This window comes from Lissotriton helveticus, chromosome 1_1, assembly GCF_964261635.1.
Source record: "Lissotriton helveticus chromosome 1_1, aLisHel1.1, whole genome shotgun sequence".
Taxonomy (NCBI): domain Eukaryota; kingdom Metazoa; phylum Chordata; class Amphibia; order Caudata; family Salamandridae; genus Lissotriton; species Lissotriton helveticus.
This window is the reverse complement of record NC_136057.1, coordinates 88,931,911-89,003,999: the sequence shown is the minus strand read 5'-3', so window position 1 is coordinate 89,003,999 and position 72,089 is coordinate 88,931,911. Positions and strand designations below refer to the sequence as shown.

Below are 72,089 nucleotides of genomic sequence, written 5' to 3'. Positions count from 1 at the left end.
TGAATGTTGTGCTTATAATTCCATAGCGGGTTGTGGGTTTATAGCGGAATAGGGTGGGAAGAAATGTAATTATATTAAATGTATTAATTTGTTTAAAATTAATTTTGCGCTTTTAGTTCTGTAGCTGGGTTGTGGGTTTATGGGGAAATAGGGTGGGAAGTAATTTCATTATTTAAAATGTATTGATTCATTTGTATTAATTAATACTTGTATTTATTGATAGTTTTTAGTGTTAAATGTATATATCCGTTTATTATTAATTAACTAATATTTTATTGTCAACCTCCCACCCCTAACTCCTCGTTATCCTCTTATTAGCTTTATATCACTCCACCCTCCCTCCTTTCCCCATCTCCTCCAACCTTTAGACCATCATGCTTCACCTTAGTCCCAAACCCACGTCTCACTCCAACCCCGCTCTCTCCTCCCTACACCCCTCCCTCACCAAACATGGCCCCTACTCTTGGTCCATTCTCTACCCTCCCAATCTTTCTAAAAATGCTAAGAAAAATTTCAAACATAAATAACTAATCCGGCATCTCGAAACCCTAATTGTAAATTACTACCACAGCCTCACGTTCCCTATAATAACCAACTATATTTTCTATTCTAAGCGCCTCTCCAAATGAAAGAGCACCTTCCTACGCTACCTCCCAGTTACTAAATCTATCAATATTCCTTATGGTTTCAAACTATCTACTACTCCTTCCCCTATTTTCCCCGGTGAAATGGACATCCCCATCTTCAAAACTGGAAATATCCTCATACAAGCCTCTGAACACCCCCTCAACATCTTTGAGCATAATTTCAGCACTCTGTCCCACCAATTGCCCTTACCTACTCCTCCCATCTCTACTCCCCATTCCCCGGACATAACCCTGTGCTCCCCTGCCTCCACGACAAATACCCTTCTTCCCCTAGACATCTCTAACCCCAAGGATATATCCTTTTCTATGACTTCCTATCCACCACCCAACCCCGAACCCCCCAAAACATCTCAAACTCACTCACCATCCCCCAAACTCCCATGCTCTCCAACAACCGTTACCTTCTGACCCCAAGCACCACTGCTAACCCCTCTCCTTCCCCCAAGCTCCCCTTTTAGCTAGCACCACCATACGCCCTCCTGCCCCTACACCCCCTCTCTGAATTTCCTCCACCCCCAACTATCCCACCCCTCTCCATGCCTGTCCCTCCCACACACTGTCAGATCACCCTTCTCTTCCCCCCAGACCTCCCCTATTCCTACAGCTTCAGCACCCCGCTTACCACCCCCCAGGCCTCTCACCCTCTCCCAACACCAGGCCTCCACCCCGACCAACTCAGAAAATACCTCCTGCCTCAACTATGTCCCATCTCACTCTTTTAACTCAGACACTTTGCAACATTGACTGCAATATTGCTTACTTGGTATCTGAAGTCGCCGACTTACAGAGGATTTCAAAGACTTCAAATCCCTTAACCCCCAAAGCCCGCCTCTTCTGGTCCACTTCACCATAAACTGGTCCTCAAAATCCCACTAATCCCAAACCTTGGAAAACCACACCACTACACAACAGTGCACATAGACCTCTTCGCACCTTAAGTGACCACTCTACCACTGACCTATTCGACATCTGCAACTCCTACCTGCCAATAACCTCACTTAAGGAAACGGCCGTTCCTCACTCCAGCATCCCTGTTATTATAGGGACCAACAGAATCCCCTCCTCTCCCGGCTCCCCAGACCCATTCCTCAACTTTCCGTCATCCACTCGTGCCCCCCCTCCCCCACACAAAAACAACCCTAAGCCTTGGCCTGCATGCTCGTGAACTGCAGTTCGGCGGTTCAATATGCGACCAAAATTTCCGTAATTATCCTAAGTGAAGATATAGACGTCGCCTTCCTCGCGGAAACCTGGCTCAATGATCATTCAACACCCATTCTTTACTTACTCCCCCCCGCCCCCAGTTACTCTATCATCAGAAAAGACAGACCAAAGAGAATAGGAGGTGGATTAGCAATAATCTTTAAAAGCGAACTCCAGCTCTCCCTAGTCAAAAACACAGACTTTGCAACCTTTGAATACCTAGGAGCGGAACTTAAGATCCAAAACGCTCCCCCAATACATCTACACAACATCGATCACCCTCCGGGTGAACCTCTTCCCTTCGCTGAGGAATTTTCTGACCTTTCTTACACAATTGTCACTTTCTAGCTCTAAAAATCTCTTCCTTGGAGACTCAAACCTTCACTGGAACATGCACGAGGACCCTACCATTAAACTTCTCAATAACCTTCTTGTGATTAATGACCTCAAACAACTCTGCCATTCCCCAACCCACTCTAAAGAGGCGACTCTTGACGCCATCATTGCAAACAATGATTTGGCATCCCTATCTAACATTATCCCTGTCGATTGGTCTGACCACCACCTCATACTGTTCATGATCTCCCCCTTAGCCTAAAAACAACAAAACCAACATTTCTACCAAAAACCTTAATCTTATCACCCCTGGTGTACTGGAGGCCAAACTCCAAGCTCAATTTAGTTGCACCCCTCTCTCTCTCTTAATGCAAATGAACTCACTGAGCACTGTAATAAAACTGTCTCCGAGGTTTTAGATCAACTGGCACCATCCAAATGAAAAACTCAAAAAAATATCCCTTCCAAATCATGGTTTAACTCAGCCCTCACCAATGAAAGAAGTGCTCTCAGACTGGATGAAAGAACTTGGAGACAACACCCTTCCCCCTCCAATCTCTTCCTCCTTAGAACCACTAGATCTACTTTCAAGAAACACATTTTCTTTGAAAAGGCATCATTCTTTCGTTCACAACTCGCCCATGCCAAAAATAGACCTAGAGAACTGTTCAATATTGTTAGAAACCAAACCTTCCCCGCCCCCCTCCACTTGACCGCCTCCGCCAACAAATGTCAAGAAATTGCTAACTTTTTCTCACTAAAATTGACCAATCTTTCATTTTAACTCGGATCCCTCCCAACCCCCAATATACCCATGTTACTACTCCAACACCCTCCCCTCTGATCTTGCCCCCTGCCTCCCCCGCACCAACTTTCAATAACCCCTCCTGAAACCTACCCTAACAAAATACAGCTAAAAAATAATGCCTCCAGCAGAATTTTCACTCCGTTTCCGAACTAGAAGTCTTTAACATCCTGTCCAAATTAAAACCGTCCTCTCACACAAAAGACCCCCTCCCGTCTACCCTCGTCCAAGACCTTAAACACAACATTGTACCTTATTGGACCAAAATCATCAACTCCTCCCTTTCCTCGGGATGCGTCCCAGTCTGCCTTCAACTCGGACAGGTAAACCCCATTCCTAAAAACCCTAAGGCTGACCCTAACAACCCTAATAATCTCCACCCCATCCCAAACCTCCCCATTCTTTCAAAAGCCCTTGAAAAATATGCCCTTCTTCAATTGAATAAACACATTGACACTTTCAACCTACTCGACCCCCTATAATCCGGCTTCCGTAAAGGCTGCAGCACTGAAACTGCATTGCTAAATATAGTTGATGACATCCACCATGCCCTGGATAATGGTGAGACCTGCCTACTCATTCTCCAAGACCTCTCTGCGGCATTCGATACAGTTAACCATTTAACTTTACTCAAAACATTTAAACTTTGTATCGGTCTTAATGGCACTGTCCTGAACTGGCTCAACTCCAACACAGATCCCAGCAAATCAAAATCATCCAAAACTGTCTCTCCAGCCCCACTTTTGTCTCCCTTGGTGTCCCCCAAGGATCTATCCTCTCTCCTGCTCTGTTCAACTCATTTATGGCTCCCCTTACCCTCATACTTAAAAAATCTGGTATTAACTATCACATGTATGCCGACGATACGCAACTGTATTATAAAATAAAATCCCACTTAGATGTCCTACACTTTAACACTGCCCTGGCTAATATACAAACCTTGTTCTACTCAAATCATCTCAAACTCAAACCAAACCAAACAAACTGAAATCATTCTTTTCTCTCCTAAAAACAACCCACTCCCCATCCAAACATGGATCTCTGACCTTAATGCCCTAAACTGTTCGCTCTCCTTATCCGAATCAGTAAAATCCCTTAGCATCACCATTGACAGTAAGTTAACGCTCAATTCCCATATAAAAAATTCTGGAAACTGAGCACTTTTCACGCTCCACATCTCAAAAAAATCAAACCTTTCATTCCACCGGAAGATTTCTAATCTGTTGTCCAATCTCTAGTCCTCTTGAAAATTGACTATGGCAACGCCCTACTCTCTGCATCTCCCAAAGTCCACCTTGGCCCCCTCAAATCTGTTCTCAACCTAGCTGCCAGGATTACAACTGACTGCAAACGCTCTGGCCACATCTCGCCTGCGCTTAAGACCCTTAAATGGCTTCCTATCGAAGGCAGATCCTCCAATAAAATAGCCTGCATTACGTACAAAGCCCTTCATCAAAAGACCCCACTTTACCTCTCAAACAAACTCAATAAAGTGGGCAGCGCCCGGCCGTTGAGAAGCACCAACTGTCTCCTCCTCGTCCCCCCTCTGTTAAAAAAGAAAGCTGTGCAATCTGGCTCCTTCTCTGGTAAGGCTCCCAGCATCTGGACTGCCCTCCCTAAAGAGCTACGACCCAACGCTTCATACGCCAGTTTCAAAAAAGACCTTAAAGTGCACCGCTCAACAAATATTGGGGTCCTTAATCCTTCCATTACCATACCTGTTATACTCTTACCCCCCTTCTTGAAACCCCGTCTTCCCCCTCTCTTCACTCCTCCTGTGTCGACCCCACCTATTCACTCCCTTCCCTACCCATCTTCACCTTTTCTCCCACCCTACCACCCCTTTCCGAAAACTTCCCCTCCCCCCTTTTTTCTCATTTGCACAACCCTTCCTTATTCACAAAAAATTAGTCCACCTCCTTTATTCTGTGTAATAATTTGTAATTACTCTCTTCAACTGTTGTTTTGTAAATTGCTACTTGTTTTCATTTGTTTTAAGTCAAGTCCGTCATGTCTGAATGCTTCTTTTGGACACCATTGTTTTGTTTTCCATGAACTATTGTCATTCCAATGTAAAGCGCTGTGATTCCCCCGGGTGAAGCCAGCACTATATAAAACCTTTTAAATAAATACATAAAAGAAATATTAATTTTCAATGAATTAATTATTAAATAATTATGGTAATTATGTCTTTTATTTTAGGTGTGTGTTGTGGTGTTTGTAGATATAAATGGCGGGAAGTAATTTAATTTAAATTTATGAATTAATAATTGGTTAATAATTAAATTTAATTCATTTGTAAATTAATTATGGTAATTGTCTAATTAATTTTAAGTGTGTGTTGTGATGTTTGTAGGCGTGAATGGTGGGAAGTAATTTGTGTTTAATTAATATATAGTTGTTAATTAATGTTAATAGATTCATATTTTGGGTAATTTGTGATTTTTTTTGTTATATTTATTTTGTAAAAGGGGTAAAGTGTGGGTATTAAATACATTTTAATAATTTAATTATTAGGTGTTCATAGTAATTGATTATAATTTTAACATAATTTCTAAATGTGTTTTATTACATGATAGTTTAGTTTAGTTTGTGGTGGAAATTATAGTGTTAAAGTGTGTGTAGTATATTCATATTTATAATTCTTTTATTAGTAAGAATTTTTTAATTGTTTATTAACTATGTAAAATATGAAAATAAATTAAATTAAGAAATGTGAAGTGTTTTGTTATTAGTATGGTGTTGTAGGTTAGGAAATTATATAAATATATTTATTTTGTCATTCGTTGATTTTTTTGTGAGTATTTTAAAATAAATATATGTTGGTAAAAGTATTTGTTATTTTTTTTTAATATAGTATTTGTAAGCTTTTGTTACATATATATATATCCACATTTGTAAAGCGCACAATCACCCGTAAGGGTCTCTAGGCACTGGGGGCCGTCGGGAAGATTAAGCAAGCTATTGCCCAGAGTCACATGGTGCTGGGCTAATCTACCGCCGGTGCCGGGGATCGAACCATGATCCCCAGATTCCGGAGTCAGTCGCCCTGGCCGCGGCGCCACACCTCTTCCTACTATAATTACTATAGTTATATGTGTTTTTAATATATTTTAAGCATTAATTTAGAATATTGATTATTCATTTTTATTATGTTTTTGATTTTTTAATATATATATATATATTTTTTAAGTGTTTCATTGTGAATAGTATTTTTTTTTACGGTATCCAGCACTTTCCCTACTCTTGCACTCTCTGGAGTTGGAATAGGAAATTGTACCTCTCTGCTATCAAACACTTTCCCTACTGTTGCACTCACTGGAGTGGCAATAATAATTTTTACCCCTACACTATCTAGTACTTTCCCTACTGTTGCACTCACTGGAGTGGGAATAGTAATTTGTACCCCTCCGCTATCCAGCACTTTCCCTACTGTTGCACTCTCTGGAGTTGGAATAGGAAATTGTACCTCTCCGCTATCAAACACTTTCCCTACTATTGCACTCACTGGAGTGGAAATAGTAATTGTTTCCCCTCTGCTATCCAGCAGTTTCCCTACTGTTGCACTCACTGGAGTGGTAATAGTAATTTTTAACCCTACACTATCTACCGCAATCCCTACTGTTGCACTCACTGGAGTGGGAATAGTAATTTTTACCCCTACGCTATCCAGTACTTTCTCTACTGTTGCACTCTCTGGAGTTGGAATAGTATTTGTTACCCCTCCGCTATCAAACACTTTCCCTACTGTTGCACTCACTGGAGTGGGAATAGTAATTTTTACCCCTCCGCTATCCATCACTTTCCCTACTGTTGCACACACTGGGGTGGGAATAGTAATTTTTACCCCTACGCTATCCAGCACTTTTTCTACTGTTGCATTCACTGAAGTTGAAAATTTTATTTTAAAGACTTTAAAATAGTTTAATGTTTTAATTTATAATATAATGTAATTTATTAGATTTTATGTTGTTGGTGTTTTTGTATGTATATATATATATATATATATATATATATATATATATATATATATATATATATATATATATATATTATTTATACATATATATATATATATATTTATACACTTTTATAATGATACAATTAATAGTTTACAAATTGTTTTAAAATACATATATATATAATTACATTTTATATACGAATGTTTAAATGAAATGTATTTGTTATATTTATTCACATGTATATTACATCCAATTAATGTTTTAAGTTAATTTTATTTTTTATATATTTAATATTATTTTTATATATATTAAAATCGATATTTCGTACAACTATATTTTCTCATCTATATATTTAATTTAAATGTGTACTTACAATAATAAATATAGGATGTCAATATTTTTTACATTGATATTAAAAACTCGATATTTGTGTATGGGGATATTTTGGGGGTTGATATTCTGTCATTGAACCCTATTTAACTCCCTCTTAGGACTCCGAAGCCAGGTCCACATGGATTTAAGGACTTTGTATGCTCTGAGATTGCTGTTCATCTTATGTAAACTTTCAATGCTTCCGAGATTGTCTGATAAGAGCCAACTGACCCTACATTCTGTTTAAAATATTCATCTATGGATGTCCTCTTTGCTCTGAATACTGCGTCCCTTAAGGCTGATGATGCAAACACCCAAGGTTCATGTCTTTATAGTAAGTCGGGTAACATAATGGTAAGTACAACGGATGAGTGGTCCGGGAATTTGCAGGGTTAGTACTCAAGGGAGTGGACCCTGGGGAACTCCTTGGGGGATTAAAGCAAGAAATCAGTCCTCAAATATGTGTTGTGGGCAGCGGAGCACTATGAGTAGGCCTTTGCTTCCCCATCAGCTTACACCATCCATCCACTAAACCATCATGCTCAAGGATTTATTGCAAGGCGTACGCTGCACTGGGGCGCTAGTCATGTCTCTGTGTCTGCTATCGAGTTCTGAATTAAGAACTAGGTTAAAGTTTAAACCCCCAATTAACACTTATGTCTCCATGTCTATGATAATGCTGCATAACGTCCTCGAAAAACTTTAGAAGACAAAGTTGGGTCTGTAGGAGTTTTTGACTGTGATGGCAAAGTCACAAAGTAAGCCAGCTAGATAAATGAATCTGCCCAAGGAGTCTCAATGAATATAAGTAAATGAGAAAGGCAATGTTTGATGGATTAAGATTACAACTCTAGCCATGAATGAGCTATAGGAAGCAAAGTAAATTGTGGTTCCCCAGTAATGCACAAAGTTAGCCCCGTCCCAAGGTATCTGGGGCATTGCTTGAAGAAAAGTCACTCTGCCCGTGTCTTTCTAAATATGCGAGTATCAATCTGCATTTTTAGGGATACCAATTTCTTGTACATTACATGTCATACACCTAATTATATCTTCCACCCTTGAAAAGAAAAAACTTAGCATACATTAAACAACCTGTTGCAAATATCCATCAACAGTGGTGTAATGAAGGTCAAGTAGTTCCAGACAGCTCGCTCCTCAGTGAATGCCGCCGAACCAAAATTGCAAATGAAACCAAACTCCTTTCCTCGCACCTCCCGTGCCGACAACCCAACCATCAGTGACAACTGAAAAGCTCAGCAACTCAGTTCAGAATAGCAAACTTGTGCTTAGCACAGGAGACTAGAAAGTTAGAGCCAGCTACCGACACACACCTCAGTGCTGCAGAACTGTGATTTGAGATTAAATACTTGGGGCATATGTACAAGCCCCTTGCGCCACTGAAACATCACTTTTTTAATTGAGGCCAATATCTACAAGGCCCTGTAAAACCGCTCTGCGTGGCTTTTCTTGGCTTTGTAGATAAGGTGAAAGAGCCCGCAGCACAAGTTGCTGCGTTGCCATATAACCCGGAAGGGAGGCGTTCCCATGCAACACCCTTGGATTTTGACACAGCCCCAGATTTACAACATAGCGTGAATCTGGGGCAGTGCCAAAAAAACAGCCTACCCAGGGCGGACATAACGAGAAGAAATGTATACATTTCTCCCAGTTTTTTCCTCTTTCCATGTGCGCTGCATTGTGCAGCACACATGGAAAGAGGATAACACCTCTTGTGATTGTGTTTATGCAGGAAGGTGTCCTTTGCTGCACAAATACAATCATGCCAACAACACAGACACCTTGCACCATGGTGCAACGGTGCCTGCGTTGGCACACATCTGCAGTTTATGATTTGGCACTGGCTGAAAGAATTGGACTGCCCTGTATCTTGTAAATGCAGTGCATTTCTGTCCTTTCAAATTGGCATAGGGCAGCGCATCAATTCTTTGTAAATATGGCTGTTGAATTTTGCAACAAATGACTAAGGCAGGGTGGAACATCAGGTTGTTGTAACTGTTATTGTGCGGCCCACCCATAAGTGTATAGCTAAGACACGCTGCCCTCTATCACTGTCAGCACCTCAGAGCTAAGTGTCCACTCCAAGGGACGTTGTTTGTGAAGGAATAGTTAAGGTTAGGCGTGACTCAGGGCCATTCCAGATAGGAATGCAATCGCTGATCCGACACCAACAAAAAAACAACCAAAACAAATAACTTCACCCTGCAGTGGATTCTGGTGAAAGCAATCAATCTCAGCAAAGGTGGTCAAACCCGAGCGACAGCATTCCACACATGCAATGCACATATGTAACTGCAATAACTATGAAAAGACCCCAGTCTCACGAACTTACATCTCATATCCTATATACAGTGGAATCTGCCAACATAGAAATGTGCCAGACACTGCATCATCTCTCTAAAATCAGAAATCAAATACAGTGGACTTTCACAAGTAAGAAATTACTTTCCAGCAATGATTAGAATTAAAAAGCACAGCGTGTTTTCACAAACATAAACTTTCTAGGTATTTAAAAAAGTTCAGGCATGTAGTGTCACATTAGAAAGTCATTTTATATCAGCCCTGATTAAAATCTTCTAAATCATGCAATTTTCATTTAGGTAAACATAACAGCCCACTGAACTTCTATCTCATCTTGTGCTGGGACATATTCCTGATCAATAAAATTGATGTAAAACTTAATAATTACATTTGTCAAGTGAATTCGCAGAAAGCAGCCATCTGCAACCTCGCTCCATGAAAATCAGCGAGACACTGGGGTCTTGAGTCACATCGACAGGTCTTCTTCTGCTTATGCTGAACAGGTCACAATGCAGATCGCATCATTCACACTATGACATCGTCAAACGTCACAGAGCTTCAGGCTAGCAGTGCAGGGTCCCTAACGCCATGGCAACGAGGGAGCACTGGTACAGGAAAGTTCACCTATTTCTAATGAATTATTAGGGAGATTTAGTTTTCCTATTTGTTGTCAATTTATGAATCACTGTCCACTACTACGTTCAATTTAGAATGTACCTCAAATAAATGCTTCTGGCACTGGTTAATATCATATTAAAAAATATTTAATAAAAGGAAGACCAGTTGATAAAAACAAAGAGATTCTAAGGGCCTCATTTACAAACTTTTGATGCACGGCAGCGCTGCAGGACTTTCTGCTGCCCTGCCGTGTGTCACAAGACAATGGCAGGAATGTGCTGGATCTATGAGATACAGCGCATTCCTGTCCTTCTTTCCTGCGGCAGCCCACAAACAGCAGCCGTGCGCCAACACAGCCACCCTTGTGTCATGTTGCCAGGGTGCCTGCATTGCGGGTATGATTGTTTCTGTGCATGAACGGACACCTTCCTGAAAAAAAACAATAATTCATGAAATGTTGCTCCTCTTCTTTGTGTGCTGCAGAATGCATCAAGCATAGAAAGAGGAAACAACTAGGAGGAGTAAAAGTATTTCTCCTTGTGGCGCCACTCCCACGCCTCCCATGGGGAAGCGTAGGGTTATGACGCAATCCCAGGTTTGCGATTCCTTGTAAATATGGAAATGCTTCAGATTCCATGGATGTTGCGTGGGAACACCCACAGCAACACACATGGATCTCACCTTTAACGCAGTGTCCTGCATGAAAGGGGCACACATTTACACGGCCATGAAAAGCCACGATCGGTGACTTTGCGTGGCCTGGTTATTATGCTGTGGCACTTTGTGCCACCGGAGCGTCAAAAAAGTGCCACTGGGCCCTCGTAAATGAGGCCCAAGTGTCCACCCAACCAATAAAGAAGATGTAATAATCCGTTTTCATAAATAACACTGTACACCGCGGCTGTCATAGAGACATACCCAAGAAGAAGAAATCCTTATATTTTGAAGTGCTTCTTTTCATGAACAATTAAGCACGTGCGGATGCGGATTTTTGCTTCATTCTATGAAGTTCCTGATATATTTTTTGTTAACTATCGTGCAGCTGTCCGGTAGTACCTCAACAGCCTGACTTCTTAATCTGGTGCTCATGTAAAGCACACTAATCCCCTCGGGCCAAGTTTGCACTAAATAAATATTCGAAAAAATAATAATAAAAAAAAGCATATTTGGATTTTATCCTAAACAGTAAAAGCCAACTTCAATGACTCAGTAGAAGCCAATGGTGAGCAGCTGCACTCATTCCCACTCTGAACAAGCGGAACGGGCATTAGTACCCTAGACATTGGCACATAAGTCTCCCAGGAAAGGCACCTGTGTGTGTCTCACGTGCCACCTAGTTTCAATCTGTAATCTTGCCAAAGTCCCTGACAGATCGTGGGGGCTTTGTCAGGTTACATACTACTAATGGAGCAAGGATTCAAGAAAACAAAACTTGCTCGAAGAAATCCCTCATTAACAGTACTACTTATTTGAAATAATAAAGAATACAAAATATATTTATATGCACAACTTTAACGTATGGGAAAAATAGCTTTACGCATGCTTGAATATTGAAAATAGAATGCAACGCGACTAAACCCCGCTTTAAACTGGAAAACGCTTTTGCGCATGTGCGAATTAGGACCACGTAGATAGTAACGTGACTAACACATTTTGAGAGGGAAAACTCTCACACATGCACAGAAATTACTAACATTTGCTCTTGAGGCACTGTGTGCCTGGCATGCTTGCCTGAATCTAAAAAGAGCTGTCGCTGCTAATGATTTTGCATAACGAAGGAGAAAATAACATGGGATAGATTAGAAGTGGGTGGTGAACAGTAAAAATCCCTTATTTGAAAAATGTAACATCTGTTTATGATTCCTTTAATAATAGTGTATGTTTGGGCCTCATGTGGCATACAAGAGAAAAGATGACAACATAAAATGGAGAGATTCATCCTTTGTTTTGAAGACCCCTCACTCACCAACCTGGTTGGTGACATGCTTCATCATCGGGGTCCCACCCGGAGGGCCGAGTGCCATCCAGGTGTGCTGCGACACCTGACTCCACGGAACGCGAGGGTTTGCAAAATAGCCGCAGCAGATTTAGCGACAGGCTCCCACAAATCGTGGCGGTTTCGAGTCAATGCAAAACCCTCATAAGTTCATGAGGCTTACTAATACAGAGCTTCAAGTACCTTTTTTCCAAACATTTTGAGAAAGAAGTTGCAGCCACCTACTGAATTTTTTTAGGTGGTTATTTTTCACGTAGTCAAGGGCAGGGTGCACCCGGACTACCTTTTTGGTCCTGACGAAAACCCTATATTAGCAACAGCGGTTGAAACATGTAGACCACATTTTAGATTTCATCACTCATTTCCTGTACACCTGAGTCCTTCCTAAATAGGCATTTGGTGTCCAGCTAAATTAAAACGATTTTATCATTGCCCATATCCCTCCAGAATAAAATTTAAGTTAGTGAGTAGTTTATTGGACAATTTTTAATTATCACCACATCACTTGTTTTTAATGCACATATAAAACGAAGAAAACGAAACCCACTCCACTGTAGTCAGGTGTCGCAGCACACCTGGATGGCACTCGGCTATCCGGGTGGGACCCCGATGATGAAGCATGTCACCAACCAGGTTGGTGAGTGAGGGGTCTTCAAAACAAAGGATGAATCTGTCCCTTTAGACACTTTAGTGCACTGCTTTTCTCCACCTGACGAGAAAATAGCGCAACCAGGGGGTACTCCTCCATTTGTTTATTTATGATTAGCCAAGGGGTCTAGGAGTATTCCCATTATATTCAGATATATAAAAAATACCCTTCCTCTCTGTTTGTTTTTTAACAAAAAATGGAGGCCAGCTAGACATGCGCAGTGTAATAGTGATGTGACACGCTGCCCGAGTCACTGACAGGCTGCCAAGAGCGAAGGTCATCCACCGTGTGAAACGTTTTCTCGACTGCGGAACAGTATTGAAATGTATTTTAAATTGTAACATTAAATACATGTAAAAGGAAGTGATACACAATATTAAATGTGCTAAAGGGGATGAGTTTGTTAGACAAAAGAGTTTATTAAGAAATTAAACATGTCAGTGTGAGGTGGATGACAACTCCCCTGTCCCTGCCCAAACAGAGTTCGTATTTCATCAAGACTTGTAACTTTTGAGGGTGGGACATGCAGAAATGAAGACTATAACTAGAGTGACTTAAATGTTAAGAGTTGTCATGCATGTAAGCGAGGCGAGGTAAACATGAGTGCAAGAGAGAGAGATGCAAGAAGTACTGCTGCTGAGGAAAGAGAGAACAGACTGGGAAGATTCACCTCTGAAAGACACGTGATTAGATCGAAGATTCTGGAAGAATATCAAGGAGGGAGAGAGTGTAAGTGAGGGATGCACCCCGGTGCATCTGATCTGTAGAGAAGTTTAGTAAGTATTTACCCTGTCCTGAGTCTGTCCTATAGCCTTTGTGTCCTGAGTCTTAATCAGGAGGCCTCCACCAGCCCTTTTTGGCCAGAGAGTTGGTTTTCCATAATCATATTTGGGTAATTATCATTCTGTCATAAATTTACATTCCTTCTGCAAATGTATGATTAATTATGACTTCTGTCTCTTCATCTATCCTCTCTTAATGCATCGATTTTGTTGAATGAGTGTATGAATCAAACTTATATTGCTAAATATTTTTTTTCTCTTTCATTGAAATTTGATGGTGTTTGCACTGTGAATTTGTATTAATGAATTTTCATTTATGACAGAGATTTAGATCAACTTTATTGAATCTTATCCAGATACTGTGATTATTTCACTAAGGTCTATAAGTTTCGTCAGTTTGTTCATATCACCATCAACTACTCAACTAATGGTCCATTGACCAAAAGAAGATTAGTTAGACATAGAATAAAAATGTATCAGGTGCAATACTGTATCTCCTGTGAGTTAACTGATCAAGATCAAAGTCAATTACAAAACTTGACCACCAGCGAAACAGCCAGGAAACTTGAATTTGTATATAAGCCCTTTGAATTTTACATTTGTTTGTGATGTGTTTGTCCCTGGCCTTTTGCTGGATCACTACTGTCCACATAGGATCACTTGCAATTCTGCCCCTCCACAGCCCATCTCACAGCCGTCGCCAATAGGTTTCAGGCCGGCTAGTTACCAACCTCACGTAATTTGCCTGGTGGGTCTGTGAAACACGACAGCCACACCCTGGGAGAGCGGGGACATCGGGGGCTTTGGTTCTTTGCTTCCTCAAGCAAAGAACCAAATGTGTGCTTGAAAAAGGTGTGAGAAACTAATTCTTATTTAGAAAAATAATGCTTAACATAGGTTTGGTTCAGTTAGCAACAAGCCACATTACTGAATATTGGTTATTTGTTGTGTACGAGGCGTCGTATGCATGCTTTACATTGCCTTTCAGAAAAACATTTCAATTCAACTGCAACCACAGTGTCTAGCTTTGTGTTTTGAAATGTGAAACTGTAACTTATTTCTATCTTCTACGGCTGAAGCTTTGTGATTTGCCACATTACAAGGCTTTGAGCTAAACGTCCATTGTTTTGTTGGTGTCATAACAGTGCAGAAGCAGTTCACTGTATTCTACAGTTTTGCATTCATAAAATTTACAATTTATTCAGTGCGACAAGTTCGTGCTCGCAAGGTTTGCGAGTGACAAGGTTTTGGCACTAACGGGTCAGCTCGTAGTCTGGAAGAGCCCAAGAACATCAATTCAAGTCCACGGAGGCAACACCAAGGGTCCAGGGCGTGTAGGGCACCACTGGCGGGCAGGGGCTGGCTCCAGCTGGATTTGGGTGCTGGTTCAGGTGGTTGGGAGTCTTATGTCCTTGTGGCTCTGAACAGGATGCCAGCGGACTAGGTCTTAGAGTCACTCTGGGAGTCCTGGGTTCAGATTCAGGTCCAATCAATCTGACTCACACAGGAGGGCAGCTGGGCAATAGGGCAGCAGTCCAACAAGTCAACAGTCCCGCAAGGCAGTAGTCCAGCAGGGAAGCAGGGGTATGTAGCTCTTTGTGTGGAGCCAGGACACCGCATATTCAATTGGATGTAGGGCTGTGCCCAGCTCGATCCTCCCATCCTGCCAGTAATGGCCCGTCCAGGCACACCTAAGCTTTTTATTACATGTGGAGTAATACACAAAGGCCAACTATCAGCTACTCCCAGTCATGTGACCCAGAGACAGGCTGCAAAAACTAAATGGTTAAGGCAGGAAAATGCCAACTTTCTAAAAGTTGAAAGAAAAAAGGTGCGAAAGTAGTGACACCAACTGCTGCACCGGTGAGATTAGGACAACAGTCTGCACTGGGTCAAAGGATAGTTGGCATCACGTGTCTATGTTTAAATTTGGATAAACAGCATACGGCATCTAAAATGAGGAATAAAGTATTCCAATTCAACTTATCTGTCTCTGCTGTGATTTCATAAGACTGGAAAATATGGATTATTTTACACGTCAAAAAGATGGAAATACAATGGATCCTTTTGGTTAAATGTTTGAAAACGGTTTAAATACGAAGGACTGTTGTCCTAATCTCAGCAGTGCAGCAGTTGGTGTCGCTACTTTCGCACCTTTTTTCTTTCAGCTTTTGATATGCTGTGTTGGGACGATCACAGCACTGTTATGCACGCACCCATTTGGCAGTCAAAGCAAAAATTCACTATTTAAAAGGGAAGGAGTGCATTCGCAATTATTACTTTAACTTTCTAAAAGTGGCATTTTCAAAATTGTAATTTAAAATCTGACCTTAACGTAAGAGAGGGTTTTTCATTACAATTCCAAAGACACATAATTAAAATTGGATACCTGTTTCCATTTGGAAGTTACAGCTAATTAAATGTACTAAGGTAACACCAATGTTTTCCTATGGGAGAGGTAGGCCTTGCAGCGCCGAAAAACAAATGTAAGAGTTTTTTACTACAAGGACAAGCAAAATTTAAAAGTACACGTCCAAATTTGAAATATACTTCACCTTGCCCTCTGAGCTCTCCAGGGCCTACCCTTGTGGTGACTTATATGTATTAAAAAGGAAGGGTTGGGACTGGCAAGCAGTTTATTTTACCAGGTCGCAATGGCAGTTTAAAACTGTTCACACAGGCTGTAATTGCAGGCCTGAGACAGGTTTGAAGGACCACTCAAGTGTACCTGGATACATGTAATATTATTTTACTAGGAAATTAGAAGTAAATTAAGTGTGCCATTGGGTATAAGCCAATCTTACCATGTTCTGGGAGAGAGCACAAGCACTTTAGCACTGGTTAGCAGTGTAAATTGTACAGAATCCTGAGGCCAGCAAAACATGATCAATGGAGGAGTCCTCCCACCGGGTCCCTGAGAGAGATTGGGGAGCGCGTTGTGGGGACGGTTCCTTAGCGAGGGGCGGGACACACTGCTAGATTTGCCCTCTGAAGTTTACAATTCCTATCCCCACATGAAGGAAGCTTTGATGACCAGGTATGGGTTAACTCCTGAATTATATAGGCAGAGGTTCAGGTGGTGTACAAAGATTCCTGGGGGTACCTATGTTGAGTGTGTAACCTTTTTTCTGCAGAGCACTGGATGGTTGTGTGAAGGATAGCAAAGTGAATGATTTTCATGGGCTTCTTGATTTAATGGCATGAGAGCACTTGTCTAGTAATTGTTTTCCTGAGCTACGCCAGCACCTGATTGATAGCAAGCTGACTAACCCTAGGAAGCTTGCTGAGGAGGCAGGCTGCTGGCTCAGCACCAGGGTCTACAAGGGTCAAGTGGGGGATTCCGCCAAGGGTGGGCAGGGTCCCCAGCAGAAGAGTGGGGGGGACAAGGGTAAACAGGGAGTTTCAGAAGAAGCCCCAAAGTAGTCCCCAAGGGAACCAAGGCAAAGGTTCGCAGCCTCCCCCACCCCAGAAACAGACTGGGGCCCGACAGGTACCCCTGTTCAAAGAGGGCCCATAAAATGTTACATATGTGGTGAATTGAGTCATTTTGCCAATGATCTTAAGTGTCGCCTGTTTGGTAAACCAGCACCCACTGGTGCTCCGCCCCGGCAGATGGCTAGTGTGGCCTTTGGGGAGGAGGTAGAAGTCCAAGGTGGGTGGGACCCCGTTCAGATGACCTTGGTCTCTTTAGGAAACAGTACGATGGTCCCTGAGAACTACCTGCCCTCAAACACTAAGAAATATGGGCAGGTGGTGACCATCAATGGAAAGGTGGAGGCTCTTAGAGACACAGGAGCCAGTGTGGCTGCAGTCCGGCAGCACCTGGTGTCTCAAGAGCAGGTTGTACCCCATGCATACTGCTGGGTTGTCAATGCTGACAACTCTGAGAGTCAGTGTCCAATGGCTCAGGTTCCCTTTAAGTGGGGGGTCTCTGGTACTCTGCAGGTTGCTGTGAGAACTTCCATGCCTGTAGACTGTTTGCTAGGGAATGACTTGGAGAGCTCCCTTGGAAAAAGGTAGAGAAGACAACTCACCTGAAGATGGTGGGTTTACCTGACTGGGCGTGCGTGACCACCCGGTCAATGGCAGCCAGTAGGGGTTCTCAAGAGGTCCTGGAGCCCGAGGGAGAGGCCAAGGAACTGGCCTTAGGGAGAAGGCACGGGAGGCGCGGGAAACCAGCCCCTGAAGTTCCCACGGCCCAGGAGGAAGCAGACCTTGAGGGGGATGCCCTGGAGCCTACCGGGGAACAGATAGCTGAACTGGGAGACCTGCCTGAGCTGACCCATTGGCAGCAGGAAGGAGGCCCCTCCAGGGAGGAATTCTGCAGGGAACTGAAAGAATGCCCTGCGCTCGTGGGTGTGCAGCAGCAGGCTGCAGACCAGGCCAATGGTGATCAGTCCGGTACACATTTCATTTACTGGGAGAATTACCTCCTGTATTCAGAGCCTAAGGTTGCTGGACCTGGGTCAGCCCGTGCACTGGTGGTACCCCAGAAGTTCAGAGCCTTCCTACTGGGGCTGGCTGACGATGTGTCATTGGCAGGGCATTTGGGGCAGGACAAGACCTATGAAAGGCTTGTCACCCACTTCTATTGGCCACAAATGCACAGGAACTCAGATGCTCACTGTAGGACCTGCCAGACTTGCCAGACTTGCCAGGCAAGTGGTAAGAGTGGGAGAAAGCAAAAGGCTCCTCTCCAGCCTTTCCCTGTAGTCAGTACCCCATTCCAGCGAGTGGGAATTGACATTGTGGGGCCACTGGACCCCAGGACAGCCATGGGCAATAGGTTTATCCTAGTCCTGGTGGATCATGCCACCCGGTACCCTGAAGCCATCCCTCTGAGGACAGTAATGGCCCCCGTGGTGAGACGGACACTGATGGGAATTTTCTCCAGAGTGGGATTCCCTCTAGAGGTGGTGTCTGACAGGGGCACCAATTTCATATCCAAATACATGAAATCCCTTTCGCAAGAGTGTGGTGTAACCTACAAATTCACCACACCTTACCACCCCCAAGGAAATGGGGTGGTTGAGAGATTCAACCGAGCCCTAAAAGACATGATTATGGGTCTTGAGGAACCCATGAGGCGTAAGTGGGACGTCCTCTTGATAGAGCAAGATTTCGCATCGCGACTTGCTCGAGTCAAGAACCTCGAAATCTGTTATAATCCTGTAATCCCAATTGTTCGTTTTACTAATTTTATGTATTTTTGAATGTGCGTGTGTATCTTAGTGATGCTTGCCTATGTGTTTTATTAATACAAATAACCCTTGTAAATAAAATGGCCGCTGCTTGAATTTTGCTTCTGCGCATGCGTTAGATACAATCACGTGACGTGACGTAGTTGCAGTTTGGAGGGAAAGGGTGCGCATGCGTAATAGCCAAAATATGGCCGCTTAATGTGATAACGTGGTGAAGCTTGCACCACTGCTCTTGTGATATTGTCTGTTGCACTTACCCTTAATCGCATAGCATATTTTTATGATGATAAACCTGAAGTGCGAAATCATGATATGTAATACATTCATTTATTTCTATGTTTTAATTTGTTTTCGCTTACTTTTCATGTATCGCGATGACTGGGGGTCTAAATGAGACAAGAACCATCTTGAAGGTCCCTTCCACGCATGCTCACGCAGCCCGGGAGAGATGTAGCCTTGAGCAGTGGAACTCAGCCAGCTGGCAGCCACAGTCAAGAGGCTCCTGAGAAATGACCTGCGACCCAGCAGGACGGAGTTGACTGTACCCAAGTTGAAACAAATGTTAATATTTCATTGTATTCCAAAGATTTGTCTCCTGAGAACCCCAATCTTGCTAGGCGGTACCCTAAAATGTAAATTAGGCCTTAGAAAAGTCTGTTCTGATTGGTGTGTTAACTCATCCTACCTTAGGACCAATCGAAATTGGGGATTCTGATACTTTGCAACATTGGGGGGTGGTACACTGACCCGAAAACAGTATAACTAGCCTAGGTTCACCTAGGGAATTTGTCCGACTTGTCCAAATAGCTGACCTGTCACTGACCCAACGCACTCAATAGGTGACTGAATTTACAGAGCGCTGCGGAGCACTCTGTCCGAATTTGACCATAGACTAAGGTTTTACAAAACCTTAAGTGCTGGCGGAGCACTTTGCTGGGGAGTTCGCTAACCCAATCGGGGTTCTGACTGATAGCTGCAGAGAGGGTGGAGCGCATGCGTTGCTTCCGAACTGCGGGTGCTGGTCGTGTCCTGGTGGTCCTGTCCTGATCCTAATCTGGGTTTCCTGTCCTGTCCTGGGGTGTCCATTCTGCACCTGCTGTCCCGTTGATGTCTGTCCTTCCTGGGGGTATTTCCTGCCCTTAACTGACCCGTGGCCAGGGTTGGTTTTCACACCAATCAGAACAGACTATTTCAAGACCTATTTTGCATTTTAAGGTGCCGCCTAGCAAGATTGGGGTTCCCATGAGAAGCCGCATAGAATACACGATTCTGAAGGACACGTACACCTTTCCTGACTTCTCTGTGACCTGGGCAAGCTGACTCCACTGCCCAAGGCCAAACCTGTTCGGTCAGTTCCTCTCCCAGTTGCCGAACGAGATAGCATCAAGGCACATCATGCCATAAACCCTTTTCATCGCACACACACCCTGCCTAATCTTGCTCACACCTGTCCCTGTTTCTTTACATATGTCTTGCTTTACGAGGAGGAGGTGCCCGTTTTTATTGGGGGTCCACCGATATCTGATGAAAATGTTGGGCCTTGCCGGGTAATTTGTTGTGGGCTGGACGAACTGAAATGTGGGTTTGTCATCATGACTCTGCTATTTCTTTGTAGTGAAAATATGTGAATAGTCTACTGTAAATCTAAGAATGTTTGCCTGAAGCATAATATTTTGTATAAAAAGAGAAGACTGGCTTTGTAAGATTGAGCAGTCTCCTGAGAATATACATACGTTGTACTTCTAGGACGCCTGTTACTTGGTTGCAGCCAATAAATTCGATCTTTGACTTCACCTAGAAGACTCTGAGTTTCTGTGTCTGAATCAGGAAAGTACCCGAGGACTTAGGGTGTACCCTGACACCACTGGGTTCCGAAAAACTCAGTACCTCACTACAGACCCTGTTTGAAAACGTGGTACATACATTATATACGATATTATCCCTCATTAAAGATGACAAAAAAGTCCATGAAATGTGAACGGTCCACAAGGGGCGTAACCTTCTTGGTGTTAAACCTATCAAATGCCCGTAGTTTATATTGCTTCCATTTAAAACTCGACTACTGTAACCTATTCTCATGACACTCTAATGCGTTCAAACAAACCTCGCAATCTGTACTCTATTAGACTCTCAGTCCCCCATTTACGTTCATGAACATAAAGTCGTCTCCCCCACAAGTCAACTAGCACATATAAGTAATACCCGAATTGATACTGAACGGAATCCTTACTCATGATTGGTTATTGCTACCTTAGTCCACCCTCTTCTTGGGTCTAGATTCCAATTCATAAAGTAATCATCCAACTGCAAAAGCACTTGAATACAGACCCGTCTCATTTGTAACGACCAGCTAACACCAAAAACAAAATTATAGTCTCTTGCACTCATCAGAGATGCAACATAATACACTCATTTATGTCATCCTGCTAAAATAGCACCTGAAGACAACCTGATCCATAAGTCTGACGACCACCTAACACCCAACAATATCTCATTGCCATTTTCAATCATCAGAAAAGAGCCATGCAATTGTCCATATCATGGCAAAAATATACATCCACACAATCAAATAAACTGAAAGGGAAGTAGTCTACTAACATCCCTGTGTGTCCATCCAAACAGAGTTGATTATCCAAACAGAATTACTTACTCCAAACAGATTAAATTAAACTAAAAAATAATGCAATTCTGAATCAGTGTTTAAACCCTTCGTCACCGTCCTACATTTACAAATCCACTGTGCTTCCACTTGTCTAATCCTGAGGTCCCAATCTCCACCCCTGATATTTTGGCTCACCTTCTGAATCCCGTGAAATTTGAACTCTTTCTGTGAACTATGATGTGTCTCCATATGCACATATAATGGTGCCCTGATATCTTGATTGGCTACAGGTCTTCTGTGCTCGTTTCAATTAATAATGTATAAAAGTATGATCTATTGTTTATCTTGAGCTGTCGTTTCAATTGTCCTTTCAATTGGTCTAATTTCTCCACGCTGTAACATGATTATTTGATTTATGATGTATGTGGCATCCTGATATTTTCTGTTAGATTGTTCAATAGACAGAGTATATATATTTCTTGTTTAAATATCATCAAAAGGAATGCATGCTACTGGTATTAGTTGTAAAAAGGTTGAGTTTTTGATTTTGCTGAAATACACTATTATACTGTGATTGTATGTTCTTTTCCTTGTTCACAGTCCTAATGATGTCCCAGAAGGGGACGAAATGCGTCGGCTGTTAACTTTGTACTTAAAACCAATATAGAGCTGACTGATAACAGCATATGATTTGAATAAAGAAAACGAATCACACAACGTCCGCCTGGAAGACTGTTTATGGAATTGATTCTATTAATGCTAATGTGATATTTGAATTACATGAATCTGTTTTGTATTTTCACGTTCCTTCTTGTTTACTTAGTGTAAGAGTTAGCGTTAGATAGTTAGTGTAAGTTAGTGTTAATCAATCAATCAATCAGGGTTTTGTAAAGTGTGCTACTCACCCGCGAGGGTCTCAAGGCGCAGGGAGGGGGTGCAGCTCCGGATAAGTCAAAAAGCCAGGTCTTGAGGCTCTTCCTGAAGGTGTGCAGAGTAGGGGATCATCTGATGTTGACTGGGAGCTCGTTCAAGGTAGTTGTGTAGGAGAAGCCTCTTCTACCTGCTTGGGTTCTGTCGATGCGTGGGGTCACTGTCAGGGCAAGGTTGGAGGAGCGGAGGTTCCTTTTGGGTATGTGGAAGGTGACTCTCTCGTTAAAGTATTTGGTCTAATGTTGTGGAGGGTAAGTAAGTAATTTATTTATTTGTACATGATTAATTAAAATCTTTACAAAACAGTAAAAGCATTGCTAAAAATTGTTAAAAGTTCATTGTGCGCGGTTTCCTCAATATTACAAATTTGATTAATATCAGTTCATTGTTGTCCATAAAATATTTCAACGGTCTTCAAGTGCTGTTGTGTCTTTTTTCTACTGAATAAAAAAACTTTACGACCCAACAGTTGAATTTTGTTTTAGTGGGGTTAAAGCAGAATTTAACAGTCTGCCTGCATGTCCGGACGCCATGTAATTTGAAGGAGAGTCGTAAAAAATTGAACCTCAAATCTTTTAATTTAGGATAAATACACATCACGTGGAAAATGTCTTCCTTATCAGCTTTATACAGGCAGCACTGCTGTGAGAAGTTGTGTCTTACCCACGGTGTTAAATGCGTGATTACCGGAATTACGCCAAGGCATAATTTTAAAAACGTTTCTTTCATTTTTAGATTCATTTCAATGTTGAGATATGCTTGCGGCTGCATTCTTCCATGGTCTCTGAGCGTGATCCAACCGTGCCCTCTTTTTGTTAATGCCTCCTTATCCTCAATAGAAGAGATGATTCGTGCTGATTTTTTTGCAACTTTTTTGAAAGACAAGAGGTCAGTTGGGGTGCCCCAAAGGTCGTGGAAACCCAGGACTTGGAGTGAATCAAATAGATAATCTCTAGCTGAGGATTTACTATGTCGAAGCAGCTCTTCCCATACGTTGGAGTTTAGAGAACTAACCTCAGCTCTGAGAATCTTGTGCCAGCTGGTAACATACGCACTCCGCCTTTCTAGTGTTTGTTTAAGAATACCAAATTCTAACCGGATTTGTGCAGGCGAGACGTATCTTGGCAGGTTAAAGATATCCCTGTATGAGTTAGCTATTACTATGTCCAATACTGCAGCGTCCTTCCCTTGAAGGGATTCACTCCCATATGTGAGAGTCGGCTGAAGCTTTGCGCGCAGAACCTGAAGAAGAGGGTTGAGCATTAGGTTTCGGAGTTTGGCCTTTAGAGATTTTATGGTCTGGTAAGTCATGGTTCCCTTTCCTCGTAAGGAGTCCAATTGAGGTTTAAACGAGTTCTTGGAGTCCAGAATTACTCCCAAATATTTGTAGGTGGTTACTTGGTCCAACCCTTCTCCATTTATGTGCCAATTGATTTTCCTTTTTTTTGTAATTCACTGCCATGACCTTAGATTTGTTGAAATCTATTTGCAGGGCATTCCTTTCTGAAAAGGAGTGAGCTACATTTAGAAGGTGCTGGAGGCCTATTGGTGTCCGGCTTATCAGCACCAAATTGTCTGCGTACAGCAGATTGGACAGTGGAATTTTCCCTAGTTTCGGTGCGTGGCAGAGGCATTTATTGAGTTCCCCTGCAGGTCAGCAAGAAAAAGGTTGAATAAAATTGGTGCTAGCACCAACCCTGTTTTAACCCTTTTGTTGTTGGAATGGGTTCAGAGAGGTGTGTGCCTGCTCCTAGTTTAACTTTAATCCAGGTGTTTGAGGGGAGTGATATCAGCACGTCTAGGAGATGTTTAGGTATTCCCCAGTTGTCCAATTTCTGCCAGAGTTTGTTGCGATCCACATGTTCGAATGCAGCAGTGTAATCAATAAAGGAGAGGAATAGGGAATTGTTGATCTCTTTTGCTGCTTCCATCAGCAGGGTCAGTGCCATGATGTTGGTTGTGGTCCCTCGACCCCTGCAGAACCCTGTTTGGTTAATCGGAATTACTGAGATTTCAGATGCCCATAACGTCAGCTCCTCCAGTATGGTTCCTGCAAAATGCTTAGCCTCCACATCTATGAGGGCAATAAGCCAATAATTATGTGGATGTTTCTTATTGCAATGTTTGAAGATTGGGCTGATTATTGACCCGTGCCAGGATTCAGGAAGAGTCTGGGTGTTCTTTATGTTGTTGAATATTGGTGTTAGCGTTATGCTCTAGAATTCCGCGTCTGATTTATACAGCATCAGTGGAATGCCGTTTGGCCCAGGGGCTCCTGACGGTCTGCCCCAGGCTATTTGCCTTTTGAAGTCGGCTGGCGTGGTGGCCGAATGTCCAGACTCAATGTGGCAAGAAGAACTAGGATCAGGCATTGATTTTTCAGTTCGAGGTGGTAGCATGACTCCATTTGTGTGTATTCCTTGGGTTGTGGCCGTTATATAGGGATTGTCTGTTTTTTCCCTCTGAGTTTCTTTGCAGAGCTTTTTTGGCACCGCTTCTTCAAGGCTGTCCTCATTGTTGAAGTGCTTTGCTTAAGTAGGTATTTTGTCCATACTTCCTCTGTTATGTTTGAGTTTAGGCAGAGATGGCCTGGATTCTTTATTCTTTTAATCATTTGCCAGAACCTTGAGCTGTTTTTCCGTTTTACTTCATAGAGAAGTTTTGCCCATAGCTCGTCATTTCTTTGTTTCTGTTTTTCCCATTTCTTCTGTTGTAAATTTTTTTTGCGTTCCGTAAGATTGTTTGCAAGTCCTGGTTCTTTGAATCCTTTCGCATCTGTCTCAATGTTCAGTTTATTAACCGTTTTTGCGTTTTCATTTCTGGGGTGAATTCTAATTTGGTTGATGCTCCCTGTCCTTGGCGTAACTTGTTTGGCGGCCCTTTTAACAATTTCACCCTGATGTCTAGAATACATTTTTGCCATACTTCTGTCAATTTTGTGGAGCTTGCCGTTTGAGTGAAAAGAGTTTTCGCTGCAAGGCTTATGGAGTCAATGCTAGAGGGATTACACCGAAGCCGCCTTAGATTTGAAGTCACTTCAATATCAATGCCTGTGTGTAGTTCAGTATCCAGAAGTGAATTGACTTTTATTGTGGCTTCTTGGGGCAGGTGGTCACTAAGGTTACTCGTCCCTATTTTGAACGCCGTTACCCTGCCAAGCATATTTAGAGGTGTAAATGTGTAGTCCAGGTGTGAGGATTGCTTGTCGGAATGAAAAGTTGCGACCAGTGGATCGTCTTCCACGCAGCGCCCATTCAAGGCTCTTAAATTAAGATGTTCTAGTTGTCGAAGTAGATTTTTTGAGCAATTAGTAGATTTGTTAATTTTTGCAGAGCCCCGTCTTGGGACTCCCCATGCAGCGTTAAGTTTTTGGTTAAGCTCGTCGTCTGAATCCGAACTGATGAGAAACATGTTAACGTCCCCTGCCAGGATGATTAATTCGGAGTCCTCTTCATCCATTATTTTTTCCAAAGCTTTTATCAATTCGTTGGCAGCTTGTCGTTTTTGTTTAGGGTGGATGTAAGTATTGATTATTATAACATCTTGAGGCTGGTTATGTAACCGGAGTGAGATCTTTGCCACCTGTATTGCGCTTGGAGGGGTATTTGAGATTCTATTGTCATGGTCTCACCTTTTGTTGCTATGAGGCAAAAATCATCAGACCCCCTGATCTGCGACTGAAGGTGGAGCTTTTGTTTGCTGGAAGACAACAAGATGTGAACCCTTGCATCTCAAATGCCTTTTCCTCCCAAGTTTCTTGGAGCAGTAGCAGGTCGAATGAGCTTAAATATTCTAGAAGCTCAGGGTCGTTGCTTTTGCTAGATAGGCCATTGATATTCCAAGGACATACGCTAATTTGCCTGGTCTTTTCTAAGGGATGAACAGAGTTGTTACCCCTTTGTCAATCTGTGTGGTTGACTGTGTTGATGGTGCGTTAGATCAACTTCCAGTTCGGAAGTGTGACCGGCGAAGCGTAACCACCGTGCCTTGGTTCTTGTCCAGAGAAGAATGTTTTTGTGTCTTGGGGGTGCGCTCTTGGAGAGGTGCTCCTTGCTCCTTTTAATACTGAGTTGGGATTTTTCCGTGCTGGTGACCTGATAGGGGGTAAGAAAGGTGTCGGATAGGGAGGTTGCTTTTCGAATCTCAGATTAATCCCCCATTGTTTGAACGTTGCTTCTTCCTCTGTCTCGGTGGAGTTCCAGGTTGCTTTAGATGTTTCTGAGCGTTGTTGATCACTGCTTGACAGAAACTCTATTTGAAGGAGATCGGAGGAGCTTATGTTTCCTAGGCTTGTAATCGAGTGTAAAAGTCTTAGTATGTTTCCCCTGTTCAGTATGTCGTCCCTACCTCGGGACGTGTATTCTGGAGTGAAGAGGATGATGGTACCTCTGACCCTGCCCTCAGTCTAGGTCCCCCCATGCCGCTGCTGCCTGCTGCTGCCCACTGCCTGCCTCAGAGCTGATCCAGCGCTCGCTCTCTCCCCCTGCCGCTCCTCCTGCCCTCCCGCACTTTCCCGCCGCTGCCTCCCTGCGGCCCCGCCCCCTCCAAGCCATTCGCCGCCCTGCTCCCGCCACCCAGCTGCTCCTCCCTCCCGGTTTCCCTCTTGCTGTGGAAGAACAAGGCGAGTGAGTCGCAGAGGTCTTGCGAGGGTTCGATATCATTGTTGCAGGCGCTGGGGTTGGAGACAAACGGATCCCTCGACCCCTCGCAGTCCGATTTCCGAGCAAACCACAGCACCGAGACCGCCCTCATCGCAGCCACCGACGGCATCAGGTCCCTGCTCGACAGTGGGGAAACAGCTGCCCTCATCCTCCTGGACCTCTCAGCAGCCTTCGACACCGTATGCCACCACACACTAATACAGCGCCTCAGCAACACCGGAATCCACGGGAAGGCCCTGGAGTGGATCATCTCGTTTCCCTCCGGAAGAACCCAGAGAGTCCGCCTCCCCCCCCTTCCGATCCGCGGCAACCGAAGTCATCTGCGGCGTTCCTCAAGGATCCTCGCTCAGCCCCACCCTCTTCAACGTCTACATGAGCCCCCTCGCAGCCATCGCACGCCAACACAACCTAAACATCATCTCCTACGCTGACGACACCCAGCTGATCCTCTCCCTCACCAACGACCCCGCCACCGCCAGAGCCAGCCTCCAGGATGGAATGAAAGACATCGCGGAATGGATGAAGCTCAGCTGTCTGAAACTGAACTCAGACAAGACGGAAGTCCTCATCCTGGGACCATCCCCCTCTGCCTGGGACGACTCCTGGTGGCCCCCTGCACTGGGCACTGCCACCAAGCCCACTGACCATGCACGTAACCTGGGCTTCATCCTGGACTCCTCCCTCACGATGACCAAACAAGTCAACGCTGTCTCGTCATCTTGTTTCAACACCCTGCGCATGCTCAGAAAGATCTTCCGTTGGATCCCCACCGAAACCAGAAAGACCGTCACCCAGGCCCTCGTCACCAGCCGACTGGACTACGGGAACACCCTCTACGCTGGAACCACAGCCAAACTACAGAAAAGACTCCAGCGCATACAGAACGCTTCTGCACGACTCATCCTGGACATCCCCTGTCACAGCCACATCTCTGCCCATCTGAGAGACCTGCACTGGCTCCCCGTCAGCAAGAGGATCACGTTCAGACTCCTCACCCACGCACACAAGGCTCTCCACGACATGGGCCCCAAATACCTCAACAGCCGCCTCACATTCTACACACCCACCCGCCAGCTCCGCTCCGCCAGCCTCGCCCTCGCCACCGTCCCACGAATTCGCAGAGACACCGCCGGAGGAAGATCCTTCTCCTCCCTGGCGGCCAAGAGGTGGAACTCCCTCCCCACCCACCTACAGCTGACTCAGGACCATCTCTCGTTCAGGAAACAACTCAAGACCTGGCTATTCGAGCAGTAGCCCCCCCCTCCCAGCGCCTTGGGACCCTAGCGGGTGAGTAGCGCGCTCTACAAATATGTTGATGGATTGATTGATTGATGGTCAGAGTGTTCTGGTGGTGCACTGTTGTTGGTTTTGTTGGTAGTCCCTCATGGCCAAGATCACCGGACTGAGGGGGACGGCTCGGGCTGCCTATGACTGGGCAGGTTGCGCACTTTGATCGCTATCTCTCCCGGGTTCTCTTGTGTTGTTAGTTGAACCTCGTGTTGGTTGCTGAGGTGGCTCCGGGTTACTAGTCTAGGCATTGTCCTGGGTTTCTATTGGAAGAATGTGTTTAGACTTTGTTGGGTCAGTGCTATGTGCAGGTTGGGTAGATTTTGCTTGGGAAAGCCTCTGCTTACTTCTGCGAGGTCAAGGTTTCTGGGTGACAACGCCAAGTGGTTTTATCAGTGCTGCTGGCAACTCTGAAATACGAATGCAAAATAGCTGAGAGAGCTTGGCGGGCAGGGGGCTATTGCCTAGTCGATAGAAACTATCTCAGAGCTAAACAAAGACAGTACTATGCTGCCATTGGGGAGGCCAAAGACCAGTACTTCGCTAGGCGTATTGATCGAGCCAAGAATAATTCAAAAGAGATTTTCTCTATTGTATTAAGCTTTTTGGCACCCAGCGCACAGGCAGCTACTCCCCCGGTTTCTGATACATGGTGTAACTCCTTAGTGTCTTTTTTTAAAGACAAAATAACTAGCATCCAAGAATCACTATCCACCTTTCTGGGGAATCCCGATGTGGTGCCCTTTTCACCGGTGAGGATGGCCGAGCCACTTTCTACCTTCTCGGAATTTAGGCCGATTGATCTGGCCAGCTCACTCAAGTTGGTGAAGGCCCTCAAGTCGGGCTCTCCGAAGGATCCCTGTGCTGCTAGGCTTCTATCGGAACTGGCTGATACTCTAAATACTGAAGTGACTCCAGCATGATCAATAAATCACTTTGCATGGCTTGTGTGCCGATGGCATGGAAACATGCCTTGATTCTCCCCTTAATAAAGAAACCTTCTCTGGACCCGTCACTACCAGCAAATTACCGTCCCATCTCGTTGCTTCCTAGTCTAGCGAAAGTCTTATGTTTCCAACTTACCAACTTTGTGGAGGACGAAAATAGGCTGCATCCGGCTCAGTCCGGTTTCCGTGCTGCCCATAGCACTGAATCAGCGCTGCTGGAGGTCACTGAGGCTATTAGGGCATGTTTGGATGCCGGCGGGAGATCAGCATTGGTTATGCTGGATCTCTCAGCGGCATTCGACACTGTCCCGCATGCCTTGCTTCTCAATCGGCTTTCCGCCATTGGCATCTCTGGCAGTGCCTTGCTATGGATCAGTTCCTTTTTGGAGGGACGACAGCAGCAGATTTGGCACCCACCGTGTGCCTCTGGGGTCTTGTCTGTGACTATTTGCGTGCCGCAAGGGTCATCAGTTAGCCCCCTTTTTTTTAACATCTATGTGACTCCGCTGGTGGCTCTGGCGGAGTCACTGGGGGCTAAGGTTATGGCATACGCTGATGATACACAGTTGCTGCTTTCTTGGCCCAAGGGGAGATCGCCGTGGAGACGGCCCAACACTGTCTTTCTTCAGTCTTTCACTGGTTGGCCTCGGCCCAGCTGAAGTGCAATGAGGGCAAGTCCGAGGTTTTACTGTTTGGCTCCTTTCCCCCGGATTTTAGAGAAAGGTTCTGGCCTCCAGACTTCCCACGTCCCTCTGAAAGTACTGGAGCCATAAAAATCTTGGCGTCTGGTTCGACGAAAATCTGAACTTTTTTTTCGCATGTGAAGAAACTCTCTGGAATTTGCTTTGGCTTGCTTAAGAGTCTGAGGAAGCTCCTCCCTTTCCTGCCTAGCACCTCCAGAGACACTGTGGTCCGTGCATTAATTCTATCCCGTCTGGACTACGCCAATGCTCTTTTGGTCGGTGGTCCAGGCTCCGTTAGACTTCTTGTGGGCCTGTCTCCCAGGGACAGCGTTGGGCCACATCTGCGTGCCCTGCACTGGCTTCCAGTGGAAGCGCGCCTGAAATTCAAAATGCTTACCATAGCACATCGGGCTCTGTATGGCACTGGACCCATCTACCTGCAGAAGAGATTTTCCTTCTACGTACCAGGGAGACAGCTTCGGTCCTCATCTCTGTTGTTGATGAAGACCCCGAAGTTTAAATGCCAGCGCTTGGGAGGCAATTCCTCTGTCGCAGGGCGGGTTTGGCTTGGAATCTGTTGCCTTTAGCCATGAGGAGCATCCAAGACAAACTGTTGTTCAGGAGGAAACTTAAAACTCTGCTTTTTTAATCAGTGGTGCGGGCATTTCCCCTTTCTCTGGAAGTTAGCGCCGGGACACTCCCAAGTAGCCGTGCGCTCTACAAATTAAATATAACATAACATTGATGCAGAGTAAGCCAACGCAGCGCTTCGTGCTGCTTAGCCTCACTCCATATCTATGAAGCCTTTTGCGTTGCCTTGTAGATATGATTCAGAGGCCGGCACCACACGAGCTTTAAAAAAAAAAAGTGACGCTCCAGCTGGGCAGGCCTCTTGTAAATGAGGCTCCGAGTTTGCACCAGCAAGACCAAAACTATTTGTCTACAGAGAGTAATGACAAGCACTAGGGTACTCAGCCCCTGATGCCCTTACCACTGAGAAGGACTACAATAATTCAATTAAGGGGGGACCGTCCAGAGCGAGACATCCCTCCATGCTTATTTTTTGGGATATAGATCATTCCATGTCAAACATTTGGGGGGAGGCAGAGTGAGATTTTTCTTTAACAACTGGGACATGTTGTCTCAAGACACCTGGATACTAGACAAGGTAACAGACTTCAAGTTGAAGTTTTACAGCATCCAACTTCAAGTTAGCAGACCTCACCCTCTAGGTTTTTCCCAAGCGGAGCAGAACTTTATAGATGCAGGAATTCTGCATCTTTTGGGAAAAGATATCTCAGTTTAGCCCACACGCCAGGGGGTTTTATAGTTCCATTTTCTTGATGAAAAAGAAGGGTCAGATTATTGTATAGTCTTGAACTTTTGGGAGTTCAATTATTTAATCGTCTACAGGCACTTCCAAATGGAAGGGATACACTTGTTGCGAGATCGCCTTCAGGCCGTTAATTTGATGGTCGTACTGGATTTAAAGATGCATATCGGATTATTCCAATCTTCATCCCACACCATTGTTTTCTTCAGTTTCAATGGGGAAACGAGTGATTCGAATTCAAACTTCTTCCTTTTGGGATCATTGGAGTTTCACAAAATAACAAGGCTTTGTGGAACGTCTAGGGATACACAGAGTGTGTCTTATTGTATATCTAGATGACATGACTGACTTACTGACTTGCGATGCAACATTTGTCTTGGGCAATTCGCTTGTTTCAGTACCTAGTGTTTGTTATAAACTCAGAGAAATTTATTCTGTCCGCAGTACAATCCATAGTTTTTGGCTTTTATGTGGATTCACTGATGGCCCAATTACCCCTTCACACCCACAAACTAAAAACTAAGAGGGAACTTCAGTTTGCACTGAGCAGCCAGACAATATCCCTGCTTCTAGTGGCCAGGCATACTCCAATCGTGTCCCTTTATTGATCGAATCTAGGACGGAACCTAATGGGTACTGGAGCAACATCGAACAAAGTGGAAGTACAACTAGCGAGTCGCAGAACAGCTGTAGAAAGAATGGGAAAGATACCGAAGTCTTCCAAGCAGTTGTCACCAGAATTAACTATGCCTCCTCAGAGAATACCCTCAGAATCCTCATCAATGGAAGGAAAGCATGACATTCCCCCCTATGTGGAAGAAATGCATCGGTCGCTAGGGCGTCTGGATCCAGCCTCCATCTGAAAAATTATTTCAATAGGCGGATATTGTGGATGAATTGTTTGAAACTGAGCATACTCAAAGACGAGGCAGTAAGATGGTGCTGGCCATACTTGAGGAGCAATGATTGGTGGATTGTGGTTACTGACATCATGGGAAATGTCGTTTTTAAGTTCACTGTTGATTGGTTGCTGTGCAAATTCAGTAAAAGAAAAAAAAGCATTATTCTCACCCATATGTGCTTAATAAGATTTTAAATTCTTGATGTGATAGCTCAAAAAAAATTCTCTCAACACTTATATACAGATACATAAACATTAGGCCTGGGCGGTGAACTCCACTCCTTTCGTGGACTTTGTGAAGTTTTCCGTACTCCGCAGAGCACTCGAGTTCTGAGGAACATTTCCTTGCTCGAGCTCACCAACATTAAATTGGCTAGTGCGAGCAAGGAAAATCCAGCACTAGACCATCTCCCAGCGAGATTTCTCAACGGGCTGCCCGGGGATGGGCACTAGCACTCACGTTGAGAAATCTTCCATTCGCGTTGAGGAAGCTGCCGCTCTAGAACTTCTACTCAAGCGGCGGTAAGAAGCAGCGCCCTCTTGAACTGTGTGTGGTGCCGTACACTGATTTTACTGCGCGGGACACCTGGCGCAAAAAAATCTGTGCCAAAGGCGTAACGTGTTGCACTCCACCACTTGCGGAACTCCGCCTAGCTCAGTGGAGATTTTGTCACTTCTCAGAGTCCTGCATAGCAGAACTCGCCGAACTCTGCCCAGGCCAAATATATATTAGGCAATACATCAATAAAAATGTAAAATCTAGACACGGACATTCCTGGGTTGATCTGCAATGAAATCCTCACTTACATTAGCACAATGAAAGTTAATAACTGAAGAGGCCGCCAATCCCTATATGCACCGCAGCTACCACCACTGTGTAAATAAGTTATGCCTACAAAACAAAATAAAGACCTAGAAGTTAATTTGCTTCAAAGAAATTAGATTTCCCAAGGGGAGGCACTTGCACTATCCCGACACTTCTTTATGCGGATGACACAGCCTAATTACCAGCCCCTGGATACCCTCACGGGTGAGAAGCCGTGCTCTACAAATCTGAGAATTATTATTAATATTATTAACTAGGACAGCAATTAGCCGTCAAAAAGCCCTGGATACCTTTGTGGAGTTTGTCATCCCTAGATTTGCAGATTATTCAGCAGAAGTCATTTGTAATGCTCTGTGGGACATGGAAATCTATATTTAAAACTGTTATCATTGAGGGAACACCAGTTGCCAAAGAGAGAGTTTTTAGGTCGAGACTAGAGTCAGCGCACAAGCGCAGCTCTGGGGATGATCTGTGGTTGTTCAGTACAGGAGAGAAGCCCCACCCATATTTGTCATTGGCTTGTGTCTTTGTCCTTTGTAAATGCGGTCTTCTGATTCATTATGAGGCTTGTTAGTCCCTCCTTAGTACAGCCATGTCATCATTTGTAACCTCCCATAGCTACTGGCCCCTTTACATGGTTGTTACATGGTATGTGTACTTTTATATTTATTGTGTTTCTTCTACATTAGGCGCCAAAACCTGCTTGCTTACATTCAGCGGGCCATGCCCGCTTTCACGTTTGCAGCAGCCAGCCTGACCCGCCACTCTTTCCTGGACTTGGAGCCGGAACTGTAGCCTCTGGAGACAGGCAGGAGTCGCGGCTGCATGCCGGCAGGATCAGTCCGTACTGCTGCAACACTTTGCCCGGATCTCTCCTGTTTTCTTTTCCTGGCTCCGCTGGGGGCTCGGGCTAGCCTCGCATGCCAGTGCCCGGGTTGAGTGCAAAGGTAAGCTGTGGCATAAAAATGACTGTGTGCTTCGGGAGGACCTGGGTGGTGGTGCCCTGTGGGGATGGTAACCCACATGTCTCCAGCCTCATCCAGCAGGTGGTGACCCACTACAGGAAGGCCATTACGAAGGTGAGTCCTCGAGCGCCTGGGGAGTACAACATGGTGCTGCCTGGGGGCGGGTGAGGGGGAGGGCCGGCAGATCACTTCGGGGAGGGCAGCGAAGCCCCAAGAGATATGCTCTCTGCTGCTGTCCTGGGATTCAAGGAGAGGCAGGGGCGCTTGGAATCCCCCACAATGTTTACTTTATGATAGAGGTCAACGAAAAACACAATAAAAGGCCAATACTGTTGATCAGTATTTGATAAGACTTTAGAATATTGTTAATTTATTTTTCCCGTAGAGCAGATATGCAACAAGATACAGGATCCCTGTAATATTTATAAATGTATGCTTCGAATATACACGTGCACATTATCTGCCAGTTAATCTGCCCACACTGGCAAGCAGTGGATTATCGGAGACAAGAAGTAAGCAATGTTGCTGAAAACCTACAAAATTGCTTGCTTGTTGGTATTCACAAATGTTTGCAAGGAACATTCCCACCTTCTATATGACAGTAGAAATACGTGCACGGGGGCTGCCAATTCATGGTAGGAGTGTTTAAAAGTTAATATACTAACTGCGATCATGAGTGTAATGGGGCAGTGTCAAAGGCATGGCTACAAACATCACAACATCCTGTAAATATTTTGTAGACCTCTCATCTACAGGTAACTGGAGATAAAATATTTCTTCCAACTACACACTTAACGATCATGTTATGTGATTTCAAAGAATAGACGGTTGACATTCAAAGGGAATATTTCAGGTGATTGCTAAAGAGTAGATTGTTGATGTTGGAAGGCATCCTCAAATTGGGTGAAGGTAGTAATTTCCGTTCACCTGTCACAGTTTGTTCGGCTGTCGGGTCTCTGCTGTGAGAGATATCGTAGCAGGATTGGAATTTGTGACATAGTGGCAAGGCAAACATCTCTGCTCTTTGTGCGTAGCCCCACTAATCTGTCTCTCTATGATTGGAGCCTGTGGCCGATATGCAGGGGCGCTGGAATTATGTGGCAGGAGAGCACCAAACTATGCGGAGGTGTTGAGTAAATTATGCAGCAAGAAAAGGCAAATTATGGGGCATCATTGTTTCCTCATTTTTAGATGGAGCCTGGGCAGCACATGTGGTTCTCTGCGGCATGCTGTATTGGGGCATGGAATTGAAGCCCTGCCCATATTTGTCATTGGCTTGTGTCATTGCCCTTCGTAAATGCTGGCTTATGATTCGGTAATAGGCTTGTTAGTCCCTCCGTAGTACGACCTTTTTCTTCATTTGTAACCTCCCAGGAGAACTTACCCTTTTACTTCAGTTGTTACACGGTATGTCTTTTTTTATTCTGTAAGCACTATTTTCTTTAATTAGTTTCTCCAACTGCAAGCACAACATGCTTTCCTGCAACATTCAGCATGTCATACGCGCTTTAACCATCCGAGTAGCCCAGAACAATGGCGGATGCTTCTTTGAATAGGTCTCGCATTTACAAAAGTTTGAGCTATTGGCATCATAAATGACAATGCCTTTTATTTATGTGTTAATTAGCAAAACAAATAAATAAAAGGTATTGTCATTTACAATGCCAATAGCTTAAACTCTCGCGAATATGAGAAATATTGCATTGCAAATGCTTGTTGTTTTTTGGGGTTGCCCTTCAATCGACAAACTAACTGGGAGTTCTTGATGGTGTTGACGGTACAACAAACTAACAGAACCGTGGAAGCAATGTTTCACTCAGCAGCACAGTTAGGTCATAGGCCAGTGAGGGAAATGATCACTTTAAATAAAGCAAAGTGTCTTTCGATAGCCTCGTATGGGGCCGGTGTTTGGGGGATGTGTGATAGCTCTAGACTCCAAACAGCAGAGAGCTTTAATCTCCGAAGACTCTTGATGATGCCACAGGGCGCACCAATTTTATTCTGTCACTAGGGGGTGTGCTTACATTTTGTGTGGCATATCCTGGGTCTGGCCACACTGTTATTATGGTTAAAAATTTAGCAAACTCTGGCGCTAGGATTCTCTAAATGCATTCTTCAGGAATGACTGACCTTAGATAATTCTGGTTATTCCTTAACTAGGGTGTTTTAAGCGCACTTTAGTAGGCTGGGAGCTTCAGAGCTTTTTAAGAACCCCAACCATTTTGCCCGCTCAGCTAGAGATCAGATAAAGCCGCCATTTTAGGACCAGGCGCAGTGTTTGCACAGCAGCAAGCCGCTCAGCTTCCCTCTCTGGCAAATTACCTTGCTTCAACATCTGGCAACAAGCTGGAATTTTACTTCTCTTGTATTAAAAGGCCCAACATAGGTTTTATTTGAGCAGGCTTTGATTGTGGTCCCTGCATTTTCTCTTTGCTTTCCCACATCAAGGGGTTTGGTTTGAGAACCTTCCTCCTGCCCTTAGTTACGGCAAAGCACATTGCCCTTTCTGCTTTTGTGAGCACTTTATAAATCAGTGAGAAAGCATTTTTTTTATTTCCTCATAGTTTTACTTCTTTTCAGGGAGGTTTTAGCTTTCTGCAGCACCTTGACCCACCTGAGATTTGCATTGCTGTGATCACTTTCATTAAAGGGTCACTTATAATTAGGAAAAGATACTGCTAATGTGTTGGGCTTTGGTCTTGGTCGTGGGATTTAAGTTATCAACATTTTATACCATGTTTATATTTGTTGAGATCCTGAATGTGTTTATCTATGTGTTTTAATAAATGAAATTTGAGTCTAATTTGCTTGTAACTTGTACTTTTATGGCCTATGTAATCCGAATAAAATGTTATGTCTGCCTGATATGCCGTAATTGTTCCAACGCAGCTGTAACAATCTTGTGACCCACTGACTTGCTCGTGACAATAATCCAGTATCACAGCTTCAGCTGAGGCCCCCAATTCCTATTCTCATCATTCACTTAGCACCCAGGGCATCTCATCATTGCACACACATGCATACATGCCACCGTTACCACTTTGTTCATTCCTGGAGACCCATACACGTCACTGCAGTTCCAGGGCTTGCTACCGACCACAGCAAGCTCCGAGCACTCACCCAAATGTGGGTGGCAACCTGGGCACTGGAATCTGAGTGACTCCAGAGGAGCCTCGCACAAAGCCTAGCACCAGGTATCAGTCTATCTCTTGCTCCATGGTCACATGCAGTGTGGCTAAAATGAGGGAGAGCTCAGTGGGCCCTAAAGGAAACTCATCACACATGGTCACTGCTGACCACTAGTTGATCTTGTGGGGGACACAGCATTCACAAGGATACTTCACGACTCCATACACTAGTGCTGTTGCTTCGATATAATGGTTTGGAGGCAAGCCTTGTGCGCTCACAGATGGCAGAGAGTCCAGAGTTATCAGACTATTTTAAACCAACCAATACGCTCAGTGAAGGAAAAGGTCCAAGGGACAAAGGTGTTCCCAAAGCAATTACACTATTAAATGTCAAAAGTTGTCTTTGGAAACATCAACAATGCAAATTGTACTTGCATTACTCTAATAAACACAGTGATGGAGCGAACTACACACTGGAATACCTCACATCTGAGGGGCTAGTGGTGGGAGGGCTGCAGGGGAGCGTAAGTTCCTGCCCACCCTCTTCCGGGACAGACTAATCACCAGGCTAGAAATAGACACTCTGAACGCCCTGATGAGTTTGAAGTATTTCCCGTCTCATCGCCACATGAAACAGGCAGGCAGACTAGTTTATTAGCAAAGTTTTATTGGCAAACAGCTCACTGTGGCAGTGTCCTTTGTCTAGTTGTCAATCTCATCCCTCACACTAGAACAGGACAACAACTGACCTCACAAAACACATCACAGCATGCGATGAAATACTCCTTACAGTGCCTTTATCTGACAATCTGCTTTGTTTTGTATTGTATGTGAAAGTTAGTTTTTGGGTATTTAATTTTCACCAGAATAGCGGCCAAACCCTGGCCGACTTCTACCATATGGTCTGCTTTGCCCAGGTCTTGACCCATTCTGGTCCGAGGTGGAATCTGAGCTCACACAGACCTTGGGTTGGCAGGTTCCACACGATCCCTTACGTCTTCTCCTGTGTGTATTTGATGGTTTGGACGGCTCTAGAGCAGACAAACATTTTCTGGGAACGGCGGTCGCTGTGGTTAAACGAGATATTGCAGCAGCCTCGGCCCAGCCAAACCCCCCTACCCTGTGAAAGTGGCGCCGGGAGTGGACTGGTGCGGGGCCCAGGAGGAACCCCTCTTTCAGAGACATGGTTCTCCAGAAAGGTTCCATAGGGTTTGGGGCAAATGGCTGAACCTACTGTTTTAAATTGCCAGCTTTGGCTCTCCCATGTAACGGGGTGTTTCTTTCCTGCTTGGGTGGCTTGCATAAATACTCATGCCCTAACAGTGGGGTTTTTTACTGTCTGTTGGAGATGGAATTGGCTTTACTGTGTAAGATGTATGCTGTCTTTTTGTTTGTTTTAAAAAATGATAATAAAATTGATTATCCCCCCAAAAAAAAATTCTCACCAGAATAAACCATCTCAAAACAATACGAATTGTGTCACGGTTTTGGCAGTTGAAACTGCAGAATTATATGGTTGGTGCCACCTTTGTAAGTTGTTAGAATCTGGACAGCCATGAATCCTCTTTGATCTCTCGGCCTGGATGGGTTGTACAGAATATTTACACAGCCGGTCTGAAGATACTGATAGGGAGTAGATGTTCCTGCATTAGTGATGAAAGGAGTTTATATTTTTTTTGTCCTCAAGTGGTTTTTGATTCCTATTTCTTCTCCTAGTTTCTTTTTCCCATGTACTCCGGTCTTTCAATAATTGTTTGTTGAATCCTAGAAGTTATGTCTATCAGGATAGTTTATGATCCACACTTGGTAACATGTCCTCAACACTGCACACATTTCATGGGAGTCTGACAGGTTTAATTCGCAGTGAAGCAGCCTCTGTGAAGTTTGTTGCTTGGTGAAGTGACGTTAGTGACGTTGAAGAACCTACATTTTGTTTGGAGACGCTGCGAACGTTAGAGTTTGTCCTTTAACTCAAAGCTCTTCTGACGTTCAGAGGAAAGGGAGGACCTCAGCCCGGAAGGATCGTTAGATGTCATAGGAGGTCTAACTTCAGCTGTAGATTCTTAGATGATGTAAAAGATCACATTTCTTTTTTTTAAATGAAGGTTTTTTGGCAGTGCTTTGAGAAGGCTTCCATCATGTATGTGTTACTTGAAGGTTGCTGAGCACCACCTTTTGTTTACAGCAGCTTCCATATCGCGTGCGGCGTCATGGTCGTCGCCTGTGTGCTCTTTGATGGCGTACAAGGCTTGCCTTAAGATCAAAGCTCTTGCTACACACAATGCAGTGATAAAGCCTCTGTCCTGTGTGTTTGACTTGATGGCGTACAAGGGTCGCCTTCTGAGAAAACCTCTTGGAACACACAGTGCAGTTATAAGGCCTCTCTCCTGTGTGTACGCTTTGATGGCGTACAAGGGTTGCCTTAAGATCAAAGCTCTTGCTACACACAGTGCAGGGATAAAGCCTCTGTCCTGTGTGTATGCTTTGATGCCGTACAAGTGTCGCCTTCCGACAAAACCTCTTCTCACACACAGTACAGTGATAAGGCTGCTCTCCTGTGTGAGTTCTTTGATGCAGCACAAGGTTTGTCTGACGAGCAAAGCACTTGGAACACACAGTGCAGTGATAAGGCCTCTCTCCTGTGTGAGTTCTTTGATGTAGTACAAGGTTTGTCTTCTGAGAAAAGGGTTTGGAACACACAGTGCAGTGATAAGGTCTCTCTCCTGTGTGCACGCTTTGATGCCGTACAAGGTGTTCCTTCCGAGAAAAACTCTTGGAACACAGAGTGCAGTGATGAGGCTTCTCTCCTGTGTGTATTCTTTGATGTTTTAGAAGATGTCCCTTCTGAGTAAAACTTTTCTCGCAGATATTGCAGTGAAAGGGCCGCTCTCCACTGTGAGTTTTTTCATGTGTTGGCTTATCAGCAAACCTCATTTCATGCTCAGTGTAGGGATACCGATCTGTGTGTGTTTGTTCATGCAGTAAAAGACGCGTCTTTCCAGTAAATGTCTTCTTACACTCAGCACAGGCATAAGCTCTTACGCTGGTGCTTATTCTTTTCTGCCTTGCAAGACGTCTTTTATTGTTAAAATTCTCCCTCATGTGTATTCCTTGGTGTTTTCTATCATTCATTTTATAAGCAAAATTCTTCCTTCCTCCAGATGCTTTAAGCTTCTCTTTCCCATTCATACTTTCTGTCTGCGACTGCTGTGCTGCAGAATGAAAAGAACACTGAAAATTATACATGGGAAATATTTCTTGAAAGAAATGCACGGTTATAATATGAGAAATGTGGACAGTAATATCTAGGAAGGAAGGAAAATGTTATTACCTGTAAACAATCATTTGTTGCTTGTAGTACTACAGTTCACATGTGGTGATCTCTCATGGGTAGGGTTCTGACTACTAAAAAACAATTATTTAAAGATTGAGTTTTGATCTGGAGAACGACTCGTAATCCCATACAAGAAAGGCATACTGCATCAGCGCGCAGACTCCAATTAAAATCATTGTGTTGTGTTCTCCATCGGAGTACAACTGCTTATATGTGTAAAATAAAAAAATAAACTGCTTAATCTGAGCAACCTATATACTTTCCAACCATACAGCAAGTGGGTGATGCATGTGAGCCGTCAACATGACAAATTGACAGTATTTGCAAGAGAGTAAAATTTTCTATTTGCAGCATCTGTGGCACATCACAGGTTGTGCAATAACTTAAAAGAATCTGTAAGGTCAAGAACGCCGCAGCCAGGCTCATTCTAGGGACACCACGCCACGAACATATGACCCAACACCTATGAAGCCTCCACTTGCTCCCCGTCGAGAAGAGGATCATCTTCAAACTCCTCACCCACGCCTACAAATCCCTCAACAACATCAGACCCACATACCTCAACGACCGAGTATGTCTCCAGGTACCGAAGAGGAACCTCTGCTCCACTGACCTCGTCCTGGCAGTGGTCCCCCGCATCCGCAGAAACAGAACCAGCGGGAGAGTCTTCTCCTACATCGCAGAAAAATCCTGGAACGAGCTCCCGGTCAACATCAGACGCTCCCCAAGGCTCCACATGTTCAGGAAGTACCTCAAGACCTGGCTTTTCGACTGACCCGGAGCTGCTCCCTCCCACCCCAGTCCCCCCAGCGCCTTGAGACCCTCGCGGGTGAATAGCGTGCTCTATAAACCGCTGATTGATTGATTGTTTGAAAGGAAAGAATGGCTAATTGAGTTACTAATATGCTTAGAACAATTAAGCACTTCTGGGCTTCTTCCTTGCATTGATGTCACCAGAGAAATATTTTATGAAAGGATGCACAGAACCACATGTTTCTGCTTTACAAATATCTACTAGAGCTATGTTGGGTAGAAAAGCCACGGTTGCATCTTTATCACACGTGGACTCAGCCTATGATATTTCTATGTGGTGTCTCCACTAGGACTGGGCGGAAAATTCAGTTCCGCTTGCGGAATTTGTGGAATTTGGGTATTTTCGAGTTCCGTGTAAAACATGGAATTGCCAAAACTTCCGTGATCTGCGGCTTCGTGGTATTTTTTGCTTGTTCATGCTTTCAAAATGTGTGTTCGCGAGATATTTTCCCCCGAGCACGCAGTCAGCGTTCGCGAACAGGAAAAAAGCATTGTGAACGGGCAGAAAAAGCAACTCTGCGTGTTCGCAGATCTCTGTGTGCTCACGGAGATTTTTTTTGCTGAGTTTTGTGTAACAAAACTACACAAATTCCGCCCACCACTAGTCTCTGCACGAGTAGAAAACCATATGCCAAATTGTGCTGGTAAAAAAACGTCATATTTTTCATACATTTTCAATTCTGATAATGTAGAGCATGAGTGCATGTTTAACACTGGATGCATATTTAACTTTGTCTTTGTAAACTTGCAGGAACTGTTCATCTACTTATGGGGTGTGTAGTTTGCTACCTGTTTGAGGAAGTGACTGCTCCTAGGTACACAACTATCTTCATTAAGGCTTGCAGTGATGTGGTGGCTTAAAAGGTGGAATTGTTACACTTGATAAGACAACATTAAAATCTTAACTGGATGCCAGGGGTGCTCTGGTGGGATAACCATTCTCAACTCTCCCATGAACATTTTCACAAGAGTTTTTTCAAAAGTATTCAAACGTTAGTGTAGGCTAGGCCAGCTTCTTTATGTTTGTATCTATATGTTATTTCTATACTTCAAACCTAGCCTAAAGCTAGGGCCAAAGATGAGTATAAATTATTTTTAAAGACGGGAGTCCTCAAATCTTTCCTAAACGGGAGCAATGTCGGGCAGTTCCAGATCATGAGTTCATAGATGGAAAAGGCCTGCTAACTTGTTTTTTTTGTTACAGTTCTAAGTCTGCAGTCTGATGGAGTTTTCCAACCTCGCATTTGTTGCACTTGAAACTAAGAGCTGAACTTAAGGACAACGAGAATGATGAACAAGTGATAAGAAAGAGGTAACAGCTACAAAAGAGGACATTTTAAAAGGAAAAGCAAGACTACTGTCCCGGAAGAGTCTTAAACTTTGTAAGATGATAAGAATAAGTAAGGAGAGCAGTCAAAATTCCATTGACACAAAGACGACATGAACTTCTGACAGAGGAATCAAGCTCAGAAGGTGAATCAGACGCCTCTGCTAGCAACTACCTAGGAAAAAAACCTACTTGCCACTTTTTCCGCTGAGTACGGGTTACTGAGACAAGGATGGACAATGGAATATCATAAAAAGGAAAAACAAAAGCAAGAGGCACAAACAAAGGAAGAGAAAGACAGGAAAGAGCAAATGGAAGACAAAAAGATAACACCCCATAGGAAGAGAAAGGTGATAGAGCAAGGCGAGATATGATTATTAAATCATCACAACATTAACTGACAATGGATGAACTAAATATCCACAACCTTGGCTTATAATTTTGCCCCAGGAGGGACTTAGATTACAGTTCATGTAGAATTGACATATTTCCGTTTCTAAGATATCAACATAAAATCAGACCCAAGCCAATGAACATGAGAATAGGGGAGCCCAATACAGAAAACATGACTTGTGTTCAAGAGACGCTGATACTTCATGACATTGGCTGATCTGGATAATGGAAATATATGTGCTACGAAAGAGCGGGAAGCATTGCTGGGAAAGGAGGCACAGATAGATCAGGGAAGCCTAACTCGCTTCAAAAAGCAAGCTACATATAACTCCTCCTTGCCTCATGATAATCTGGATGTCTTTTGTGACTCGGTCACCAAAGACTTGTTCAAATAAATTGTTCACCAGTCAAGGCAAGAAGGGAAGAATCAGATCCAACTTGAGTAATGGACATAGGGAGGCCATTAACACATTACGTAATGACAACATAAGAACGAATGTAATCCGATAAGGGGCAAGAATGTGGTTTTAATGATTGTTTGCAATTATGAACAAAAGGCTTTTCAATAATTATTAAATACGGATTGTTGTGAAATGGGAATGGCAACATTTTCATTGGTGTAAAACACTACCCTCTACTGTCCCATGCTTTTACCTTCTAACAAATGTATGCAAGAACAAGGGGGCGTATAGTGCCCTCCAACAATAGCTCACTGGAAAGCACAGCAATAAACTAAAACCATGTATTGCTGATTCTTGTGGAGAGCCTCCAATCATATTGTATAGATAGAGAGAATTATTTTCTACAAAAGATATACACAGGAGACAATCATATTTGACAATTACCTAGGATGTGATCTTGCTAATTATGTATACAACACACGCAAGGTCTAAGAGCCTACGAACATGCTTTTTGCAATAGACCAATATCTTCATATGACTATACATGGATGCTTAGGACCATGACTTTTGCCTAAATAACAATAGTCTCATATTTAACAATAGATATTACAGACAAATCTCAGGGACAGCAATCGGCACCTGTTTTTCAAGCTATGCAAATGTATTTGTGGTATGGTGGAAGGAACAGGTGTGTCGTGTAGTTCCCACTAATCTGTAGGACTTGCGCATTTGTTGGACAACATAAACTTTGGATTAGTGCCTAGACTGGCTCTGGGCGCCTCCGCAGGATGAGTTGGCCTAGAGACCAGCTAGCTCACAGTGCCACCATAAGACTCCCTAACCTTACCAGGAAGCAAATGGTTTCTGGCAACCTCTGAACGTGACAACCCTGATCCTTCAGGGATCGTGGAAACAGAACAGAACCTTTCTCTCAGTCACTCAAGGTTACTTGCTCTCAGAGAAATATACAGAGAATACACAGTGGGACGTTTTCAATATATTTATTGAACCAACGTTATTCTTGTATAGAATACATAAGCTGCAATAATCAGTAGACTGAAGCAGCTGAAAGCGATTACAAGCACATAAATAGTAGATATAGTTCTACCATGGTGTTAAAACAGTGTATATATGCAGGCATATAAACAAGGCAGTAATCAGGCGGACTCCTACTATGCACTCCCTACTCTGCGTGCATCTAGAGTGTGTGTGGGTGTGAAGCCAAGAATCCCCACTAAGGGACATGACAGGAGAGAATGCAGGCCATGAATTGGTTACAAACTGAACTCCCCTCACGGAGATGCCAGCCAGCTGCATAGTGAAGTTTCAGCCTGCACGGACCCTGTATGTCAGCTGTAGCGCCTCCTCTACTAATCTATTGGGATGCTCATTATTTATAATAGAAACCATCTTTGTGATGTACGTATTGGTTAGACAATGTTATAGATATGTAGATATCCCTCTCACTCTGTGGATGAAGATACGATATTTGTACATAGTGCGTCAAGAGGCCTTATACTTAGCATTTGAGGCATCGTGATAATGTTGTGCGAAGCTAGATGTGTAAACAAAGTAGTGTCAGAGAAACCAATCCAAAATTGTTGTGCATGCAAATATGTGCAAAAGGTCACAGCAGAAATGTTACTGTAAAAAATAGGCACAATATATGAAATGAGCTACTTTGCTACATGGGCCTAACCCGGGCACATAACAGGTGGTCTGGACATCAGAAAATGAAAACATGACAAACCATACGCTGATTTGGATCCGGTATATAGATGACCTTTCCCTGCTGTGGGACGGAAGTAGGGAAAAGTCTAAAAGATTACTCCGGAGACAGACAAAAACTGATCTCAACCGAAAATTCACTCATTAGATAAGAAATAAATCTATAAATTATCTGGCTATCCATACTGAGCTACAGAAGCACACATGGTCACAAACCTACATAGAAAGGAAAAAGCAGGGCGTTCTGAATAGCGTGCATCCTCAGAAACTGATAGAAAGTATCCCCTGTGGTGAAATGCTACGGACCCATAGAAACTGTGATAGCCAAGAAGTTTATGAGAAGGAAGAAAAAAGTACGCAGCCAGCAGCCAAGCGAGAACCCAGAACATGAATAAACTACTTTTAAATCAGAGACACCAAAGGAGAGACCTGATATTACCGTAAGGTTCATCACTACAAACAATACGAGTTAACACAGAAGCAAGACAAATTGTAAACATTGAAAAATATTAAAAGCTGATCAGGTGATTGGACACAATATTACCTCACATCCCTCCATCACATACCGGAAAGCCCGATCCTTAAATGACCAACAAGCCCATAGCTATAAAGATAGTCCAATGAAAGAAAGGGGTCATCTAATCTAAAAGGTTTCAGAAAATGAGGGAAACGTATGGCTTGTAAATCTGGTATCAAAATAAAGGAGGTTATTCTGCATAACAGGAAGGAAAAGCAATCAATTCATAACCTGTAGCACAGATTTCTGTGTCTATATACCTGAAAGAATGTACAAACAGAAAACAATATGTGGCCAACTTGATGTTCCCCATTGGCAAGTGATGGAGCACATGAGAGGCATCAAAACCCGGACTTAAATTCACCAGTGTCTGGAGATTTTGTAAAATGCCATGGTATCATTGTAGACTCGCTCGGTTTCTTTGGCCTTATATCAGAGGAGGTGATCAAGAGAAGAAATTTAAAAGAATCGATTTAAGATCTAATACAGAGCTGGGTACAGAGGAAGTCAAGGGCCTGAATAAAGATTGGGAATTACACGGGCACATAGGATGAATACTGATGTCGAATCTGCAAACTTTCCCACTACTGACACTCTCTGGAACACATGTTAAAAAAAGCCATAATTTCCTTGCAAGATTAAAAATATTGAATTTCTTTACATTTCTCAGTGCACTACTTAGGGTAAAGGGGGTATACCTCACAATCATACTAGATTGATAATGCCCACTGAAGGCACAAAAAGTTGGACTTAAAAATCAGTGATGCCACTGCGATCCCCTGCGGCTACAAAATCACCCGCAAATACAGCGTCGACTGAGCAGGAGAAGGCAAAGCCATCATCCACAAGAACACCCACCAACTGACCACTTACTCGAATGACTCAATGACTACCATGGAACACCTCCCCTTCCAGATCCAGAGCAACCCCAACACCACCCTCCGTGGCTCCCTAATCTACAAGACCCCCAGCCCCCACCCGACCTTCAACGAAGCCATCGTAGACCTCATCTCACACCAGGCTCTAGCATCCACCGATTACATCCTACTCGGAGATCTCCACTTTCACTTGGACAACCCCAGTGACCAAAACACCGACTCCCTACTGGAGAACCTCGCTAACATCGGACTCAAGCAGCTAGTCACTACATAGACCCATACAGCCAGACACACGCTAGACCTCATCTTCTCCGTCAGTGGGAACCTCACCTACAGCCACACCACCAAACTCTTCCTGATCAACCCGCACTGTGTGCACTTAGCCATTCCCACTGTTCACCAACACCCTCACCCCCCCTCTGCCCCATCTGTTGTAGCTGAAACAAGGCCACCGTAGAACTTCTTGTCAACTTTCTCAGCATGACCGCACCACCAGCAGATACCAACACTGCAGCACACAACCGTCATCAATGGATCTCCAACTGAGCCGACACACCAGCACCCCTGAAGAAGACACCAGGCAGGCAAAACTTCAAGAAAGCCACCTGGTTCACTTCAGCCCTCCACAAGTCCAAACGTACCAGCAGACAACTCGAGAAGAGATAGATGCACAACAAATTGCCAGAAACACAAGCAAACCGATGTCAACGCACACCACCTTCTCCTTAAAACCACAAAGAAAACTGCCATCAAAGACAGAATCAACGCCTATGCACACAACAACACAGAAGTCTTTGCCATCGTCAAGGAGTTCTTCAGGCCCAACAGCGAGACCACAGATGTTTCACCCTCCCTAAGACCTCTGCAACAAACTCAGCACATTCTTCACCACAAGATCAGGCAGAACTACAACAGCTTTGACACCCAAGACCCTGCTACAATGCCTGCCACCACCGCATACAACAAGGCCTTACCCCAACATATCATGCTCAACTGGACTCCACTCACCACAGATGACACACTCAAGCATCCACTCCAGAGCCCCACTGGATCCTTGCCCGTATCACATCTTCCATTGAGCAGCCGCAGCACCATCAACTGCGCCATCAAAACGGCCACCTTCCCTGCCGCCTGAAAACACGCCAAGATCAACCTCCCTGCTGAAGAAGCCATTTGCAGACCCGACAGACCTCCAGTACCTCAGACCTATCTCCCTCCTCCCCTCCCTTGCCAAGGTCATCGAAAAGGCCCTCAACATCCAACTCTCCAAGTTCATCGAAGCGAACCATGTGCTGAACAACTCCCAATCTGGCTTCCAAAGCAATTATATAAATCCTCGACAATGGTGAGCAAGATGCGGGCACACAGCGGCGGCAGCTCCTCCTTAGCTGCAACGGCCCACAGGACAAGTCACGATGAGGCAACATTGGCGAAGGTGCGGGCGCTCAGCAGCAGCAGCTCTCACTCAAATGCGGCGGCCCCCAGGACAGATCCCAATGATGCAAAGTTGGCAAAAGTGCGGGCACTCAGCGGCAGTAGCTCTCTCTTAGCTGCAGCGGCCCTCAGGACGAATCATGATGATGCAAAGTTGGCAAAGGTGAGGGCACTCAGCGGCAGCAGCTCTGTCTTAGCTGCGGCGGCGCACAGGAAGAATCACGATGATGCAAAGTTGGCAACGGTGCGGGCACTCAGCGGCAGCAGCTCTCTCTTAGCTGCGGCGGCACACAGGACGAATCACGGTGATACAAAATTGGCAAAGGTGTGGTCACTCAGCGGCAGCAGCTCTCTCTTAGCTGCGGAGGCCCACAGGAGGAATCACGATGATACAAAGCTGGCAAAGGTGCGGACACTCAGCGACAGCAGCTCACTCTTAGCTGCGGCGGCCCACAGGACGAATCACGGTGATACAAAGTTGGCAAAGGTGCGGGCATTCAGCGGCAGCAGCTCTCTCTTAGCTGCGGTGGCCCACAGGACGAATCACAGTAATACAAAGTTGGCAAAGGTGAGGGCACTCAGCGGCAGCAGCTCCCTCTTAGCTACGGCGGCCCACAGGATGAAGGATGGTCTCGACCAGGCTGGCACAACGGTGGGCACTCAGCGGCTACAGCTCTCTGTTAGCTGCAGCGGCCCACACAGATTCAGCGAAGGTTCCGAAGGTTCATATTCAGGCAGGCTATCAGCGGTGACAGCTCTCTCTAAGCTGCAGCGGCCCACATAGATTTAGCAAAGGTTCTGGAGGTTCAAATTCAGGCAGGCTCTCAGTTGCGGCAGCTCTCGCTTAGCTGCAGTGCCCCACACTGATTCAGCAAAGGTTCCCAGTCCGCGTTCCTCACAGTAAAACTAGAGACTCCAGATTGCAAGCAGAATTCCTCACACAGGAATTCCGACGGCTGACGGGGTGAAGTCTAATGTCCCTGAGACTTTGGCAGGAGGCGCCCTCGATTCAGGCCCTGGAGTATTTTCTTCAGCAAGCTTGGTGAAAGTTTCAAAAGCCCTTTCCTCTGTTCACTCGGACAGAGTTTCGTCTTGACATCCAGAAGGAACACACCTGGACAAGGTTCCGGGGCAGTGTTTTATACCTAAAAAGTCTTTGCTCTCTAAAGCCACAAATCACTCAATCCAGTCAGAACCAGTTCGGTGGGGTCGGGGAGAACTTGATTTATGAGGCGACATCTTGCCCTTTCAGAATGCGGGGGTCTCCTATCAGACGCACAGTGTGGGGGGGGAGGTGGAGCCATCATTCACCTTGCCAGGCACGGCCTTGCTCAGATCAAAGAGTCACCCCTCCCCATGCTCTGAATACCGATCTCTCTCTCAGAGAGTCTTACCAGAGAGTCCGCCTCCCCCCATTCAAATCAGAGGCCACCGAATTCATCTGCGGTGTACCACAAGGATCATCACTCAGTCCCACCCTCTTCAACGTTTACATGAGTCCCCACGCATCCATCGCGCGACAACACAACATCAACATCATCTCCTACGCAGACGACACCCAGCTGATCCTCTCCCTCACCAAAGACCCAAACACCGCCAAAACCAATCTACACGAAGGAATGAAAGAAGTAGCTGAATGGATGAAGAACAGCCGTTTAAAACTAAACTCGGACAAAACGGAAGTCCTCATCTTAGGATCCTCCCCCTCTGCCTGGGACGACTCATGGTGGCCACCGGCCCTGGGTAAAGCACCCATACCTACAGATCACGCACGTAACCTGGGCTTCATCCTAGACTCCTCCCTCTCGATGACCAGACAAGTCAACGCCGTCTCATCATCGTGCTTCAACATCCTACGCATGCTCAAAAAAATCTTCAGTTGGATCCCCACCCAAACAAGAAAGACAGTCACCCACGCACTTGTCACAAGCCGACTGGATTACGGAAATACCCTTTACGCCGGAACCACAGGCAAACTACAGAAAAAACTCCAACGCATCCAAAACGTCTCAGCCAGACTCATACTGGACATCCCCCGTCAAGCTCACATTTCCGGTCACCTGAAAGACCTCCACTGGCTCCCCGTCAACAAGAGAATAACGTTCCGTCTCCTGACCCACGCACACAAGGCCCTCTACGACCTAGGACCAAATGCCTCAACACACGACTGTCCTTCTACACACCCACCCGCCAACTACAATCGTCCAATCAAGCCCTCGCCGCAATTCCGCGCATCCATAGATCCACCATGGGGGGAAGATCCTTCTCCTACTTAGCAGCCAAAACCTGGAATTCTCTCCCCACCCACCTCCGCCTCACACAGAACCACCTCTCCTTCAGAAAGCAACTAAAAACCTGGCTATTCGATAAGTAAATCACCCACCCTCCCTCAAGCGCCTTGAGACCCACTTGGTGAGTAGTGCGCTATACAAATCTCTGAACTTGAACTCTCCAGCCAGGTCTTACCCAGCTGGCCCTGCTGCTCCAAAACCAGATGGCCAATACATATACTAGCAAAGCCTACAGGAAAGCTTAGGCAAGAAAACAACAACATTTCCAGAAGAGCCATTTTCGAACATGGGATATATAAATGGTTCTTACGAAAAGGTGTATCTCAATGTCCTGAGCATAAACATATCAAACTTGAAGTTCCTATCAGATTCTAGGAGTTAGATAGGATTATAGAAGGTAATCGTCAACCTGCCCATTCTGGCCTATGAGAACGATGGTAAGAGTGAAATGGAGGGTAACTCGCTATTAGAACATGCTACACAGACCTAGGCATTATGGTTATCCTAATTCATACAGTCATCTTTACACAGGGAGCATTTGTGCTGTGGCACAAGTGATTAGCAGTGGCACGGTGCCAAGAGCATCTAAATCAAGCCAACATAAAAGATAGGAAGCGAAAAGAGGAAGGGAGACCCACACCAATGATGCTAGGTCTAACAAAACATAATTGAAGCAGCTGTTTAAAGCAACACATGGAATGTTGATTTTCTTTCTTCTGCTCTATTTTGCTAGCTTACTGTGACAAGCAGAGAGAACAAGCTTATTTATTCAACTCCTTAGATAGAGGAAAGGTAAAGTACCACCTGGCGCACATTATAAGATTACTGGAAGTCACCTCGGAGTCACATAACCTTATAAATTAACTCTGCCTTCGGCCTCGTTCCTCTATATAGTTATGGAACTCCTCGCTCACATGCAATATTCTTATAATGTGTGGCCGGAGGTACTTTATCCGTAATATATTTTCACTGAATAAGGTTAAAGTGAAATTATAGTTGGTTTTGTTATAACACCTTAATGGATATTTAAAAAAATAAAAAATACATTTGCTTAAAAAACAAGGGTGAAGTGCATTTATAGTTAAAAATTAAAACTGATCAAACCACTGCAATATGCAAGTTCTAGTTAGAACTACAATCCATAACTCGCACTACGGGTGTGCAAACCCTAACTCATGATGCAATGAGATTTTACATACTCAAAGAGTTTGCTAAAGGCAGGATGTTGCTGTAGGGAGATCATCGCTACTTTTGTCTGCACATAAAACAATTCATAACACACTTGGGACTGAGCTAGAGGTTGGGAGGGTGAACTCACCAATGAAACATAACAAATCACTTTGTGTAACTGTCTATCAGGAGAAGGTGAGCAGTCCTGGAGAACCCTGCAGTGACAAGAAAATCCCTGGTGGGCCCTGCTGTTGAGGCTGAATACAGGCTAGCATTTTTATATCAGGAACTGGAGATGACTGCGTTTTACCCACTGTAATTGTGCAACAGGAAACAGTTCCCTCTCTAGACTGCGCATGTCTGCTATTCTCAATGAACACCACATCACTTGCATCAGACTATTAAGTTTGATTCCAGCCAGTAATTCCTCCCATGAATAGCGCTATTTCCAGTTCCTCAGCCAGGAATAGGGACGGACAAGGAAGGACGAGAGCTACTGGCCTATTTGTCTCATGCAGAGTCCCATTACCAGGCCTCTTTCTGCACAGGAAAGATGCAGTCCTGTGTGGAATCAGAGAAGAGTGCAGGGACACATCTACACCCTGTGTACTCTGGGGGTCAGTATCTCTCAGGGGGTTCCACCCACCCAAACCATATTAATCCCCTCGGAGACTTACTAAAATCTGCCCATATGAATTCTAAAGAGGTTACATGTGTTAGTATTCCTTCCGCGTGTCCATTTATAGAGAAACACATACCTGGGGTGGCTTTGGATGGCAATAAATGTGACTGTGTTGGTCCTGTCTCCATTGAGTCTGAGGGGGCGTCTTCATCTGCAGTAATTGTGTCCAGTTCTAGGCATGATGGAGGCACATGCTGACCCCGCTCTTCAGGACAGAGCAGTTCTGCCTTGCAATTCTGATGTTGATGCTGTGATTCAGGATGGAGTGGTTTGAGTACGTAGCTCGGATCTGAACCTTGTGCATCAGTACAAGCTGGTTCTAGCTTGCAGTTCTGATTTGAATCCTGCTCCTGAGTGTGCAGTGGTTCCACCGTGTTGTTCTGATAGTTTTTTTGTGCTTCAGGAAACACTGATTCTCTCTCTTGATCCAGTGCAGCAGTGTGCAGTGGTTCCACCGTGTTGTTCTGATCTGTTTTTTGTGCTTCAGGAAGCACCGATCCTCTCTCTCGATCCAGTGCAGCAGTGTGCAGTGGTTCCACCGTGTTGTTCTGATCTGTTTTTTGTGCTTCAGGAAGCACCAAATCTCTCTCTCGATCCAGTGCAGCAGTGTGCAATGGTTCCACCGTGTTGTTCTGATCTGATTTTTGTGCTTCAGGAAGCACTGATTCTCTCTCTCGATCTAGTGCAGCAGTGTGCAGTGGTTCCACCGTGTTCTGATCTGAACCCGGTGCATCTGCACAGGTCTGTTCTAGCTGGTCTTTCTGCTCTCGTTTCCATGCTTCAGGATCCATAGATTCCAGCTCGTAGTTCACGTTTGGATCCTGCGCATAAGGACGTTCCTGCTTCAAGCATAGGTGTTGCTGTAGGCGCTGGGTTTGTTGTGACCCCAACTCATCCAATGACAATAGCCCAGACTCTATGTGTTCGTCTGATGACATCCCATCAGGTGACACGGGTTGTAGGCTGCGGTTCTCCTGGGGATCTTGGAAATCAAAACACATCAATCCTTCCTCTAAGGGATCATCATGTTCCTTCCCATCTGGCAGCGCGGGTTGTATACGGTGGTTTTGCTGTGGTTCGTGTCCTTCAGGAAATACTGGGTGTGGGCAGAGGTTCTGTTGCTGGTCCCAGCTATTAGTAGACAATGGGGCTGGTTCTTGCTTCAGGTGCCCATCTGGTTCTCTCTCTTCTGGGAACGCTGACTGTATGCTCTGGTCTTGCTCTGGTGCCTGGCCAAGAATAAATTCTGAGTGAAGACACAGGTTTGACTCCAGTGATCTGCCTGGAGGATCCATCTGAGAGCATCTGGATAGAGTACAATCCAGCTGTAGTCCATTTCCAGCTGGAAACCCAGATCGCATGCACTGGTCTCGCTGTGACTCGTGTACATCTGGAAATCCAGGTTGCATGCACTGGTCTCGCTGTGGCTCGTGTACATCTGGAAACCCAGGCTGCATGCACTGTTCCTGCTCCAACTCGTGTACATCTGGAAACCTAGGCTGCATGCACTGGTCCTGCTGTGACTCATGTACATCTGGAAACCCAGGCTGCATGTGCTGGTCTCGCTTCGACTCGTGTACATCTGGAAACCCAGGCTGCATGCACTGGTCCTGCTGTGACTCATGTACATCTGGAAACCCAGGCTGCATGCACTGGTCTCGCTGTGGCTCGTGTACATCTGGAAACCCAGGCTGCATGCACTGTTCTTGCTCCAACTCGTGTACATCTGGAAACCCAGGCTGCATGCACTGGTCTCGCTGTGGCTCGTGTACATCTGGAAACCTAGGCTGCATGCACTGGTCCTGCTGTGACTCATGTACATCTGGAAACCCAGGCTGCATGCACTGGTCCTGCTGTGACTCATGTACATCTGGAAACCCAGGCTGCATGTGCTGGTCTCGCTTCGACTCGTGTACATCTGGAAACCCAGGCTGCATGCACTGGTCCTGCTGTGACTCATGTACATCTGTTAACCCAGCCTGCATGTGCTGGTCTCGCTTCGACTCGTGTACATCTGGAAACCCAGGTTGCAAGCACTTGTCCTCCCGTGGGTCACGTCGATCTGGAAACACTGGCTGTAGACAAAGGTTTGGCTCATATGGACGCACTTGAACATCAGTCGGAGAAGAGAGAGTACACTCCTGCTTGGCTGCATGCCCATCAGAAAACACCGGCTGAAGATACAAGCTCGGATCCCCTGGCCGGTCCAGTTGAGGTGTCACAGGAGACCGGCTAACAGTACAATCTCTAATGCTCACTGGACAGACCATCTCCAAAGACACTCCAGCATTATCTAGGGAACCTTGATCCTTTTCTATCCAGATTTTCTTAATCAGCCCAGCGACTCTAGAAGGTACGTCCTCCACAGCATTCAGCAAGTTATCCAGTTTGGCTTCCAACTCCTCCAGCATGGATAAAAGGATAATGTGGGGGAGGTCATCCAGAAGCAGTTCCAACTCCTGGTCCCTCTGAGCACCATTTCGGGATCCTGAAGTTGAGATGTCATGGAGAGATTCACGTGAACACTGCGCTGTCACTTTCTTTCCTGGAGCCCGTCTTCTGCCCATTCTGGTACTCTGATTTTCAAGTCTCAAGTGTCTACAGAGGAGAGGAAAAGAGAAAAGGCAACACGTTATCACAGGACCACTAGGCCAAAATATTCCTTCCTATCTCACCAACCCCAGTGTGATCAGAGGAAATTGCGAATTTCAAAAGCCAGAAAAAAATCAATTATTAAAATTCAACAATATCCATGACATAGTTCATATATTATGAAAGGCACTGATTTGAAATGCATTTCCAACACTATGTGTGTTCCTTGGTCTGCTCAAATTGCACACTTTTGTAAAAATAATTTATACTGTAACAGCCTTGCAGCAATGAAAGGCTTATAATACCCTATCAGACAAGACTGCGCTATCATTCTCACTTGCACTGTACAGCTCTCTTTTGCAATATTCAGTTCAGTGACGGAAGCACGCACCAACATACCAAACCTCTACAGGATCTACAAGATTCTTGTTATGTCTCTACATATAAAGAGAGCATGTTCAACCTGGGGTTTCTTGGAATTGAATAAGAAATATGCAAAATAGAAGACAACGAATCAGACCAGGGAAGAATGTGGTATGAGTAGGCTTGTGGGCTGTTAGATTTCTGGGAAAACACTTGAAGTTAGATTCAAATGGATTTAGCCGGGAGAGAGCCCCGTATGGAAGGAGCTTGTACCACAAAGCTGCGTCCACCTGATCTGATCTTCTGTAATTTCGGAATAGCAAGTAAATTCAAGTGAGATCGTAAGTTTTTTGCGGGTGTATCTTGCAATGAAGTGAGGGGCTAGACCTCTCAACCCATTAGGGCTCGGACAGAGGGTCTTAGATTGGATTTGTTATTTCAATATAGGTGTTACGTGTGCCCACCTCGGTATGTGATGTAGTAAACAAGCTGCGTCGCTGTGAATTACTTGTAGTGTATGAATGGTGATACTGGGTATTCTTACATATACTCGGTTGGCATAATGCGATCTAGATAGGACTGCAGCCACCACTATTGCTTTTCTTGTCTAAAGTGGGAGGAGTGGGGTTAGTTTCTGAAGCAGTTTCAGCCTAAATCTGCATTTAGATCCTACTGCTCCAGCCTCCTGGTTATTGCTAAGATTGCTATTGATTATCACTCAGAGGCTGTTAGCTGTGGGTTTAGGCTCCGGCAACAATCTCATTTTTGTTGGTGAGTAAAGTTGTTTCCAAAGGTTGGTCTTATTCTTTTGAATTACAATCTCAGTTTTGTCCACATACGGTTTTAGCTGATTCAACCTCATCAAGTAATCATCAAATTGCATCATATTTTGAGACTGGAGTGGTGAGGCTGACATTCCATTGATAAGATTTATCTGAGAGCTGGTGTAGTTATAAAGCCTGGAACCTCTTGAAGATAGTTCTCTGACCAATAGTTGTTGCAGGTTAAGGGAGCAGAGGTATTGCCCTATAATTCTTGGTTATATCCGGGACTTCTCCCTGGTTTTTCAGTATCGTGAGCTCCACAGAATTTTGAAACACATTTGGAACGAAAGCTTGAGCTGCTGAATTGATGAAAACGCTCTGCAGGGGATTGCTCAAGACCTCGCTTTTCGACGGAGACACAGCAGCCTCAGCGTCCAGATACCATTAGGGGTGCACTTTACAAATGCTGATTGATTGATTGCTGAAGTCAGAGATTATATGACTGCTGGAGGGCAAGGGTCATTGGTGACCCGGATTTGACCTTGATCATAAATTCATGAAGCTTGTTTATTTCTTCAAACAAGGATAAGGTGGTTGAGTTCTTTTAGACTTGACATCAGAAAAAAAAGCCCTACATAAGAAAGTAAGAGATAAGGAGGAAAATAGGAAATGTAGGAAGCTGTACAATGAAGCTAGAAAAACTAGGATAAATGAAGTGAAAGAGAAGGCTTGGGAGAACATTAAAGAAGCTTCAACGAGTAAAAACAGCTCCCTATTTTGGCAGGGCGTGAACGCACCTTTTTTACTAACAAGCCCGATGCGCCTTCTATTGAGGTAGCAATTGATGAAAAAACTTGGGTGGACTTCTTTTTAAATGTTTACTCCCTACTGAATGCCACAGAGAGGGAAACAGACTGCAGGCTAGGGCTCAGGGGGAGTAGGGGGGAGGGCAGGGGGCTGGGGACCACCAGGGTTTTCTGCCTATTGACTTTTATATCATGCTGGAAGATGTAACCATGGCCACAAATACAAGCAAGAGTGGCAAGGCCCCAGGCCTGGATGGGGTACCAATTAATGTATTTAGGTCAATTCCGCAGCTGTGGTCCCCAATATTAACACAGGTTTATGAGCATGCTGTGCAAAAGGATTTATAGATACATGGTGCGAATCGATCATTGTCCCACAATTTTAAGAAGGGGGAATTGGGAAAATCGCGCCTGCTACCGCCCGATATCCTTATTAGAGTCACTTATGAAGGTAGCAGGAAGGATTGTTTTAGATCGGTTGCAAACACGGGCAGAAGAAAATAATATTTTAAGTGATGTACACTATGGTTTTAGATCTGGTTTCAGAATCAACGAGCAGGCTCTTAATCTTAGTATTTTAATTGGAAAGTACACTCAGGCTAAATCAGGGACATTTTATTTGGCATTCGTCGACCTTACTGCCGCATTTGACTGCATTATACACAGCAAACTGTGGGGCATTCTTAGTGATCTCAAGGTCGACCCAATACTAATCCAGTTTCTAAGACAGTAATACTCTGGTACCACAGCTAAAGTTTGTTATGGACTTAAGGGAGAGGGTACCGCACTCTTCAAAGTGGAGAGGGGAGTGAGGCAAGGATGCGTTTTGGCACCACTCCTGTTCACTCTTTATACCAACGCATTGGAACAGGAGTAGGTGTCAAACGCTAGGGACCAGTCATATGTAAATAAGCGTCCGATAGTCTCCCTTCTCCACACTGATGATGCGTTACTTATGGCACGTACCCAGATTGGTTTACATTGGCTTACTTTTTATACTAGTGTTATGGACAACCTGGGTTTGAAAATGAATGCAAAGAAAAGCTTTATAATGACTTGTGGCCGAGGGAAACAAAAGTGTAGAAGCTTTCAAGCTTCAGGGAGCAGGGTGGAACCTATTAACTATTTTACATATCTCGGTGTCCTATTTAACCGTACTGGGTCTTGGACTCAAGTGATCAAGACCAAGAGCCTTTTGTTGATGAAGTCTACTGCGGCCTGAATTCATTTTACGAAAAACTGGGCAAAAGGCCGCCCAAAATTCTCCTGAAAATCTACCAGGCTAAATGCGTGAGCATAGCAACCTTTGGGGCTGGTATATGGGGATTTCACGATTGTGCACCATTCCAACATGTTGAAAACGCCTTAAGATTTATATTGACAGTTCCCACCAGCGCCCCAGTTTTTAACTGCCACACGAGTTAGGTGTATCATACATCTCAGACTTAATAAAGGTACAACCTGTGCTGCTCTGGCATAGAATTTAGACCTCCACCAGCACAGGCCTAAATAAGGAAATCCTAACTGACGCAATGAAATTAGACCATGCCAGCAAGATTACTTGGCTAAAATACGTAAAAAACTTTATGCAGGATATTGAGCATCCAGAATACTTTTGCCTACCTGAAGCAATGAATTCCATACATCGGAAGGAATTCAAAACAGCTTGTGTGACTTTCCTGGAAGAGAACAGGTTAGCTCTGGAAATGAATAAACGTATGGTGGTTCAGCACCAAATAATTACTATTACGTATAACATCCAACCGTATTTATTGTGCTGTATAGGGGGATACCATAGGAACGTGATAACATGTTTTAGATTTGGGACCTTCCATCGTTTGATTAGTCACCCAAACATGAACAATTGGTCAAGGGAATAATGCCCGTGCCCCTGCAATAATATCTCTCCATAAACAACTATCCATGTAATCCTATTCTGTAAATTTTACATAAATGAACGACGTAGATGGATTATACCTCTATTAAAACAGGGGGTATGGAGACAATGCCATCCAGCTCTTTTGTATTTACAGATGTCGGATAACTATTATCGCATTGGAACGATGGTGGGTTTCCTTAAAAGCATACTGAGAGCAAGGAACATTTTAAATGTTAGGTGTCCGACAGAAAATATATGGGATGTGTTATTTTTATGTTGACGAACAGGAAATAGCGACAGTAAATGAACTGTTTTATGAACTTGTACATATTTATGTTTACCATTGTATTTTAGAAGTGAGATGAGATGTTTTTAATTGACTGCTTTTATGATTGTACATGCCTAAAATCGAATAAAGCTCATTTTGATTTGATTTGACTTCAGAATTACTGCTGCTGTATTTGTTTATACTATCTTTGAAGAATTTTTTTGTAAGTATTTAGATTGTCACAGAATGCCTCGATGGGAGTCAGGGAGGTTCTCATTTCATCTGGGGGCGACAAATCATTCAGGATATAAAAAAATAATTTTTATTATTTTCCTATTAAGAGGACTTTATCATCCCTTTCCCGCCAGTGTCAAAGCAATGCAGGTTTCGCCTTCTTGTACCAGGGTACTGGTCTGGTGGGGTTTATAACTAGCCTGTCTGAGCCACAATGTGGATTATTTTTCTTTGGAGAGAATGTTTTCAATTGATGGGAAGAGTGGCGGGGGTGGAATTGTGAGAGTGTTGATAACACTGGCTCTGTATTAATGTGTCGCCATGTGTGTATGGTTTTATTTGCTACTTGTGGATCAAGTTAGAAAAATCTACTGGAATACAAACGCTGATCAAATACTGATTGGACCATATGCAAGGAGGGATGATTATATTGGATTGATTCAAATTATACACCCAGATCAGATCTAAGGGATTTTGTTTTATTGGGAGATGAGCATGTAATGTGTTGGTGTAAACTCAACATTATTCACTCAGCAAATTCATTATCTTTAGGGACCGAGTTGAAGTCATCAATTCCAAAATTGAGAAAGGGAGCAGATCTACACCTTCAGTTTGAGTAATTTTTTTCAGAGATGTGCGGATCCACTGGTGAATAATTGCTGCTATCTCACCTCCTTTCTCTGAGCTCGTTCTCTTTTGGTTATCTTAGGGTATGGCTTCTGGAGATCTGGAGTAGATTCCTCTGACAACCAGGTTTCAGTTAAGAACAGGATATCCGGCTTAGGAGTTTCTAATAATTTTAGTATTTCCACCTTATCTTTGCCTAGGGAGGGTGGGTTTAGTTAAGCTGCTTTTAACGACTCCTCAATCTGAGGATGTAGAAGAGTCTTATTGTTTGTTGGTCCGCAGTGAGGGCTGTTGAGTACCAGATTACTCTATATGTGTGGCTGGCATACACACCATTTGCTTCTAAAGTTGAGACAAGCATGGGGGATACTAAAATCTCTGTACCTGAAAGACAATAGATCTCATGCTGAATATGCAACATTTTGAGTATGCAACCCAACTCCTGGTCCGAGCGGATGTGGCTAGGCATTCCTGGGAGCAGACAGGCTTGTCTTTGGCAAAATGCTTGCAACACAGACACAAAATGTTTGCAACACACACGCACACAAAAAAATTTGCTCTTGAAAAACTCTATTCAACTGTATACGCACAGATGTGACACAAACTCCAACTCTTCTTGTACAGCCTCACACCTCATTTATAAATGGATTAATGTAACACATCAGATATCTCTCAAACACATCAAAAATCTTCAGTTCCACACAATGCTGCACAAAGACATACAATTACACAGACATTCAGCTCTGCCGTGCAGACACATTCCATGAAACACAATTCATACACAGATTGTACCCCAGGTACAAAGACGTACACATTAGAAAGAAGCAAATGTTTTTATCAGACTGATCAGTCTCTTTCAGACTCATGTATAATTTAACCACCCAAGACGACCAGTTACACAAACAAGCACATACACACACACAAATCACTTCCATACATTTAGTCCCGGAACATTAGGCTCATTTAAGCCATTCACAGCCATCACCTACTCCCAGAGATCTACACAGAGGGCGGGCAGAAGGCGGGCACAGATCTGCACAATGACATGCAACTGCCCAAATAATCACGGCTCACTCTTCACACAAAGTTCTTGCAGCCTCTTCAACAGAGCTGTAACATCCCAGAGTCTCTGAGGCAACTCCCAATGTGGAATGCTGTTGAGGGAGTTGGAAGGTGTCAGTATCTGAGGAGGAAGCAGATCTGTGGATGGAGCATTCTGTAAGGAAATAAACTCCTCCTTTCTATCACCACCATGGACACGCGATACTTCATATATTAGCAATGCGCGGAAATATGGAAAAATGTACGGCGCTTCAATATCGCATTGTGAGAGTACAGAGGATCTGTGAATTTTATATTAAAAAAGCCACCGAAGCGGGTGATAACACAGAGAAACTTTGTCACCTCTTTAAACACTCCACACATTGCATGTGCACTGCACTTCACAGCTCAAACATAACCTGTGCAGCACTTTACAGCACAAACACAACCTGCCCTGCACTTCACAGCACAAAAACAACCTGCCCTGCACTTCACAGCACAAACACAACCTGTGGAGTGTAGAAGGATTACTTTATGTATAGGATTTTGTACTGGAATGGTGTGTTCCCAGTATGAATCCTATGCTGGACAGCACACACACCTCTGTCCTACGGTGTAAAGGTTTTGCGTGGCACTAGGTAGACTGTGTACTTGTGCTGGGGCAGTGAGCAGCAGTGTGCAGTATTTCATAAATCTTGCCCAGCGCTGCTTTCTCCCCCTCGCACATCATTGTGCTCCAACTAATTGGTGCACTGTGTTGCACTAAAAAATAATACATCTGCTCAGTAGTGTGCATGCTTGGTCTGCTCAGCCTTAACCCTCACATTCTCTAGTACATGCTTGGTCTGACCAGCCTCAAACCTCACATTCTCTTGTACATTCGTGGTCTGCCCAGCCTCAACCCTCACATTCTCTTGTGCATGCTTGGTCTGCCCAGCCTCAACCCTCACATTCTCTTGTGCATGCTTGGTCTGCCCAGCCTCAACCCTCACATTCTCCTGTGCATGTGTGGTCTGCCCAGCCTCAACCCTCACATTCTCTTGTGCATGCTTGGTCTGCCCAGCCTCAACCCTCACATTCTCTTGTGCATGCTTAGTCTGTTCAGCCTCAACTATCACATTCTCTAGTGCATGATTGGTCTGCCCAGCTTCAACCCTCATATTCTCCTGTGCATGCGTGGTCTACGCAGTCTCAACCCTCACATTCTCTAGTGCATGCTTGGTGTGCCCAGCCCTAACCCTCACATTCCCTTGTGCATGCGTGGTCTGCCCAGACTTAACCCTCCCATTCTCTTGTGCATGCTTGGTATGCCCAGCCTTAACCCTCACACTCTCCAGTGCATGCGTGGTCTGTCCAGCCTTAAACCTCACATTCTCCTGTGCATGCTTGGTCTGCCCAGCCTCAACCCTCACATTCTCTAGTGTATGCTTGGTGTGCCCAGCCCGAACCCTCACATTCTCTTGTGCATACGTGGTCTGCCTAGCCTTAACCCTCACATTCTCTTGTTAATGGTTGATCTGCCCAGCCTCAACCCTCACATTCTCTTGTGCATGCGTCGTCTGCCCAGACTTAACCCTCACATTTTCTTGTGCATGCTTGGTCTGCCCAGCCTTAAACCACACATTCTCTTTTGCATGTATCATCTGCCTAGTCTTAACCCTCACAATATCCAGCAGCTAGTGACAATTACAGTGAAATGAGTGTGTTTTATCACTCTCTCCGTACTTCACCTTACCGTCCCGCTTAACATATCTATACTTCTCTATGTACCTCCACCCTCTCTTTTATCTCTGAAATCTTTAGCTCAGCTTCATCTACCTCACCTCTCATCCAATATGTGTCACTCTTTTCACCCTTTGTATACCTCTCTCTCATGCCCTTGCCTCTTTCTCTCTTTAGTCTCTGTACCTACATCTATATCACTCTTAATCCCAGCTCTCTTACTCAACTCCCTCTACCTCATCCCTATCTCTGTACCACACTTATTTTGTTTCTCTATTACATTTATTTTATTTTTATTTATTTATTTAATTTGTATAGCGCGTTATAACCACCGGGGTCTCTAAGCGCTGTTTGTCCAGAATTACGTAGTGGGGGTTCGGCCTTTACTTGATATTACCACAGCGCCTACAGGCTACACCATGCTTGCCTAAACAGAGTGGTTTTTAATTTTTTCCTAAAGGATAACAGGTTACATTTCTTCCTTAGTTCTGGGGCCAATTTATTCCATAGTGCAGGAAGCGTGTTGGAAAAAGCACGTCCTCCCACCGTGGCCAGTTTGAAACGGGATTGGGACAAGAGGGTCGCATCCGACGAACGCAAAGTCCTGCTCGGTGTGTAAGGGGACAGGCGAGATTTCAGGTATCTCGGTGCATTGCCATACAACACCTTGTGTACGATGCACAAACCTTTAAAAACAACCCTCTGCCGAATCGGGAGCCAATGTAGCTCCTGCATCAGTGGGGAAGAGTGGGCAGTTCTAGGTTTTTTATAGATCAGCCGGGCTGCATCGTTCATAACCCCCTGTAGCATGTCCAACAGCCGTTGAGGTAGGCCGATATACAGGGAGTTACCGTAGTCTAGCCTAGCCAGAATTGTGGCTGAGACCACGTGTCTCATGGTGGAAAAAGAGAGTAAAGGAGAGATCTTTCTCAATTGTCGCAGCAGGCCTATACAAGTGCCCACTACCGTGGTGACTTGTTTCTTCATGGCGAGTTTATCGTCCACGTATAGACCCAGGCTTTTTACTGCAGACGCCGGCTCCGGCGACGCACCCAGCTCCACCGGCCAAAATCTCTCACTCCAAGGGTTGCCCGTGATGGAGATAGGCAGCACTTCCGTCTTGTCCGGGTTAATTTTTAAAGAATTCTCGGACATCCAGTTAGTGGTGACTTTAAGTATATCCTGCAACCTGGTGGACGCTCCCGGACCATCATCCAGCCGGATGATTATCTGGGTGTCATCAGCGTAGTTGTACACTAAGCAGTCCATCCTGTTCAGGAGTGCAATTAAAGGCTGCAAATATACATTAAAGAGTAGGGGTGACAGGGCAGATCCCTGTGGAACCCCACAGGTAATAGGGGAGGAAGTGGAAAGCAGATCCCCCAACTGTACTCTCTGTGTCCTGCCCTGCAGGAATGATGTGAGCCATGCATGCGCTGTACCCCTGATACCAAAGGATCTCAACCGCGACAGTAGCTGTTTATGACACACGGTATCAAATGCCGCGGAGAGATCCAATAGTACCAGGGCGCTTGGTGTTTTTATATCGGCGCGACTCCTCAGTTCATCCAAAATAGAGAGCATAACTAGTTCCGTGCTATGATTAGCACGGAACCCTGCCTGATTGGACTCCAGCAGGTTATTGCTCTCCAGATGTCCCGAGAGCAGTGCCAGCACATGCTGCTCAATAACTTTAGCCAGAAAAGGCAGCTGGGAGATGGGTCGAAAATTCTTTAGACACTTCGTGTCAGATCCAGGTTTCTTTATTAAAGGGATCAGGCGAGCCTCTTTAAAAGCTAGAGGCACCTGTCCTGTGAGAAGAGAAGCGTTCAGCAGATGTAAAACTTCATTCTCAATACCTGGCAGTGCCAGTTTGAACACATCCGGAGGGCAAAGATCGACCTTAGAGCCAGATTTAACTCGATCCATGATCGTGCGTAGCTCCTGTTTTGCCATTGGGATGAACTCAACCAGCGGTATAGTGTCCGATGAGATGGAAAGATCGGGTGGGCAGGGACAATCGAGGGGTGTAGTTGCGGCAATTTCTCCCAGAATATTGGCGATCTTATTCCCAAAAAAGTCCTGGAACCTCTGACAGTCCACCTGGGCGAACTCAGTGCTTTGCTCTTTGTTTGTCCTGAGCTCAGCAAGGACCCGAAAGATTTCCTTCTGCGGATTTCTAGCCGCAACTATTCTTTCCTCAAAGAAAACAGCCTTGTTTCTCTCCTCCTTCCATTTAACTTCTCACTCAAACTCATCTCCAGCTTTACCTCACTTCCATCCTCTCTCCATGTCCTACTACATTACCTCCCTCGCCTTCTCTCTCATCCCTTTCCGTGCCTCACCATTCTCCTCTGCTCTCTAGCTCATTTCTCTCTGCCTCACCTCTCTCTGCCCCACCAACCCCTCACTCACTGAATATATTTTAGATTTAACTAATTATTAATTTACTACCTAATCTCTCCAACTCCCTTTCTCACCCTCTACCTCTGTTCCATTTTCTTCACATCTCGAAATATCTTACTACTTGCTGGCTACCTCAATTGCTCTACCTCAACCATTAACTATTCTCTCTTTCTCTCTCCATCACTCGCTCTTTCACTCAAACACACATCATTCTCTGGACCTCCTTCTCCACTTCACCTCACCCCCTCCATCTCAACTATCTCTCTCAAACTTTATCTGTACAGATCGCTTTACCTAACTGTCTCTTCCTCTTTAATTTTCCCACAACTCGATATCTCCATTTTAACATCACCTATCTTTCTCCAGTTCATATATTTTTTCATATTCCTTGTTTCACTCTACAGCGGATTCCTCTTTCTACACTTCACCCCTCTCTACTCTTGTAACCAGAAATGTTGTGCTCTATCCCTTCTCATTTTGCACTCTCTATTGTGCATCGTCCACTTCTTGCTGCTTGTACCTCTCTCTAATTCACCTTTTATCTACATTGCCTCTCTCTCTTCACCTCCCCCCTTGGAATACTGTCCTCTTCTGCCTCTCTACATTACCTTCTCCCTAAACTCTACCTATTTCTCTACCTCTCTTTCACATCTTCCTCTATCTACCACTCTTCATCATTCCATCCGGCTACCTCACATTTTTCTATATTCTTTTCCTCTCTCCACCTCCCATGTCTTTCTACATAATTTCCGTCTCTCGCTTCCACCTCTACTTCATGTCTCTCCCTCTACTGTTCTCTTTCAGTCTCAGTGCACTTCCTGTATCCTGGCCGGTCCCATTATCTTACTCAGCAGGGTCACACGTAAGTGTCTAGCTGGAGAGGTTTACACATATATAGAAGTGATGATGGACAAGGCAGGGGAAGACAAATAAAGGGAAAGTTATTAGATGGGACTGTGAAAATCCTCAAAGCAGAGCTTTGATTTTTCGTTGCTGCAGCAGGAATGCCAATGGTGAAAGGGGCTATATTTACAGTAACACATTTTCTGCAACTAAAGCTACAATTTCCTGTGCTATATGCATATGTCTTTTTATTGTAATACTATGCACTAGTCCACTAAACGTAGCAGGTTTCCCTGCAATGGGAATAACAAGCTGGCTGGATATCCACTTAAAATGTTTTTGCAAGTAAAAGATCTAGACCCAAACTCAAAAATAAATATCTTTATCAATGTTTGTGCAAGCTTCTTTTGATAGTACTTGACTGGTGGACTATAGTCAGTTTGTGTTTTTCAATGCTTTTGCCGGCCCCGGGTTCTGAAGGTTTAACATGATTCAATCTTTTTTTAGCATCATAGGGACTTCAATTGAGCCTAAAAGTGGTAATAAATTCAAATGTATTCCAAATAGGGAGCCACAAATATGTGTTGCTCGGGGTTCTACAAACCCTTAATATCTCAATGAACTGTAAGTTATAGTTTCATATGCTAGTTTGAACAAGCATGGCCAACTGAATGCAAAACAACTGCCTCAAACTCAACGCAGTAAAAACAGAAGAACTGATTTGGGAACACCGACTCTTGGGTGGTTTGCTGAACTAGGACCCTCACCCACTCCTACGGACCATGCCCGGAACCTCTATATCATCCTGGCCAAACTCACCAAAAAAAACCACATCAACGCAGTCTCCTCCGCCTGCTACTTCACTCTTTGCACGCTCCGAGAGATCTTCAAATGTCCCACAATCAGCACCAGAAGCACCATCACTCAAGCCCTCGTTACTAGCCACCTGGACTACAGCAACACCCTATGCAGGAATTACCACTCACACCCTGAAGAGACTGCAAACCACACAGAACTCAGCGGCCAAGAATACCCACATTACCCCACACCTCAAGAAACTCCACTGGCTCCCCGTCCACAAAAGGTGTCAATTCAGGACGCTGACCCACAACTACAAAGCCCTGCAAAACCAAGGACCAGGGACCAGCATACGTCAACCACCACCTAAGGTTCCATCAACCCTTCAGACATCTGCGCTCCACCTCCCTGTCTCACACCGCTCCGCATCCGCCGAAGCAACCGTAGGGGACGCTCCTTCTCCTACCTCGCAGCGAAGTCCTGGAACAGCCTCCCCCTCCGGCCTCAACCTCCATTCAGGGAGGGACTCCAGACCTGCTTGTTCAACTGATTCACCCAAGCAGCATGGCTGCCAGTGCCTACATACCCTAGGGGATAATTAGCTGGGCGTTATAAATCTGCTTTAATAAAACCCTCACAATACTTTGGAGAACAAAGTTTGGAAAGCAAAGAGTTCAATGTATAGAGCTGTGAGCAAAAGAGCTTAGAAGTGTATTAAAAAAGGTGAAACTAATATTTTTCTGGTTCAGGTTCAAGAAACTTTATTCGATTGAATTTACAATCATAAATGTACATTGTAGAAAAATATTTACAACGATTTCTAAAAAGTTTCAGTGAAAGCAGAATTGACTAAGTAGTACAGTAAACATTAGATCAATCTTAAAAAGTCAACTATGCAGTGGTACCTTAAATAACAGTAAGAAAAGAGTTATATGCACAGAGACAGAAGAAAAAAATTACTATACAGAAGCTGCTATCTGGGAACGAATTTTCATGCAAGTCTTTAAAAAGCAAGCCACTGATTTGGCAACAAAAGGGGCATCTAAACGCTGTAGTGCCAAGAGAGCAGGTCTACATCTTCTCAGTCCTATTTGTCTTAGCAGTGGGACCAACCAACGTTTACGTGGGGTCTCATAAAAAGTACAAAATAAAATTATATGCAATGTAGACTGAGAGGAACAATTGTCGCAAGGACATTTACTCAGTTCACGGGACCAGTCAGAGGGCTCAGGGAACGAGACAAGACGATAAAATGAGTCAAAACGAAATCTAGTTAAAACATACCTATCGTAGTTTGACAAATAAAAAGACAGGTAGGGTTGAATGCCATACGAGGATTGAATCATCACTAAGTGTGTGGTTGTCTGTTTGCCAATTTCAGAACACATGCGTAGATCTCTTAGGTGGGACACACATAAGTTCTTTAGAGACTTTCTGGATATGGCCTTTAGTAAGTCAGGATTGGTAAAAAACAATGACCTATTCAAATCATTCAAAAAGTTAAAGACATAAAATAGCCAGGGAATCTTTTTCCAGTGGGTCAGTGACAGGCAGTCTGTTATTAGCGACCGAGTGAGGAAACACTGCTCCTTGGTCCATATACGGTGCCAGAGGAGGATCGGCTGGTACCTAATGGTGTCAGAAAGATAGTCCCAGCCGAGCTCTGTGTGGCTACCGTAATTGGAAGCGCTGCGGGGGAGAGCTAAGACATATTTCAGGAAATCATTTTCGATTACTTGAAGCTCGGCGATAGGAGCATAGCCCCATACACCTGCTCCATAGTTCGCCACACTCAAACATTTGGCTTGATAGATTTTCAAAATCACAGCCGGAGCGGGCTTGCCCAGCTTTCTTGAAAAAGAGGTCAGCGCAGATGTAGTGCGCTGAAACTGCAGTTTCTTACTGGAAATGGCAGGTTTCCAAGACATTTGGTCATCAATAAGGATTCCTAAATATGGATAGTTCCTAGCACTTTCCAACCTAATATTCTCGATGTAAAGGGGTTTGCATTTCTGGGTTTTCTTGCCAATATGCATTACAAAAGTCTTGGATTTATTTACTTTTAGGCCAAGAGAAAGCATATATTGGCAATACTTGTCCAGTTGTAGCTGGAGCTGATTGGGTGTCCTCGCTAAGATGACAGAGTCGTCAGCATATAATAATGCAGGAATTGGACGGGTACTTATGCAAGGGAGGTCCTTGTTGCCTGCCAACATCGCTTGTTCCAGTCCATTTGTGTAAATATTAAATAAAAATGGAGCAAGAACGCACCCCTGCCTGACGCCTTTTGTAATGCGGAATGAGTCCGATAGCTCTCCATTGGTGCCATATCTCACTCGTGCTTTGGCACCCGAGTAGAGCTCGCGGAGAAATTTCAAAATTGAAGGATCTACTCCCAAGTTACTCAGAATCTCCCACAGCTTGGAGTGGATTACGCAGTCAAATGCGGAACTTAAGTCCACATAGACCAGGTAGAGGTTACCGCCTTTGGCACAGACATATTTACCCAAAAGTAGTGATAGATTAAGAGCCTGTTCTACAGTACCCAATCCCTCTTGGAACCCGAACTGAAGGTCGGTAATGATCTTATTCTCCTTTGCCCAATCCTGGAGACGTTCCAGGATGAGTTTCCCAGCGACCTTGCCCAGCGAATCCAAGAGGGAAATTGGTCTATAGCAGGCTGGGTTATCGCGGTCTCCCTTTTTAAAGATGCGGAGAAGCACGGAGGTAGACCAAGAATCAATTAGGCCGACCTGGGAAGCTGCAGACATAACTTGCACGACTACTGGGGACCATAATTCTGGATTATTCACAAAAATGTCGAGTGGGACTCCATCTGGACCGGGAGCTTTCCCGGTCTTTGAGGAAGTCAATGCTGCGTTCACCTCCCCTAAATTGAAGTGAAGGTCGATGGGATAGATATTATCACTGGTGGAAGCTACATCCCCATATCTTGCGGTCTCAGTCATTAGAAGGGGATCCCCGAAGATCTGAGAGTAATGAGTTACCCATTTTTCTGCGGGAACTGCCACATCTAGATGGGAAAAAGCAGTGGCATCCGCTAAAAAAGGGGACTTGACTGTTCGCCAAAATAGTGTGCTGTCCTTAGACATTGTACTCTCGTGTAATTGGGCCCAGAGATTGTTTTTTATTTCCCGTTTTCGGGCTTTTAGGGCCAACTTATATTGTCTTCTTAGTAGGGTAATTAAGGCTGTATCCCTATCTTGGCTATGGAGAGCTCGTTTTAATGCGCTAAGGGCTTTACGGCAGTGGGAATCAAACCACCCCCGGGTATCTCTGTCATGCTTCTTATGTTGGCGGGTAAGCTCCTGCCGTATGATTTCTAGAATCTTAACGAAACTAGACAGGATCAACTGGGGGGATGAAGTCACCTCTAGAACGTTGTATATTAAGGGAAGAGATTGTTGGATAATCCTACCAGTGACCTCGTTGGGGTTGATCTTCGACCATTTTATTGTATAGCCATTAGTTTTACCCATCTCTAGGGATTGCTGAGTTAAAAGACTGGGCTTAAAATGAGATAAAGGAACAGTATTAAATATGATGGTGATACTGTTGGGGTAGTGGTCACTGGAAGGATCTGAACCAGTTATAAAGTTTTTTAGTCTATTACCTAGAGTTTGCGAGCACAGGATATAGTCGATGGTAGACGACAATCCTCTTCCGTGAAAGTTTGACTTGAAATCAACGGCAGGATGCACTAATTCGTTCGCAAATTCAAGTTCTAATGAGAATAGACAATTATTTAGAGCAGACCCTATACTGGAGTGTGCAAAGTGGGTGATGGGGAAATCATGCTCATCTTGGAGGCCGCAAATACCTTTGTTGTAATTACTACATAGATAAGCATTAAAATCACCGCCCCACACAATATAACATGGTATCTGCGAATTTTTGGCTTTCTGATCGTGCAGAAATGAAGTAATTTCAGTAAGGGACTTTACACAGTCAAGAGGTGTTAAGTTATTATACATGTTGATAAAGTAATAGATGGAAGTTTTATCGGGGACTAACTTAAGAACTTGGAAAGTTGAGGACACTGGGTACACTTCAGTGATAGTAAATGAAATATGGTTAGAGATATAAATAGCGAGACCACCCTTGGGTCTTCCATGTGCAGATGGACTAGCAGACATATGGAACGTTTTAAAACCCTGGATGTGAATCGGCTCAATAGGCCAGGTTTCCTGGAGGCAAACTATGTTGTGCCTAATAACCAAGTCCGTCCAAGACTGAAGATGTATCTTGGATCTGAGGCCCGCTACGTTCCAGTAGATGACTGGGAAATCCCAAGTTGACAAAGGAGTGGGAGTTGTGGACGCTAGATTGACAGAGGGTAGTGGATCACAGGACTGAGGGGATAGGATAAGAGAGGAGGGGGTGATTTTTACATCACTGGAGGGTAATGTAATATTTTGTTGCCTCATGAATGGGTCTTTCAGAAGGGTTGAAACGGCAGTGCTGGGATCGTGTTCCCGTGAAGTTGACGATTGCGTGAATAAGTTTGGCAGGGAGGTGTGGGGCTCGATGAAGGAGCCAGGCGGGGAGTACTGATTGAACCCTGCCAACAAAGTTTTTCTAGGGGAGAGATTAGAGTGAATCTGAGTGTTAATAGAGGGTTGGATGTCGACGAGGGGGACTGGTGGTCAGTCGACCATGTCCAAGCATTCATATCTGTTAGATAGTGGAGGTCCTCTCCAGTTGGTAAAGTGACCAGGGGCAGAATTGGGGAAACCGTACCCTGCCCAATGACCTCGGTCGTAGTCTCTATTCCCATCCCACTTGCCCACTCGCGTCCAACTCCAGGGAGGGCCAGCATTGTGTTGAGGTACCGGGGGGTAGAAATATGACAAATTGTGGGTAGCTATCCCTTCGGTGGAAGAGTGGTCTCCCCAGGAGCAGATATGCTCAACAGTATTAGGGTCAGCAAAGTTCACTATGACGCAGTCACCTTGAATGCTTTTGGGCTCAGTACCGAGCCATGGCACTCTGCGCACAGTGGTGACTCTGTTGTCCAAAAAAGGTGGTAAGGGTCTATTGTTGGACAACCAGTATATAACTTTGTTTTTTAATGACCAGATTGGTTCATTGTGGTTGGGGGGGAGTTCCGGGACGCCTGTCATAATAACTACATAGGGGGATGCCTCAGGCGGAAGATGAATGGGATGGTCCCTCCTCTTTCGATTTCTCGGGATGGTGTTAAATCCAACGGATTGATTGGGGAGGGTTGGGGCCGGGGCTGGGGTGGGGAGGACAGGAGGAGGAAAAGATTTTTGTTGATTAGACAGCTGATCCTTGGAGTTAGTCAGAGGTTGAGTTGATGAAGAATTAGATGGTTTGAGAGGGGCTTGGGGCTTATTTACGGCTGATGGCGGCTGTTTTTGTAAAGATTTCTGGGGGGCCTTTTGGATAGAGTTCGTATTGGAGGAATTCGATTTGGCCGCGCCAGGCTTAGTTGTTTTAATGTTGTTAGGGAGGGACTTCCCTTGGACTAAATTGGGATCTTTAATAGTACCCTTACTTGAAATCAGGGCTGAAGACAGTTGGGTTAGTTGGGATTGGACCTGTAAAAATAGGCTTTCGTTTCCTTCTAGCACAACTGTT

The 72,089-nt window shown here is 44.6% G+C and overlaps 1 protein-coding gene across 1 annotated transcript; it reads right to left on the bottom strand.

The window, feature by feature from the left end:
• Positions 1-37,827: 37,827 nt before the first annotated feature.
• Positions 37,828-54,715, bottom strand: LOC144767829 (uncharacterized). The gene is made up of 2 exons (XM_078651202.1): positions 52,198-54,715; positions 37,828-40,365 (listed from the first exon to the last, which is right to left on the bottom strand). Exons 1-2 carry the CDS (start codon positions 54,686-54,688, stop codon positions 39,362-39,364), a joined length of 3,495 nt encoding a protein of 1,164 aa, XP_078507328.1. The 5' UTR covers positions 54,689-54,715; the 3' UTR covers positions 37,828-39,361.
• Between the last annotated feature and the right edge of the window lie 17,374 nt (positions 54,716-72,089).

Coding starts and splice junctions, on each gene's coding strand:
- LOC144767829 (XM_078651202.1), bottom strand. CDS start 54,688: ATGGGCAGAAGACGGGCTCCAGGAAAGAAAGTGACAGCGCAGTGTTCA. Junction 40,366..52,197: donor GCCATCCAAAGCCACCCCAG/GTATGTGTTTCT, acceptor TTCATTCTGCAG/CACAGCAGTCGCAGACAGAA.